We start from the raw sequence: 72,089 nt of genomic DNA, 5'->3' as shown, positions 1-72,089 counted from the left end.
CTATAGTGACTAGGGAGTTGTCTTGGGAGACAGGATGGATATTCCTAGCTTTATTTTTTTAACTCATTAAAAAAAATGTCCTCTGAAATGTTATCTTTCCGTGAATTAGAAGCAAGAAATAACCTGTGTATTGCTAAGGTACACAGCTCATCAAGATCTTGGATAGAAGAAACTTCATACTTAGACAAAGTCATCATCATGACAAAAGTACTAATAGTAATATATAGTTTTCAAGTCATTTCGTTACACTTCCCTTAAAATATAGGGAAATACAATTTTGTAAAATATAGTGTCACATGGAGCCAAATTAGATGGAAGTCTTCCACGGTGGCTTTCAATTCTCTGAATGAAGAAAATTAAATTTATAGACAAAGCTGGTCTAAAATTAGTCTCCAAGAAAAGTATTTGAGTTCACTTTTCTTATAATTTGTATTTAAAAATTTATTGTATTTTATAATTATTATTCATGAGCAAGCTTAAGCAACTCACTAATAAAACTAATGGTATGCCACAAGATGCAATTAAAGTTGCTTAGGTAATAGGATGGCCATTAGAGCTTCCTTTGGAGGAATAATAAGTGCCCAATAGTGAGAGCGCTTGTTGCATATATGAAAAATTTAATTTGGCTAATTAGTGACCTGGATTTGACAGGCAGTTACTTTGGTTATGAGAAGCCTGTGGTTTCTACATTATCCTTTTTAAAAGGAAAATAATGTGATATGAGGACTATTAAGAGAAGGCTCATTCAGAAAGCAAAGACAGAAAAGTATAAGGATATCATTTTTCCTTTGAGTGTCCTCGCTTAGACTTTTTGCTCATCTGTAGGTTTGAAGCTATAAGCCCTTCCTACTGACCTCTTCCACCTCTCACATTTCCCATCCGAGGACTGTCAAGGCAAATGGCAGCAAATGCTGTCTCTATTGAATCATGACCCTTGGTACTTCACCTGAAATATGCAAGAATTTATCAAAGTTCTAAGATTTGAAGAAAAAAAAATAAAAGGTCGAATTGTGAGAGTTGGAGAAATCTACCCCTACAGGCAATCTTTCATTTTTTTTTTTTTTTTAAATGAAGGTCGCTAAGAGTATGTGGAGGGGAGTTTTATGAAAGAAACTGCACAATAATGAAAATCAACAATGGCAACAATAACCACCACCACAATAAACAAAATTCATTGAATTTCCCATAAAGTTTCTATGAGACTTCTGTCCTTCTTGGCTCACTCCTTCCAAGAGCCTGAAGCCCAGGGCCAAAGATGCTTTTTGCCAGGTTGGCAGCATGGTAGCAGATCAACTGGAGGTTTTTTGTTTTTTGTTTTTTTTAAATCTTCTCATCTACCCACCAATTAGGGTAATGCCTGTGCATATCCAGGCTTGGGGGAAGAATCTGAGGTATCTGAAAGGAGGATAATATTACTATATACTGACTGGAAATTTGTCACACCCTTAGAACACAACAGAGCAGAATTATTTCTCTGAGGCAATCTATGGAATCAACAGAAAGCAAGGGTCTTGCAGTATCTTAAAAATGTAAAGAAGTGTTGAATATTTGTTGTTGTTGTTTACACAGCATCATCAAGCAGGAAGTTCTGAAGCAAGTAACACCGTGTAGCAGTATTTATCTGTTTACTGTCAATATTCGGTAGGTTTTGTAAGTTATCATCAGTGTGTAAGAACACGTGGGGATTCTTTAGGTGGTGGTCATGGAGAATTCTGCTAGGTTCTTAATGAGAAACACTTGTGAGTAGTGGTTTCCATTTTTCAGAAAAATAATTTATCTCAATAGAACACACACACTCCAATTGGCATGTATATAGCAGCATAGCTTCTTCGTGGAACGTTAAATGAATGGCTTTCTCGAAAGCCATCATACAATGGGAAAAAATATTTTTGAACATCTACACTCACAATTCTCCATTTGCATTTAAAAACTGGCTTCTATCAGTCAGCCATAGAGCTGGCTAGAGACCACTGCCTTTGCACTCACTTACCTAGCATATAGAGACAGAAATAAAACCCTTTGAAGTCTACTTGGTTTCCCCCGTAGAATTTCACATATTTGGCCACACATTTGACGTGTGAAACACAAGCATTGTACTAAAGAGGAAAAGCTTTTTTTTTTCTTTTGTACGGAATTTGTTCAAACTTGTCTCTACACATCTGTATGTATTGTAGATGAATGCAGTTTCTTTCATGAAATCCCATAAGGTGTTTCTGCGATGAGCAACACTCATTTAACAAGTGCACTCTGCCATGCAGGCGGGACCTGCCAGGAGCAACAGCATGCCTGGAACGGAAATGTTGTTTAATGAATATTTATTGATTATGAATATTCATTAAATTAACATCTTTATGGCCGGCCTCGGGCTTTGTAACTTCTGTGGCAGTAAAGTGGTTAAGTAAAGTTTTCGATTCAGTCTTGGAGCTCTTTGAGGCTCAGATAACTATAAAAATTACCAACGCTGAGTTTCCTTCTGGAACAGAAAACAACTCTATGATATTCTGATGTGGTTACAATTGCTATCAAAGCTTTTGGTTTGGGGATCACAGTAAGAAGTGACCTGACCCCTTTATCTCACGTGTTTTGGTGCAGTCTCCCCAGCAGAATGCTTCCATAATAAGTTCACTGTACTTTTTTTTTTTTTTTCACTTTCTAAATCCTCATGCTTACTCTATTAATACTGGGTATCATCATGTTTGTCATAGCTGAGTAAACCAGTTTCCTTCTCCAGGTGTCACTGAAGGCAAACTTTCCATCCTCCAACCCATTTAGGAGTGTGGTCTTCCGAAAACACACTTTTGATCGTGTAACACCCCTGCCTGAAATTTGTCAAAGATATTCACTGCCTTTAGCATTAAATCCGAGGTCCTCACGTTGGAGCTGGACTTTGCTATCCTTTTAGCTTTATTTCTCACCAGTTCTGCTCAGAATTTTATTCAGCCACAGTGAAAACTTACCCATGCTAACGCTCACCCAGAAGCCTTGGAACACGCTTTACTTGTGGCCTCCATATCTGATCACTTTACCCTAACTCTTTAATCTGGCTTACTTTCTACTTACCTTCTGGATATTGTCTTATGCCTCATTTCTCCTAGAAACCCTTTATTGATCTCTACAGGGCATAGATGTTTCTTCTCTGTGCTCTCATATCATTCAGGTTTACTCCTATTTTAGGACTCACTACACCACACTGAAATTTTCTCTTTAGTCTTCACCATAGACTTTACAGACTCCTTTTAAGTTAGGACTGCATCTTGTCCATCAGTGAAACTCCAGCACCCAGACAGGTGTCCCAATCAATCACCTAACAGGTGCTTCATGTATAAGTATGTTGGTTAAAGTGAATTGAATCAACATGTTTGATTTTGCTGGAAGCCTTCTCTAAAGGGCTTGCCCTCCCCAGGGTTATGCTAGGCTGTTTAGACTAACTCCAGGAAGCATTGGTAAGAAACCATGATTTTACATCTCAAGTTAGGTCTGTGGAAAATCTTGCTCAAAAGTAGGAACACAGCTCTATTCTGTAGCATGCAGGACTCAGGTTATCAGTAACAAAAACAAAAAATATCTAAATTAGTTCAAGAAAAAAAAAAGACACTTATTAAAAAAAGATAGAGGTAGCTCATGAAAAATACCAGAAGGCATATATTGGCCCTCAGTCCAGAAAAAATTTGGAGCTATAAGGTAAAATTAAAACCATAAACTAGAAAAGACTCTGTGTACCTCATATTTGCCTCTTTTTGCATTCCCATTGCAGATTTTCCCCTCTGCCAGCTTTTCCTCTGCTTCTCAGGTCACGTGGCAGATGCCTGAGTTTCTATCACCCCATTCAAAACACAAACCCAGACAGGACTAGAATTCCTTCTGCTCAATTTCTATGGAAAATGTAATTACTCTTGGGAACAAATATAAACAAGATTACCAGAGGCTTGTTTCAGAAGGTAGAGGCACCATTGAGAAGTTCATTTGTGAGTCGAGAAACCACACCAAACAACATAATTTCTGAGAATAACGTTGCCTAATTTAGCAATATAAATACCACCTACCACTTTTTACTCCAAGACTAGTATTGTGAATGCAATGAATTTATTTCTTGTTTGGCTTCACTTGAAAAATTCTCTATCCTAATTCAAATAACATTTCGTTTGTAATCATACAGCTACAGAATATATCATCAGCTTTTCCTACTCTTGGTGCTGTATCAACATTGTTGAGGTTATGCCAGATCTGATGTTTGACCCCACACAATTCCTATCCCTTTCTCTCACTAGAGTTATGTACATGCCCATCAGGATCTATCTTAATAGTCTGAGAGCATACAATCTGGTGACTTATTTTCATTAGATGTAACTTGACATCATCATAATCCATGTGTTTAGTCCTATATGACCAGATCTGTGGTTGTATAGTAAAACTTTGGATTGTGGGTAACTTGTTCTGTGAGTGTTCGGCAAGACAAGCAACATTTCTAATAAGTTTTCATTTGATAAACCAGTAATGTCTTGCAATACGAATAGTATGTGATGTCGAACGTCACATGATCACAACTGAGTCAATAGTTCTCTCTCTGTCTCTCTGTCTTGCTGTAGGATTGTGGGTGATCATCTCCCATGCTCGGATGCTCTGTCTCAGGCTGCAGTATATGCAGAAATCAGTGATTTTCCAGAACATTGAAAGGTGCCCACAATTAACACTAATGCATTTTTTGTCACTTCAAAGCCTGTGGACAGTCCTTTGCTTTTCCATACAAGAGTAAGCTTAGGAAAGCTTTGCTTCATTCTAGGTCAAGTTGCCTCAGATATAGACCCTTTCCTCTGCTGCTTTATTGCCAGTTACATTAAATACCACATACGACAGTTTGTTAATACTGTGCTATATTCAACATCCGTGTTAGTGTATGCAATGGCCCATATGCAGAAAAAGGTTGAAAAAAAAGGCAATAAGAAGAAGGTGATGAGGGGTGCCTGGGCGGCTCAGTCCTTAAGTGTCCAATTCCTCTCAGGTCATGATCTAGCAGTTTGTGAGTTCCAGCCCCACATTGGGCTCTATGCTGACATTTCAGAGCCTGGAGCCTGCTTCTGATTCTGTGTCTCCCTTTCTGCCCTTCCTCTGCTTGCATTCTGTCTGTCACTCTCTCAAAAATAAACATTAAAAAAAAAAAGAAGATAAGGATTATGGTGGAAATTAGGAAGGAAATCATCGATAAGTATAAATGAGGTATGTGAGTGGCTGAAATTGCAAGATTTTATAGGAAGTCTACATCTGCATCTTATCTGGAGAGGAGGAGGGGAAAAAGGTGGAGGAATCCCTCACTTCAAATGATATTAGGGAGATGTGTAAAATGTGGGAAACAGTGCCAAATTTGGTAGAAAAGCACCACCTGAATAAGGCTGTAGCAGCGTGAGCAATGAATCTGTTTAATGACAATGCAATGTCACATTTCCGGGAAATCCTCAAAAGGAGGCAAAAGCAGTTGTCATTGGATAGGTTCCTTGTTAAAGCTGCATGAAAAGAAAAAGATTCCATTGAGCAAATAGATAGTGATTCCATTAGTGATAGTGAGCATCCTCTTACACAATAACCCTCCTCGCTCTTGTCTCCCTTGTACCAGCCATGGAGGTTTTCAAAGGTAAGTGCAGGTTAATTTGTTTGTTTTTCTTTATATTTTGTATTTTCTTTATTATTTTGTATTCTATTACAGTATTGTAATCATTTTTATATGAATATTTTTGGGTTGTGGAACAAATCATCTGAGTTTCCATTATTTCATATGGAGAAATTCGCTTTGATATACAAGTGCTTTGGATTACAAGCATGTTTCCAGAACAAATTATGTGCGCAATCCAAGGTTTTACGGTATTTGCTTTTTTTTTTTTTTTTTTTAATTTGGGGTTAAATCTCAAGTATTTTTCCCTTCCCTTTTACCCAGTGGGTTTATAAGTGGAGAATTTTTCTAATCATAGAAGCAAAGTAATGATTCTAAGTCTATTAGCTGCCACACTTCAAACCTTGTTCTCTGGGCTCTGTTTCCTCTGTCACGCCTTCAACTGTAGCTGCAGAAAACATGCAACTGAATTTTTGGGGGGGAAAAACCATCCTTTTTGATAAGAAAAATAGTATCTTCAGTATTGGTCTCCTTGTGATTGAGCCCCGAGTTCACTAAGGTCCTCATGGTTACCGTCCATACACAGGACTCGTACATCATCTTGAGGGCTACATCTGAGCTAGCCTGAGCTGGATGCTTCACGGTGCTCACCATCTTCCATGCTTCTTCATGAATTCTTTAGTTCCCCATCTCCCAGCGCGACACAAAACTGCCTTTGTGTGTAGACTTTCTGCTTTAGCTTCACTAGAATCAAACTACTCCAGTGTTTCTGAACCAAACGGCATATGTAAGAACTGCCTCACAAACTGTGTTGGAGACATCAATCTTCTCTGCTCATGTCAGAATACTTCTGCCTCAGGCTCCCTTGGGCAAGTCTGACCCCATTTGCAGTTGTTTCTAGTTTCCCTGTGGAGATGGGCCTCACTGTTTAATGTTTAACAAATGCTCTGCAACACAGGGGTCCAGCTACAACATTTTCTCTAATCAGGATGATGTCATAGACTGCTCCCAAAGCTGTATTCCCTTTGAGGGATGGTCTGCTTCTGCTTGGTCTGCTGCTGCTAAGACAGGTTTCCTCATGGATCAGGGTTCTGAGTGTCTGAGAACATAGGGCCTCATCTACTAAGGATTGTCATGAGAAAAAGGAAGTAGACATATCTTGGTAAGTCTAGGGGATAGAATTAGGAAAAATGAGTAAAATTTATTAAAAGACAGATTTAAATTCAACATAAGGAATAAAACTGAATAATAGATGCATCTAACAATAGAAGGCACTGGGTTCCCTTTCACTGTGATTGATCAAGAAGAAGACAGGGAAAGAATAGTTATAGGGGAAGAAGGGATTACCAAACTGGCAACCAAATTGGGCCAGACCACTTCTAAGGTTACTTATAGTTTTAGGAGCTTAATGATTTTATCTTAAGACTTCTCTTTTGCCTTCTCTCCTTCCCTTCCTTTCTTCCTTCTCTTCTCCCTCCCTTCTTTCCTTTCTTTTTTTCTCTTTCTTTCTTATTTGTAAATGAATTTAACTGTTTGAAATTAAGTTATACTCAAATTAGTATCACTGCCTTCAAGGTCAGCCAAAAAAGTAAAAACTGAATCTCATTTTCTTTCTTTTTCTCCCCTCTTCTTTCTCAAGAAGTCAAAATAAACTGATGAAGTGAATGATCCTTTTCTCAGAATATTTCACTTTCAAGATTTTTACTTAGTTCCAATATGTATAGCCAGTGGAAGAAAGCACATCAGTCTTTGAACTCCAGGGCTGTCAAACATCTTTCACAACACCAGTGCTGAGGTTTTGAGTCAGTTTTCACCAGCTCATCACAGTTGAAAGTGTGAGCAGTCACCTTTAAGATCTTTCATAGTCTAGGAAGCACTTGCCTGCAAGTGTAGCTGTTCTCCTCATAGAAATTCAGATTAGTAAATGATCTTTTAAGCTTTCTATTACAGGGCTAGTAAAAAACCTGCTTACTGAAGAGCTACTATTTTGAAAGTTGGCTTTCTACCAAATGGGTGGAAATTCAGAAAACACTCTGATTTCTGCCTTTTCTGCCAATGTGTTTTGCTTTTCTCTGCTCAGCCTTCATTCTCCATTCAGACCCCTTAACTCTGATTGGACGGCTCATAGTGACTTCCTTGGGACTACTTGCCAGTCCCCCAGCATTCAAATGTTGATCTTGGTGTGCCAAGACATCTGAGTAATTTCTCTGTGAGGAATCTATGATCATGGGGTAATACTTCATTGGTAGGATAGCAGAGTGGTGGCGATTAAGCAGTGTCAAATGAAAATCCTTTGGTATTTATCTTTGTATATTTCCCTGAAAAAGAGTAAGTGCACTTTGTTTGCCAAACACACTGTGTTGATCTGTAAAACCAAAACAAGTTTGAGGAAACAGTCCCTTTGTACTGCATTTTATCCACTTGGAATGTGTAAAGCAGAGTTATGGCCATCTATTGTTGATATTACACTACGTCCAGCCCTTAATTAACACACATCCAACAACTGTTACATCAATGTTTTAAAGATCCTTTTGCTAGACTAATGATTGCTTCCTAGTTACTGTGCTATATCAATCTTCACTTTGGAAAAACAACAAACAAACAAACAAACAAACGGACAGCTTGAGATGTATATCTGCACATATTTATGTCACATCTCTCTCTGTTGGAAATCCCATGGACATCTTATCCTAAACATGTTAAAAACTGAACTTATGACCTCCCCAAATCTGCCACTTTTCTAGACTTCTTTATTGTAATAAACAGCATTTCTTATGCCTTTTATGTATTTTGAAATTACCGTTGGGCCTTTTATGTATTTTAAAATTATACTTTAATATAATTTGTAAGTGTATTTATATGTACATCATTATTTTTAAATTCTAGTCTAGGCTACAAATTCTATAAAAGCAAGCGCTTGGAACACAGTAGGCTGTCAATTCAAGTTTGCTGAATAAATAGTATAAATAGGAAACCATTCCATGCCTTATTAACTATTTATTAATTAAGCATCATTGTCTATGACTCCTCTATTTTTTGAATTTGTCAAACTCCATGGCTTATGGGGTCTGAGTGATTTAACAAAAACAAAAATTAAGGATCTTTGACAAATCCTTAATGAACACAAAAACTCATTCCAAAATATTACAGAAATATTCTTCTCTAAAAAAAAAATTAGTAGGCAGAGGAGTTCCAATAATTTCCACTTGCCATGTCCAAATAGAATAGGCAATAATCTTGAGAGTTATGTGGTAGCTCTTTGAGTTACCGAGTGTTTCTATTCTAGTTATATACTCGTAGTTCGGAAAATAACAAGGGAAATTTGGAGATTTCATTACACCCATTTTAAGCCAAATGCAAAATGCAGTTATCATTTGACTTTTACAACGTGTTTTTTTTAAATAAGAGCATGTGTATAATAAACTCTGAATATATGGAGAATTCTCTTATCACCGATATAGTCACACAGTGAGAATGAGATAGACAGTGTAGACCGAACTGTCTACTGATTGACCAGGCTGATTTAATGGCATTCATCAAAGTGGAGTTTATCTCACTGTATGTGTAAAATGGCATGCAGATGACTCAGGCTGACATAAAAGCCTTGAGGTCTCTCTGGCTATAGAGATTATTAAGCAGAAACGTATTTGGCTGCTTATTATAAAAGCCATAGTCAAACATCAAAGCCACATGAATAAGCATTACCATTTCCAGCTAGAATAAAAGATAAACTGTGGGTAAAGATTCTTGTTTTGTTCACTGCTCTTTTATCCAATGCTTTAGAAGAGTCTGGCACATTGAGGGTGCTCAATAAATATTTATTAATTAGATTAATATGACCACTGCAATAGCAGTTCTTTGAGTTGGCCTACTCCTGGATCCTTTCTGTTCCATTGCTTTTGGTCACTTTGCTTTAGTCACTATCTTAAACCTAAATGGGATTTCAACCCGACTCATGTGTATACCTTCCCATTAAGCCTGGTCCTCAAGCCAGATGTGGGTGTAGGACAATAGGAAGTGATTCAAGGGTTTGATGTGAGAGGTGTCCAAAACCCTTTGGGACTCCACTGAGTCTTCTCTTATGTCCCAGTCCAACAAGTAAACCTGAGGTTTTCTCAACCAGTAGCTCATTCTTCAGCATTCTCAGGGGTGCATGATTCCTGTGAGAGAGTCACGTGGGAACTGCAACTACATTTTATCTTGCTTTCGTTTGTAGTCTGGCAATTGGGGAAGTAAATTTATTTACTCATGTAGATTTCTTGGCAGCTCCTTTGGGCCCTAGTCACCCTCTTCAACTCCCTAGGTGTTAGAAGCAACAGGTTAGTTACCATCTGTTGGCACTGAGGACCACACAGGGTTACCTTTCAGAAAGGACGACAAGAAGCCTGTCCATCTCTTTTAATTTGCCTGTTCCTAAACTCTGAATATATGTCCTTTTTTTTTCATGTATGTGTGTGTACATTTCAGCTCCATTTCTTTTTTTTTTTTAAATGTTTATTTATTTTTTGAGAAAGAGTGAGAGACAGACACAGAACGTGAGCGGGAAGGGGCAGACAGAGAGGGAGACAGAATTTGAAGCAGGTTCCAGGCTTCAAGGTGTCAGCACAAAGCCTGATGCGGGGCTCCAACTCATGAACCACGAGATCATGATCTGAGCTGAAGTCAGATGCTTAACTGACTGAGCCACCCAGGTACCCCTCAGCTCCATTTCTAACACTTGTCAGGGTTAGCCTGGTTACAGGAAATGACTATGAGAATCAGTGGGGCTATCTTTTTCCCTTCCCTTCCACATTCTCCAGGTCTTGTTTTGACTACCTCAGCATGGCTAATGGGATCTGAGTGGTTTGGATTTTGTCAGTCCATTTAGCCTCATCCTGAGCCACTTTTACTTCCTTACCATATGCTAACTCCATTGGCCTTTTATTTCTATTTGTGCTCTTCTTCCCACACGATGCCTTTACAACCACTATTTCCTCTTTCTTTCTCCATTTCCACCTGCCAGCTCCCACCCAAATCTTACATGTTTCTTCTTCAGGAGAGCTTTCTGTGACTGTCCACGCTGTGCTAGTTGCCTCATTACAAACTCTCACAAGCTCTCCTCAATTAGCAGGCTCACCCAGAGTCATCTTAGGCAAGCTAGTAGCACATTAAGACTCCAGGAGGTGTATTTACCCACAACGTACTCCGGTGATTCACTGAATTCTGGCTGCAAATCAGAGAGTAAACATAAGGATGACACCATTGTCTTCTGTCTGACCATATGAATCTGGTTAAAGAAACTCTACCAGATCAGCCAGGTAATGGTAATAATGAAATTAATAATAGTAACTAATATTTATTGAGTATTTACTGTGTGATGCCTTATACTAAATTATTTGGATTGTACTTTTGATCCTTGTACAAACTTTCTGTGGTTATAGCAATATGAGTCACATGAGCCCAATTTTAGATGAGAGGAAACTGAGACCCTAGAGTTAAGTAGCTGTTACAAAGTCACAGGGCTAATAAGTGGCAGAGCCTTGATTTAAACCTAGAGAATCTTCCTCCTGAGTTAGTTCATGCTGGTACATTGCCTCCCAGGCTGCGGAACATTAGCCATTCCCATCTGTTTATACATTGGTAACTAAACTGCTAGATTTCTCCTTAAGGAGCACTTTGTAGCCCCATTAGCAGGCCCGAGGCCCAGCCTTGCCTTTCCTGGTAAACCCTTGCCTCTCACCATGGTTCTGCATACTTCGTAGCTGAGACCTCATAGGATGTGATCTAGGGAAGATCTGTCCTCCTTGTGCCTGGAAAGGAAGGATCTGCTACGGAAAGGAGAGATTGGGATAAGAGGGATGTGGGAACAGGAGAGAAAGAGAGAGAGCAAGCCAAGGAAAGGAAGAATGATATCTTCTCATCTGAGAAGGATGGATATAAATGTAAATTTGAAAATCATTTTCCATATATTTCTTTAAATATTTTCAATGGTCAAGAGGAGGAAAGAGGTAAATAATTTTATTTATCTATATTTAGAGAGTGATTTGATACTTTCAGAAAAGCTGTATTAATTCTTGTTATATCATTTATAAGAGTTGCCACATCACTAAACTCCCATCACAATCAATTTTAGCATTATAAATTTTATGAGGAATGCCTGGGTGGGCTCAGTCACTTAAGTGTCCAACCCTTGATATCAGCTCAGGTCATGATCTCATGGTTTGGTTGGTGAGTTCAAGCCCCAGGTCAATCCTGTTTGGGATTCTCTCTCTCTGTCCCTCTTTCTCTGTTCCTTCCTCACTCACACACACTCTCTCTCTCAAAATAAATAAATAGAGTCAAAAAAAATTTTATAATGAGTAAAAAGGTACATTCACTGTTTTCATGTATATAAATTTGATTATTACAGAGGTTAAACATACTTTTAGGTTTATTGATGATTCCTAATTCTTCTGTGACTTGTCCATGTACTTGACCAGTGTTTTTATAAGAATGTTTGGACTTTTCTTATTGATCTGCAAAAGGTTCTTTAGATTAAGGTTATATATTCATATTTGTTGCAAATATATTTTCCCTCTTGGCATTGTTTTTAATTTAATGTATTTTTGGCCTTTTCAAAAAATTCAAACACTTGAGAGAATCCCATTCACTGATCTCATTTCTGTGCTGTTTTTGCTTTTGTGTTTAAAATCTCAGTTAAATACATACACACTTTTTTTATATTTAAAATTTTTCTTTTTCTTTTATATAAATTAGAGTCATGCTAAATTAATTTTCATGTGGTTAAAATAAAATAATACCAATATGATATAATACTAACATAGTAACAAAAAATTAATATACCCTCCTCCATTCTCTCCATCTCCCAGGCCCAAGAACAACTAATTTGAACTCTTTGTTTTTCAAGTGATTAACCCTGAATGTCTCTGAATATGTGCTCGCTGTTCTGTATTGATTTACTAATTTTAGATATTATTTAACTACCCAATGACAGATGAAAATTTATCATTTGAATAACACATTGCCTTATAGTCCTTCATCTTTTCAATATAATTATATAGCTATTTTTAGTTAAATCAGAAAAGGGTATTCATATCATGATGATGTGGGTATTGTTCTATGCCAAGAGAAGTTGTGTATATGTTTGCGTTTCCTTTACTTGATATTTTTTTGCCAGAAATTTCTAATCACTTTTTACTTATTCATGCTACGTCCTTCTTATATTCTCAGTTATTGTTTTCCACTAGGATTATAATACCTTTTTCCCACCAAATCACTCCTTTACAAATCCCTGTGTCCAACTCTTCCAACCCAACGTGGTTACTTCTAGGCCTTTTGCAGAGCTATCTCCTTGAGCTGCCTTAGACTACTTTCTGAGATGAGTTGTCTTCCTTCTTGGACCCCATATCTCTGTCAGTCTTCATTTTGTTATTATTAGCTTCCTATTGCTACTATAATTAATTACAATGAAATTAGAAGCTTAAAATAACACAATTTATTATCTTATAGTCCTGGAAGCTAGAAATCCAAAATGGGTCAGCAGGACTGCATTCTTTCTGGAGACTCTAAGGGAGATTCTGTTTCCTTGCCTTTCCAATTCTTAGTGGCAATTTGCATTGCTTGGCCATGGTCTCTTCTTCTATGTTCGAATTCAACAGCATAGCATCTTTGAAACCCTTCCTGTCTCCTGTGTCCCTCTCATAAGCTTCTGATTACATTGGGCCCACCTGGATATCTTTCCATCTAAAGATCCTTAACTTAATCATGTCAGCAAAACCAGTTTTTCCAGGCCATGTAAAGTAACATATTAGAGGCTCCTGAAATTAAGGACTGGACATCTTTGGAAGGCTGGGGAAAGGGGTGTAATTGCTCGACCATAGCTGTGTTTTGTTTTATGTTTATTTTCATTTTTTCCCTGAATGTCTTCAAAAAAATGTTTAAGCAAATGTTCATAGACCATAAATTTTCTGACTGTGAATACTTGAAAATGTCAATAATCTACACTGCTTAGACTGAAATATAATTAGTTCAAAGTATTGACTTCAATTTAAATTTTATTGGGATTGAATTCTGACTGCTACTTACTAGCTCTGTGACTTTGAGCAAGTTAATAAACCTTTGCTCAGTTTCTTCATCTGCAAAGTGGGCATATTAATAGCATCTATTCATAACAATTCAGAAGATTGTGAAAGATTAAATAAATCATTCATATAGTTCCTGCCACTTAGTAAATGCAGGCTATTGGTATCTTCACACTTGATTACTAGGTTGGCTAGGCTTAGAATTTCAGGCTGACCATGTTGTCAGAACTTAGAATTCATTCCATCATAGTCTTTTAAGATCTACTACTGCTGTTGAGAAGTCAATTGCATTTTGATTCATGTTCACATTGTTGACATGTTGTATCATGTGAAAGCTTTAGACTTTTGTCTTTATATTTAGTGTTCTCAAACTTCAAAATGCCTGAGTATAAGTGGATCATTTTTTCATTAATTCAGTAAGACATTTTTCAATGTAAATTTTGGGTTTCTTATCAGCCGTCAGAAATTCTCTTCCACTTTTTTCTTTATAGATCCTTTGTTTGATGTTGGTCCTTCTGTATCAATTCTTTATGTCTATTATCTTTTCTATCACTCTTTTCAGCACTAATTGTCAAAGATTTTTTTAAAAACTCAAAGTGAATTTTTTTTCAGAGAATGTTTTATTGTTAGTGTCTCCTTATTATTCTACAATTGTTCCTTTTTTAATTGAATTTAAACAGGTTTTAGCTTGGGTCCTCTGAGAAGCAGATGCCAGGACAGGAAAAGACATGCAAGAGATTTGTTGGTAAAACACTGGTGAAGGAAAAAGTGGGAGAAGGTACATGAGGTAGGGGCTTCTTCAGAAAGTGAGGTAGATCTGAACTCTTTGATAGAGAAGGGAAAGGAAAGAGGGCAGGGTAAATAGTTTCAGACGGCTGTGCAGTTCTAAGGAAGTTTGACCCTAACAATGGAGAGTTCTGGAGCAAAAGAAACATCTTAAAGGAGTCCTCATCTCACAGGATTGGGCTTGCATTGGAAGCCCTGCTGTGCTCATTCATTAGGTTGGAGCAGCCTGTGAATAGTGTGGCCTTGATGCAAACATGATGGTGAGAAACACAAGGGCAGGAGCTAAGATCAATCAAACACAAGGGCAGGAGCTAGCTTCTTAGCTGCAGGAGCTAAGAAGTATGCTTCCTGCAGCAGGAGGTCTGAGCAGTGTCTTATAATTATCACTTTATCCTTCCCATGTGTCTCACACATCTACTGAATGAAGAGCAAGTCTTCTATGGTTTATGTGGGCCTTTCTTCCTGAGGAGAAACAAAAGATAGAGGTTAATAGGGTAAACTGTGGCCTCCAATGTTCATGTAGCCTCAGGGCCACAACTGGAACTCATTCTCTTCCTCTTCCACTATCTATCCATATTATCTTCACTCTCTCATTTATCACCTCAGGAGGTCTTAGTGGTTTACCTTATGGTATGACCCAAACCTTCAATCCTGTGGGATCCAAGACCTAGGTTGCTGTTTTAGTTTATGCTGCTATAAGAGATCACCATCATCTGAGTGCTTTACACAATAAATATTTATTGCTCACAGTTCTAGAGGCTAGACTTCAGGGATCAGGGTGTCGACATGGTTGCATTCTGGTGAGAACCCTCCATCAGGTTGTGGACAGTGGACTTCTTGTTCCCTCATGTGGTGGAAAGAATGCTAGCTCTCTGATCTCTTCTTATAAGGACACCAATCCCATTTATGAGAGCTCCACCCACATGACCTAATTAGCTCCCCCAAAAAATTGACCTCCAATAGCCACAATATTGGGGATTAGATTTCAGATATAAATTTGGGGGGGGGGACAACAAATGTCCAATTCATAACAATTGGCAATCATACCCTTCAGGCTGGAATGGTTGCCCATTTTTATCATGGTTACATAATTTCAAGGGAATATTATGCTCATTGTGTAAATGGAGCCCTACTTTTATATGCTGATCAGAATCAATTGTTCCTAACACAATAGTGACTCCTTCTTTCAGCTATTAGTGTCTAGATACAATGAAGTCCAATGTGTCCAGGGAGCAGCCATAACTTGTAGTTCAATAAGACCCCATGGCTCTTTCACATCTTCCTTTGTATTTAGTATTTGTAACTTCTGTCTGCTTTTGGTTATGAAAAAGAAATTGACTGAGAAACTCTTTACACTCATGACTGAAGTTTCCTCTGGCTTGTTTCTTGTTTACTCCTTCTGCACTTGCTTTCCACATTCCAGAAATTTAATGAAATCTCTTGAGGCTTATTGATCATCCCCACCCCAAACCTGCTCCTAATTCTTTTTGTCACTTTGATTTAAACTATTTTACTTCTTTACTATCATTTCAAAGGGATCTTTGGAAGGAAGAAAATAGTATATGTGGTCAATATGCATTCTTAAAATGGAAGTTTTCATCTTGATTAGATATCTACAGGTAAGTTTTAATATGAAGTATTTATCTTTTATTATGGTCTAAGCAGTCACTAACTTTGTCATTTTGATGTCCTCTTGAATCCAATATTAATTTAAGGAAGTATTTTGTTAATAATTAAAAAAATGTTAATGTTTATTTATTTTTTAGAGAGAGAGAGACAGAACGCGAGTGGATGAGGGGTAGAGAGACAGGGAGACAGACACTGAAGCAGGCTCCAGGCTCCAAGCTGTCAGCATAGAAGCTGACGCGGGGCTCGAACCCACGGACCGTGAGATGATGACTTCAGCTGAAGTCAGTAGGTCAACCGACTAAGCTATCCAAGTGCCCTGTTGATAATTTTTTTCCCCAATATTCTCAAAGTTGTTTAAAATTGTTTATTTTATTACAGTGTTGACTCAAAAATGGACCTGGGAATTTACTCTCTGTTTAGTTATTGTTGTTGTTGTTGTTGTTACTTGATTAATTTCTGTGGCACAGTATAAAGAATTTCAGCTTCTGAATGAAACACTGTCAAAGATTTTTCCAATTTTGAAAACGTGTACTATTGAACTCCCTAACAGTTTGTGAGAGCTTGTTTCAACATATGCCAGCCCACACTGATTATTATAACTTAAAACTCAAACAAGCCAAAAATTTAAAGATTAAAATCAAATTTTACAATGTTTACATGTAAAACGTATATCAACATGTTTATAGATAATCCAATATCAACGTACCATTTAAACTGGTTTCTAGTCATTCAAATTTGTGATGTGTATGTTTATATGTGGTATTTGTCTACTTTTAAATTTAATTCTAAGCATTTCCCCCCCCTTAAGGAAATAACCTTTTACCTGAATTATTGTTATAATTATTTTCCAGTTTGACACTCTGCTTTTAATTTACATTTTGGTGTTTTTGACAATCAAGAAATTTAAACACATATGCCATCAAATATCAACCCAAACTGAATTTATAATTTGAAATACATTTTCTATTCTGGTAAGGAAATAGAAATACATTTAGGAAACTTTTCTTCCTTCCTTTCTAACTTGATTCCTTCCATTTACCACCTTTGGAACATTCAGTAAAGTAATTGCACTTCATAGTGTCAGAGACCATCATCCTCTATGCAATATATGAATATTGGTGGAATGTACTACAGAAATAAAGCATGTTAAAAATGCAAGACTGTTCCAAGGAGTTTTGTCTTGATTGTATAGCCTGAAAGGATTCATTAAAGACTCCTCTTCATAGATGCCTAACGTTACTAGTTATATACATGATGGAGCAGAGATTCAGCATGACAAAAACGGTATTACAGGAAAGCTGTATGCCAGTGAGAGAAAGCCATGATGCTGGCATCAGTGTCATCTTTTTTTTTTTTCTTTGAAACAGGGTGGGAGAAAGAGCCGCCGGGCTCATCAGAAATGGGGCTTATGTTTTACCCAAGGCAGGGCTCATGCTCACCCCAAGCAGGGCTGAAGCTCACCCGATGGATGTGGGACTCGAACTCACCAACCATGGGATCATGACCTGAGCCAAAATCAGATGCTTAATGACTGAGCCACTAAGGTGCCCCAGTGTCATCTTTTGATTCCATTTTCTTTTTTTTTTTTAATTTTTTTTTTTCAACGTTTTTAATTTATTTTTGGGACAGAGAGAGACAGAGCATGAACGGGGGAGGGGCAGAGAGAGAGGGAGACACAGAATCGGAAACAGGCTCCAGGCTCCGAGCCATCAGCCCAGAGCCTGACGCGGGGCTCGAACTCACGGACCGCGAGATCGTGACCTGGCTGAAGTCGGACGCTTAACCGACTGCGCCACCCAGGCGCCCCTGATTCCATTTTCTAATGTATGATAAAACATACTATATCACAGAGCACAACAAGGCTATTCTAAAACTGGCCAGAAATCTCTTCATTCTGCACTCAGTAAGTATTTATTATGCTTTTCTAATATAGTCAGCATATCTACTATATGTTAGTGCTAAAAATCAGTAAATAATATTTCTTGCTTTTTGAAAGTTTAAAATCTGGTCAGAGCATCCATATGCATACAGACAAATCCTAACACATTAGAGTAGCTATAATAAGAGAGTTATAAACAATTTGTTATGAGAAAACAAAAGAGGAAGTCACTAAATCAGTTAAAGGGATTAGGGTCTGTTTCAAAGAGAAGATGATGTGTCAAATGGATCTTAAAAAATGAGTCATGAAAACAGATCTATTCATTGGCCACTGGCAGAACTCCAGATGGATTTTGGAATGAACAATTTCCACAGGGAGTGAAAGCAAAAGCCACTCCGGTAGCAGATTATTCAATGCCTTAAGGAGTCAATGGGAGGTAGGAGAAGTGGCAACCAACTCCCCTTTCAAGAATTTTGTTTGTGCTGCACAGGGAGAGATGGGCACTAGCCACATGACTCTGGGCCCCTCTCATATTCAAAAACAAAGTCTGAAGTGTTTGCTGTTCTTCTCACAGCCACATTCCCAGTAGAGTTGGTACCAAAGTAAAAGCTTTGTTAGGTTAACCGCTATGGTTTGGACAAGAAGCAGACTCCTTTCCTCTGTACAAGCAGGAGTATACCCCACTATTTTTCTCAAAATCATGGAATTTGTTGAGGACTTGTAACATTCAGATTCAAACCTAATGTATGTTATTTTTAAAGTTTGTTTAATGTTTATTTTTGAGAGAGAGAGAGAGAAAGAGAGTGAGCCTGCGTGGGAGAGGACCAGGAAGATGGAGACAGAAGATCCGAAGCAGGCTCCACACAGTGGGCACAAAGTCCAACGCAGGGCGGCAGGGCTCAAACTCAGAAACTGTGAAATCGTGACCTGAGCCAAAATCAAAAGTCAGCCACTTAACCGACTGCACCACCAAGGTTCTCCTAAACCCAATGTATGTTATTTGACTCTACTATGTATCAAAGCTTTCCTGGATTCTTCCTCATGTATCTTATATTAATCAACACAGAATCATGGATTTTCACCAAAAACTCATGCTCTTCAGCCAAACAACGACAACAACAGAACCTCTTAAACGTGGAACATTTTTTCAGTTGTATACCAACTACATACACACACACACACACACACACACACACACACACACAGTATTTTAGTGTACTAAAGTCTACATTAAAGCAATATGACCTCCAGTCATTTTGTTCTGAAGCTGATGTGCAAGCATTTCGTTGGCAGATGGCTGAACTTTGCAGGTCCTTTTGAAAAACTGGTTTGCATTGCAAAGTAAGACTATGGGGAATCACACACACACACACACACACACACACACACACACACCCTTCAAACCAAAAATCACGTAGCTTCAAAATAAATACTAGGAACTTCACCAGCTGACTCTCAGGGACGAGACTATCTCTTCCTTCACTACCTGCTTGAGAAGTTGTGTAGGATTCGCTTGCTGGCCAAGTGCAGCTGAGATAAAATGAGGAAACAGCAAGTGGAAAGTATTCACTAGCTCCTCAAAGCTGAAATCACTTCATATCAATTTTAAATTAAATGTAAAAAAAAAAAGAAAGAAAGAAAATGGTGCAATATATTTTCCTCTGCTTCATTTCTTTTACATTGCCTTCTCCTGGGCATTTTGCTATGTAGAAGGGTAATGTGTTTATACATTTTGGAACTAAGCAGTCATAAAACTGTATAGGCACAGCTTGGAACCACCATCCACAAATTAGAAAGCTCCCCTCGATTTGCCCATTTTATAAACACTTTATGAAGAAAGAGAAAAAAACAAAAAACAAACAAAGCCCCGGAAAGTGGTTTAGGTTTCCCCTCACTCCTCCCCCTATCTAACTCCTAAATAGTGCATTTGATAATTATACAGCACAAAAATATGATTCAAAGCCATGTAAATATGAATTTTCATCATATAAGAGAAAATCTTAAAACTTGCCTTCAGCAGTGTCAGCTGGAATTCAATAGACTCTATACACTTTTGAAATGAAAACCCAAATGCACTCTATTTTTTATACTAAAAGGCAAAGACTAATTGAAAGGGGCATCAGTAAACATATTTTTGTTTAGTTTCTAAAATATTTTTCTTATTGTGAACTAAAGACTTCAGAAGTCATTAGTGGTCAGAAATAAAATTATCTTTTCCCAAATCTCTAAGATGCTAGTCTGCTCTCTAAACAATCTTCTTGCTATTTGACCCATGTAATTTCAGGAAATTTGCTGAGCATTGGTAGCTTTGACCAAGACTCTAAGGCTCTGTTTCCAGTGTACTCTCAGATTAAGATGGCAAGTCATTTGCATCAAAACTGTAAAATAAACAAAGTTTAAGGCATTGGATATTGGAAGTGTAACTCCTTCAACAAAACAGTGAATAACTTATTTACTTGCAACAGCAGTAATTTCCTTGAGATTGCTGCCTCATCACTGTAGGCACTGAAATGATACTAAATACAACAGTATTAACTGCTGCTTCTGTTTTAGATCAGATGGAAACTCAAATAAAAGAAAAAAGAAAACTGGAAATAAATATACGAGTAAAAAAAGATAAGTACATATTGAGGTACTATTATTTCTGGCTATGTTGAATACAATTAAAGATCTGATATTCTCCTGGTACACATGCTTCAAATAAGAGCTATTCCATGTTTTGTTGCTTGCCAAATTTTGTCATCTAGCCCATCTATCAACAAATGACAAACTGAATTATGGTAGGAGGAAGGAATGGTTATGAATGCTGGTCAAAGAATAGATGGTTATAAATAAGATCAATTTTAGTACACTACTCTTTTGAAGATCTAAACATGTTCCAAAATTAGACTATGTGCTCGGCATATCGTAGCTACTTAATAAATATCTGCTGGATGAATGGATAAACTTTATTCATTGCAGAAAATGCCAAAATGCTCCCCAAGGAAAAGAAAGTACTGTCTGTTATGCTTCTGACCTCAAGTTTCATTTCATAGGGAATTGAGCATACTCTTAACAGAAACTGAATGTTCTATAGTAGTTTGGGGTGTAGGTAGATTGATAACCACTTTTGATGCTCAGCAGGGAACTCATAAATAGTTAAGCATATGCAAATTACTTGAGAGTAGTTGGTCTTCATTTGTGGTTTTAGGTCAGACTAATGATTTTCTCTTTCAAACAGAACCAAATGGATGTGTCAAAAGAGGTAAAATTCTTAATGGGAGTGGACATAAATAGTTTCTAACCCGCTGCTAAGGTTACAAATGTCACTGGTAGTTGTCATTATAATAGAGCAGAGGGTCCTTCATTATTTCAAATGCATTTCCATATCCACAGGTAGTCAGATAAGTGACCATTACCACATGTACCAAAAGGACAAACAGATGGTGTTCAGATCATTCATTTTTTTGTGTGTCTTATAGGATTCAAGCATTTTGGAAGTCATTCAGAGTCATGTGTTTTATATCAACTTATGTAGAAACATTTACATATATTGAACCCTTGCCCTTCTACTCCTGGCTTTGTTTCCTCCATCTCCTCTTTCCTATATCCCAAGTGGGCAAATGTGAAAGTGAAATATAGACCTTTCTGCAGGGTGATTGGGAAATCTTCCACTGAGTTCTAAGTGAGCGTTTTCTATTAATCTTCTGGCCTCCCAGCAACCCCAGGCATAATCAATAGCCCAATCCAGATTGTACTAAGAGCCTTTTCCCCCTACTTGAGTTTTCCACATTCAACAGTTTTGCCACAGAGTTTGAAGTGAGGATAATGACCACATTGACAGTACAGAACAAATCACCCTGGCATAGCTGATTCAGAACTTCTCAACAGTTATCCTCCAGCGGAGTTTTGATTGTACCCACAATCCAAACAGGCAGTGGATGCGACCAAGGAAACAGAGTTGGCTGGGCAGAATCCATTTTAAGGTTGTTTTGTTGTGCCTGGTCATATAGATAAAGCCGGTGGGCGTCATTATACATGGTCGCTTTCGCTTCTCTTGCAATTACATCACAGCAGCCCACCACAGAGCAGGTTGGAAGCTTATCCAGCCCAGCCAAATCCAGCTAATACAACCTGTGATCTGGAGTCTTTTCAGATGTTGCTGAGGATTACAGGCTTGACAGCTAGGCATAAAAGTTATAGGCGAGGGGTATACCAGATTTTTTAGGATGGATATAGTGTTTTTACCTACAACTCTCTCCCACTTGGCCCTCAAAGCACATCCCCACATAAGGTTGCTTGGAATGCCCTGAACTGACCTGTTAAGTAGAGCAAACATACATTTTCCTGGCTCAAATAATGTCTCATCTTTTTTCCTAACCACATTACCATATCAATTTATGACCTACTCCATTCTTCTTTTTAATCTGGATTTTCTGGTTAGATTGCTTGATTAAAAATTTAGTGGAGTTCACAACTGTGAGTTCAATTACCCCCTACTAAGTTCAATTTCCAATATTCAGACATATCAAGCCCACTCCCACTTGGCCTTACCTAGATGAGGAAGGTCTTTTAGGACCAGCTTTGGAGATAAGCTAGTTCATTTCATATTTAAGTCCTAGAGAAATTAGGCTACATGAATCACATGTTCAACAAGCACTGAGCTAATCAGAGCTAAGTGTAGAACCTAGTTTTCCTATCTCCACCTTCCTTCCAATATATGATACAATTTAGCAGAAAGTACAAAAAAGTCTAAACAGAAGTTTACTTAAATCAGTAATATGCATTTTGGTAATCTGGGATGTTTGAACTAATGCACCATATGAAAAGCATTAAAGAAGCCCACAGCTATGAGTAAATCAGAGCATGTGAAATCTCCTTATACAGTTTTTGTTGCCACAGGATTTTGTTTTTTGTTTTCAGAACTTTTTGTTGTAATTAATATTTTTTGGTGTTGCTTCTCTGCTTATGTGGAAGTATAATACTGTGGCATTTGAAACGAGTACCCTAAAGCTTGGAGGAATCATCAGTGCATTTCTGGCTCCGAACCTTCCTAGTCAGAAAGTCTGTATTTAGCCTTTACCAAGTTACTGAGACTTAGAAATGTGCTTTTCAATTCAGAGATCTTAGACACTCACATGTCTTTAGGTCCTGAATAAATCTTTCTCTGGTGGTGTGATATGGGTAGTAACTTTCCTTACACAATTTTTTCACATGAATAGTTCTGTAGTCTTGCTTCAGAGAAAGGGTCCTGGGATTTACATGATGTATGCATTTCCCCCGTTTCTTTAAAGTATTGTATTATTATGGATCACAGGCAACTTTGAACCAATGGTAGATAGTTTGCTATTCCCCTTCCTATCTACTTGCATAATTTTCTACTCTCTTATTTTCTTTAAAAGGACTTAGGAGGAGAAAGATGGCTTGGAACACCAAGAACCTATTCAGTTTAACTAAATAATTCTCTCTCTTGTCTTGCCCTGAATCTCCCCCTCTCACCAGACACAGCCCTAAAAGGTGAGTTAGAGTCCTCGGTTATGGAGAAGAGGCTACTGATTCATATATTCACTAGGATTGGGAGTGAGGATGTTAACGCTAGATCTTAATGCACCTGTGGGAATAATTTGTATGTGGACAGACTGGCCATCTGGGTCAAAGGCAGGCACTTAATCCATATAGTTGCACTGATTCTTCATTTATTTATTCATTCATTCATTCATTCATTCATTTAACAGTATTTATGAAGCACTTTCTATGTGCTGGTGATACTGTCTGTTGCTAGAATTAAATAGTAGAACAAGAGAGACATGGCCCATTCCTTCAAGTTACACATTTTTTTCTCCATCTTTGCTTATTATTTGATAATCACTCATGAATCCATTCAAGTTCTATCTGTGGCTGCCTCATCAATCTCAGTTCTTGCCTTGCCTACTATTCTGTTTCCTCTATTTTCCTTCCAAACACCACTTTTCAACCAGGAGAAACAAAAACAAATAATCAAAATCAAAACGAAAAAAAATTGTAATCCTCAAATCTCAAATTGAACCATTTATTGTTCCAAAGAAGTCAGTGCTCTTTTTTCTCAGTCTTATGAGTTCCTGAACTACTGCTACATGCATCGCACCTTGGAAGAAATATAGCCAGCTATTCTCAATTTTCATTCCACACAATGGTAATCATTACAGTGCCTGGCACCATGTCATAAACTCACTTAACAAAATTTAATTCTTTTTAAGAAATACATTTTCATAAGTATCAAATTAGTTTAAAGTTTTTTAACATTATTCAAGCAAATGTAACCAATGTGATAAACACTGAAACGATAATAAATAAATAAATAAATAACATTGTTAATTTAAAAGCAGATCCCAAAAGATTATTATTTAAGCATAACATAAAAAAATTTATTTTACCTAAAAAATTTATTAGTCAATGACAAGTTGAAAGAAATAGTTGAGGGGTGCCTGGTGGCTCAGTCAGTTAAGTGACTGACTTTGGCTCAGGTCATGATATCATGGTTCATGGTTTCAAGCCCTGTGTCGGGCTCTATGCTGACAGCTCAGACCTGGAGACTGCTTCAGATTCTGGGTCTCCTGCTCCTTCTCTCCCTCTGCCCCTCCCCTGCTCACGCTGTCTCTCAAAAACGAATAAATGTTTAAAAACATAATTAATAAAAGAAATAGTTAAGTCAATGAAGTGGTCCAATATTTGTTTAACGTAAAAATTTGATATTGCACAAAATTTTGACAATGTAAAAACAGCGATAGTTTTCTTATCTACTACTAATAGCAAAAGAGAAAGGATAATAGGAAAATATAATAAGAAAAAATTTTATTGCAGCATAAAAAGAAAATAACTATATAAAATAACTCCATAAAACTTAGGACTATAAAGAAGTATTTATATAAATGTAAAATAAAGCAATCATAACATATCGGGGTTTTTTTTGATGACGAGATTCAATATTGTAAAAATTTATATTTTCCCCAAATTAATCTAGAAATTTAACTCAGTAAGAAGCTATGTGCTACTATATAACACAACTGTAAACATTTTCTTAAGTGTCATTTAGAAGAATGCATTTACATGAATACCCAGAAATTTCGACAATTATATAGGGACTTGTGTCACTGATATTAAAACATACTCTGTAGCTAGAGAAATTAAAGCAGCTCATTATTTGTGCATGAAGAAGTAAAGCAATTGGGATACAGAATAGGGTCAAGATACAGTGAATTTTATTTTCCAAGTTAGTTGAGAAAGGATGCATTATTAAATAAATGATAGTGGATTAGCTATCTGAAAATTTCCATAACATACACACAAATAAATTCCAGATAGATGGAATATTTATATAAAATATAAAGCAAAAACACTGAAACAAAATTTAGGCAAATATTTGTGTAATATTTAAAAGCAAGAGTATAAAACCAAACCAAGAATTAGAAAAGAACAAAAAAAACCCCCAAATTTTACTCTAAACATGTTAAATGCTTTTTTATGGGAAAAGTATGTTATGAAAAAGTTATAGAGAATTTATTTGTGGAAGATTATTTATTATAGTCCTCAAATGCTTAATATCTTTATTATATCCCACTGCTTACAGATATAAAACAAAACAAACAATAAAACATCCTAATAAAAATGAAGAAATATTATGAAAAGAAAATTCAGAAAAAACTACGAATGATCATTAAACATAAGAAAAAATATGTTCAACCTCACTAACGTTCAAAGAAATGCAAATAACAGCAATACAGTTCACTATCAGAATGGAAATGAGATGGAAAAGTGGTCATCCTGGTCCACGTTGAACTACCTTTTATTGGTTGGTTTATCCATTTATACTAAAATTTATATGAACTTATATTTTTATTCAGCAAATCCCCTTGCATAAATGTATCCAATAGAAACCCAAATGAGTCATCAAAGGGCATTAATTACAGCAATGGCAGTAATAGTGAAAAAATTAAGAATAATCTGAATACTCATCAAGGTAAATACGTTTATACCTTCCTAAAAGATAATGCAATAAAGCCATACTAAAAAAAAGTACTCTTTATTTCTAACACTGAAAGATGACTACAAAATGAATGAACTTTAATGAGGCCAATTGAAACCGAAAACATCCCACTTGAATCCTTCCTGAATTCCTGATCTACCGAATCTTGAGAATAAAACATAAAGATGCTGTTTTAAGCCACTAAATTCTGCAGTGGTTTATTACACAGCAATAGTAACCCAAAATAGCCACTAAAATAGAATGAGAACAATCTGCCTATGGAAGATAGAAAATGGAATCAGGAGATTAGCCTGACTACTGTGAAGAGAAATAAAATTAGGATATATATAGTGTAGGGCAAAACGTGAGGATCTTGAAAACTAGGCAAAAGACACTCTATGTTTCAAAGAACAGAGAGATAATTGTTATATAACAAAATTTCACCATCATAGTTTTAGAGAAAGAAAGAGGGAATTATATTCCCGTATCTAGCTGTCTCTACTTCAGATCCTTTCTTTCTAGGAAAAGAAGGAAAAAGAATTTCATTGGAAGGCTTAGTCTCAGCAAGGACAGTAAAAACTTCTGTGTTGCATCTGCAGAAGAATCTGAAAGTTCTCACAGCAAGCAGTTGGACTCAATGACCTTTAGGAGTCTTTCCAGTTCTTTGATTCTCTAGGAAGAAGAGCTTTCTTTTTCTAAATTGTTTCTCAGATGGCTTGGCCAGAGCCCTCACATGCTACTAACTCTCTGTGGATGCTTTTAGTTTGTCAGTGGCCCTTAAGTAAGACATCTAGAACTGGGCACAATATTCCTGATATGTGACCTGCACTGGGTGGAGGGCTCTGTAATTCAAAGCCTAGTTATTGTGCATGACAGTTTCCCCACAATGTCTAAACATTGAATGATAATATCAACAGAATATCTCAGTATTAATCAAATAGCTAATGAGAAAACAAGATATTCTAGACATATTAGAAAAGTGGTCTTATTACAAAAGTAAGTTATACTGCTTTATATTAGCCTGTTGATAATCATTTTATTCTTTTGTTGTAGCATCCAAATAGCATTCTCCCTAGAATCTTTATCCTCTCACTCATAACAGATTATTTTGCTTCTTCCTCTTTCACAGAAAAGTTATTTAACGCACAGCCCCTAAATTTTCCCTCACTCTACCTGTACATGTGCTTGAGTTGGACTCAACTCTTCCAGTTCTCTCCCTGACTTTAAATTTTATCTAGATTCTGCCCCATTGGTAAGTGTCCTAAGTCTTGCTCTGCCATCACTCTCTGGCTTCCTCAGTTTTGCCTTTTATATTGACATTTTTATCTTCCATTGCACCTACAAACATGTTCTCTAAGTCACTCACAGAACTTGTTTTGTCAGAGAGCCATGCTTCTATCTTCTTTCTTCCTTCATGGAAGTCTGTCCTTGTTTGAAAGTATTCATTGTGGACCTAAGCAATTCTTTAAAATACCACATAGCTGTTATCTGTGCCTAGAAACCTACACTTAAAATGTATTAAAAAGCCACCTCTTTCCTTTCTAGACCAAAAAGAAAAAACAAAACCACACCTGGAATTGTGTTCATGTTGGAGATAGCATTTGGATAAATGGATTGTAGAATGGATTACAGAGTTCTTTTGTAGAATTCTTTCCAAATAGGGCATCAGTTAAGTCAGCTTCCTATCTGGGGGGAAAAATGAGATTTTTAAGCACTCTACTATTATAGCATTGTATTTTAAAATGGCTGTTATTATTTATTTACTTAGTATCTGGCCACAGTTATTGAAAAGTACTGCTATAATCACTGTAAAGTTAAAACAAATGATGAAAAAAGACAAATGACAGTAAGACGCCACTTCAGCTGCAGGATGAGTTAATGAAAAAGTGAGGAAGAGGGGCGCCTGGGTGGCTCATTCGGTTGAGCAACCGACCGGCTCAGGTCATGATCTCACGGTCTGTGAGTTCGAGCCCTGCATCGGGCTCTGTGCTGACAGCTCAGAGCCTGGAGCCTGCTTCCGATTCTGTGTCTCCCTCTCTCTCTGCCCCTCCCCCATTCATGCTCTGTCTCACTCTGTCTCAGAAATAAATAAACATTAAAAAAAAAAAGTGAGGAAGAAACTTACTTTCTAAGTTCCCTCAAGCCCACCAGTACAGGCCTGCCAGCATCAAACCACATTTCAGGAGGAGAGAGGCAGCCTCACACTGATCTGGTGATGTAGGCGTCATCAAAAAATGCCAACTTTCAGCCCTCTTTTTTATATTCCTATGCTATAGAACGCCTCATAGTTGATTTGTGGCTGGTTAAGGCAATATTATTAAAGTGAATTTGAGAATCTACTATAATCACTATTATCACTATCAAAATGTTTTGTATTTATTTGCATAAAGAGTGCCATTACTGTATAAAAATTGGTTAGCATGCTCTTTCACTCACAGAAATTTATTGTCTTTATAAAAATAAAGATGTGGGTGGGCATTTGAGACAAGCTTTGAACAAATACGAAATTTAAATAAATTAGTTACAATATGAGTAAGTGAAGGGTAACCCATATAATTATTTTTCTAGCACAGGTAATGCATGAAGATTCTGGACCAGAGGATAGGATCATTGAGGGAAACTGGGAAGAGGTAAATAACATGTGTTACAGAGGATAATTTACTGGAAAATGGATAAAGAAAAGAAATGACATGGTCCTCGAGAAGTTGTGAACATAAGGAACCACATCATTTGGATACATGTGGTGGAAAATTTAGAATCACTGTAGTGAAGAAGTTTCAAATACTGGTTCTACAAATGTCATCCTTTGAAGTACATAGTTCGCTAAGCCTCAACAGAATCTAATATTCTGCATAAAATAAGTATCTACTGGGCAGGTGATTGCATACGAATATGAGAACAGATCATAGTTCAAAAGCCATTAAAGTGTTGAATACCAAAATCTTGAAAATAAGCTACTGTAAGAAAGATAAACTTCCCACCATTTGGTTTTATACATTAGCTACCATTTATTTGGTATTGTTTAATGAAGAGAATTGCCCAGTACTTAATCATACATGTCTATTCATTCGTTTGTATTTATTTTATGGTTTTCTTTCCATCCTTAATTTCGCATTTATAGCAATCAATGCCATGTCTGGATGAGAATCAGGAGTCAGAGCATGAGATGCTGAAATATTCTGCAATCTAACAGGTGAGTCTCTGTGAGGGTTCACTGTCGAAGCATAGAACAACTCAAGCAAAATTCAGAGAGAATGTAAATAAAATATAAGGACTTGCACTCATACATGATAGATATAAGAAGAAAGGTAGAACAGCAGAGTTGAAGTGTGCTTTTTGCTAAAGTCAGCATGATACTGTTCATTTTTTACCATAGACAATCCCTCACCATTTCTGATTTCTTTGAATTTTCAGCTTTACGTGGGCCGTGTTGTATGCATGACACACACAAATACCAAATAATTGTTATAAAAGTACTCTAGGAAACACATGGACTTAAACACCTTGGGCCCTCAACTTAAACATAACGTAAGAGAGCAAAGGGGATGACAAAGGTCAACCATGGGGATTGTCCAACACGGGCCTGTGATGAACAAGTCACATCACCTAGAGCTTGTAGCCTGAGGTGTCTGATCCTGGAGGAAGCAAGCCACTAACTTTAGAACTTTGCATTAGACTCTAAGTGGTAAGTTCGAGTGAAAATAACCTTCACCAGAAAATAGGAAACCCATATTCTTGCATTTCCATTGGTGATTCACTGTGTAACTGGGTAAATCACTCGACTAGGTTTCTGTCCTATCTATCTCTCAGGGGTTTTGACTCCTATTTGTCATTGCACACTCCCCAAACCCACAAGTCACTCAGTACTGTCAGTTAGTCCTACATTTTATATTCAGTAAGGGCAGGGCCTCCACACTGCATACAAAGTGGTGGTAATGGTAGGCAATTAAATTACAAAAAGGAGAAAAGTGAGGGAAGGATGACTTAATTCACATTAAAACATTATTCTGATTATATCAGCCAACAGAAAAAAGCATTCATTGCAACCACAAAAACATTTTATAACCCACACATAGAGCTTAGTTGGGAGTGGGATATGTCCTTTCAAATACATCAAAATATCACTTTGTTCATTCATTCATTCATTCATTCAGTACATAATTTAGTTTTTTTCTATGTGTTCTTGGGGATATTTCACTGAACAGAAAAAGGATGTTGACCTCAGATTTCTTTTGTTCAAGAGAAAGGAGACAGAAAAAACCAATAAACATATAAACAATAAGAAAATTATTTAGTGTGTTCATAGGTTATAAGTGTTACAGAAAAAAAAGAGAACAGTAGAATAGGACAAAGGGAAACAACAGTGCCAGGGCTTAGGGAAGGGAGTTAGAATGTTACATTGAGGTTAGGGTAGCATCATTGAGAAGATGGCATTAAAAGAAAGTTAGAGAATTTGTGATGTGTAAATGTAGAGGGAGAATATTCTAAGCAGAGAGCACAACTAGAGAAAACTCCTTAATGTGAGACTAGGTTCATCATGTTTAAGGAAAAGTAAGGAGATCTCACAGCTCTACTGAGGGGAGAATATTGGGAGCTGAATTAAAAGATAACTGAATTCAGGTACAGGAGTAGGGGCCATTTAATATTTTTAAAGAATTTGGGCTTTCAGTCTGCATTAAAATGAAGCCATTAAACTTTTTTCAACAGAGGAATTACATGATTTCTCTCAAATGTGAAAAACATTTCTCTGGCTACTGTATTAAGGATACACTGGCAGGGGCGCCTGGGTGGCTCAGTCGGTTAAGCGTCCGACTTCAGCTCAGGTCATGATCTCGCGGTCCGTGAGTTCGAGCCCCACGTCGGGCTCTGTGCTGACAGCTCAGAGCCTGGAGCCTGTTTTGGATTCTGTGTCTCCCTCTCTCTCTGACCCTCTCCCATTCATGCTCTGTCTCTGTCTCACAAATAAATAAACGTTAAAAAAAATTAAAAAAAAAAAAGAATACACTGGCAGAAGACAATAGTGGAAACCAGTCAGGAAGATATCATAGTAATTCAAGGGACAGATGAAGCCCACACACACAAGGATGCTAGCAGTGGGGATGAAGAGAAGTGATAAGGTTCTGGATATATATCAGAATTTACTGATAGGATCAATGTGGGGTATGAAAAAGAAAAGAAGAGTTAAGGATATATGTATATGTATATAATTTTTCCTCCCGAGCAATTAGACGGATGGAATTTCTATCATTTGATATGTGGAAGGTTGCAGGTGGACTAGCCTCATGTTTATTTTAGGGCATATGGATTTTGAAGTGTTTATTAGACATTTAAGTGGATAGTTAAGTAGATAAAGATACAAATTTATTATTTGGGATAGAGGGATGGGCTAGAGATATAAATTTGTGAGCAGTTGCCATATAAGATATATTTAAATCCATGTGGTTGGATGAGATCACCAAAGACATGAACGGAGACAGTGAAGAGAAGACCAAGGGTAAGGCTGTAGGGTCTTCCAACATTAAGAGGTTGGAGAGAGGAGCACCTGGATGGCTCAGTTGGTCAAGCGTCTGACTTCAGCTCAGGTCATGATCTCACAGCTTGTGAGTTTGAGCCCAGCGTCAGGCTCTGTGCTGACAGCTCAGAGGCTGGAGCCCACTTTGGATTCTGTGTCTCCCTCTCTCTCTGCTCCTCCCCAGCTCTCTCTCTCCTTCAAAAATAAGTAAACATTAAAAAAAAAAATTTAAAAAAAAGAGAGGTTGGAGAGAAAAAAAATCCAACAAGCAAGACTAAGGAAAAACAGTGAAGAATGAAAAGCAAGGGAGTGGATGGGATGAAGTGTAAATGGGGAAAATCTATCAAGGAAGTGGGTGTGCTGTTGATGTTGACAGTGGTCATTGGCTTGTCAATGCAGAAATCAGTGGTAAACATCGTGAGAGTAGTTTTGATGGCATGATGGGGGCAAAAACCAAAGGTGAGTTGGGAGAGAATGGGAGGAGAGAATTAGAAACTACAAGAATAGATTACTTCCTTAGAATTTTTCAATAAATACAACCTAATGATAGACAAAGTGACAAGGAAGATGAAGCAAGAGAATTATTTAACAATTTAGATATATCTATATATGTGTGCACTGATTTCATTTATAGAGGAGAAAGAGACAAATATTGACCTAGGAGGAAGAATGAGGAAGAATGGCTGGAGTTAGGCTGTTCAAGGAATTTCTGGAATGATGTCCTTAAACAAACAAGAGGAAATGGGATTTACATACCATTGGAAGGATTGGCTTCAAACAGAGACAAGATTACAATCCATTGTTTAGTCTCCTAAACTGTTTCTAGTCCATATTGCACCCATGAATATTCTAGAGTGGTTAAACACTCACTGAGAGAACATAATATATGTCTCTATATTATGAGATATGATTTCTATTATGGTTGTGAGGATGGGGGTGAGAAAATTTTAGAAGGTCAGAAAGGAGTAACTTGTTAGCATATTAAGTTCTTAATTTTTAGTGATTCCTTGCCAATAATACGAAAGTGGACATTAAAACAAACTCCCTATCCTATAAACTGTTTATACCTTAATTACTTATCTACAAAAAACACTGAATGGAAAAGGTCTTGGAACTAGTTTATCATTTTTTAAATCCATGAAGTCCATTCCCCTTTAGAGACTCCAGTAATTGAGGTTGGGCTGTCAAAGGGGCCTTTAATGAAACTACTAACATCTAGAAAGAATATCTTTTGAAGAGTGAGAATCTATTCTTACATATGAGCCTCAGAATGAATGGTTTCATTGTATGAGGCTGTTCATTAAAGTTCATGTTGTGAAGAGAAACTTTCCTGGCTTTTAACTTTTTTTTTCTTTAAATTTTTTGTTCTAGTGTTCTGTTCCTCTACTTGGTATTTATGAAAACCTGATCAATTTAATTTTCTTAAATTGGTGGAGGTTTGTTCCTGTCACAATCTGTCTGTTTAAAGGCCTTTAGTAGTTTACCATTTTCTAGAGAATTAAACCAAATTGCCTTGTGTAGTCTTGTTTTCATCTTCACTATTACTTAGTCCAAGTTGCCATTATCATTTACTATAACAGCTTAAAATCATTCCACTCTTATGCACACCATATACCTATACCACTACGTATCTATTTTTCACATTTAACATTCTGCCAGCTATCTATAGCTATACTGATGCTGCCTAACAACCACAAATCCCAGTGGCTTAAGACATTAAATATTTATTTAGTTCACAAATCTGTGCATTGATTGAGTTGCTCTTTGGGGCTCTTCTGGGGAGCTTTGCTGATGTGAGCAGGGCTTAGCAGAATTCATTCACTGGTTACCAGTAAGCAAGGCTGCTCTGCTTACCTTGGCTGGGCTCTCGCAGGTGTTTAGCTGGAGGTCAGGTGGTCTGGGTGGGCCTCAGCAGAGACAATGAGCAACTCAGCTCCATTTCCTCATTCAGCAGGCAAGCCCAAGCTTGATCTTCCCATGGTGGAGCAAAAGGAAATAGCAACAGGAAAGTGCTTTTTCAAGTCTATTTAAGTCTGGTTTGCTATTGTCCTACTGGCCAAAGTGAGCTACATGGCAAGTTCAGAGTCATCACGAGGAGGCAGTAAAAGAAGGGCATGGATTTAGGGAGGTGTGATAGAGTGAGACCATTAATGCAATCAATCTACTATAAAGACTTACATTCTTCACATGGTCTCTGGCTCACAGACCCATGTCACCCAGTTCTCTTCCACTAACTGCTTAGATATTGCTTTTTTGCTTCATTCTTTTAGCCTAGTTAATTCTCATTCATCCTTCATCTCAGCTCAAATATAAGTTTGTACAGTAAAACTTCTTTGACCTTCCTGGCTATGTCAGAATTCTTTGTTATAACCCCTCATAAGAACCATGTTCCTGTCACAGAGCATTTGATTTGTGTTGAATTATTAATGTGATTATTCAATTAATTTCCCACTAAACTAATAACTTTCTAGAAACAGTAATTTTGACATCTCTTGTGCAACACTTAGTATCCAGCATTGTGCATGAACATAAATGTTCAATAAATATTTCTTAGATGACATTACCTAAGCTGGTTAAATTTTCCTGATTGTTGTTTCTTTCCTTTTATTTTCTTCTCAAAAATTTTTTTCTCTAAGAGATGTTACGTTTTGTTATTGTTGTTTTTAAATGCTGAACCTGTCATCTCTTACTCCATGGGATCTAATACAATAACTATTTTTCTTCTTAAAAAAATTTTTTTTTAACATTTATTATTGAAAGACAGAGAGACAGAGCATGAGAAGGGGAGGGGCAGAGAGAGAGGGAGACACAGAACCTGAAGCAGGCTCCAGGCTCTGAGCTGTCAGCACAGAGCCTGATGTGGGGCTCGAACTCACAAACCGCGGGATCATGACCTGGGCCAATGTTGGCTGCTTAACCGACTGAGCCACCGAGGTGCCCCGACTATTTTTCTTTTTTGCGTATTCTCTCAGACTTTCAGTTAGACTTCATTTTCAAGTTCCTAGTCTGTCAGCAATTTATTAAACAGCACAATTGAAGGGAAAAGTAAGTAGGAAATTTGTTGTGTCCCTCAGGCCACATCCTCCCCACTTCACTGTAGTCTTTTTTTTTTTCAACGTTTTTTTTTTTTTTTTTTTTTTTTTTTTTGGGACAGAGAGAGACAGAGCATGAACAGGGGAGGGGCAGAGAGAGAGGGAGACACAGAATCGGAAACAGGCTCCAGGCTCCGAGCCATCGGCCCAGAGCCTGACGCGGGGCTCGAACTCACGGACCGCGAGATCGTGACCTGGCTGAAGTCGGACGCTTAACCGACTGCGCCACCCAGGCGCCCCTTCACTGTAGTCTTAAGAAGAGAGCAGTAACGTGCAAATTGGGTTTGTGAATTAGGGATGTGCTACCATGTATTTCCAAAGAGGTGTATGCACTAGTCAATAGGACTTTCAATTTGGAATTTGGAGATGTGAGGTCAGTGAGCTGTGGGTCCCTGCTTGAGTCATTATACATCTTTAGGCTTCAATCTTATCCATAATATTTAGAGAGGACCTAAAGTCAAATAGATGAAGTCTCACATTCTTTGTAGCTTTAAGAAAAATTTCCAAGGAGTGTTTTTGTATGCATAAATCACATCCTTTCTGTGTTCTTTTAAAAAAAATTTTTTTTTTCAACATTTTTTTTTTTTTAATTTATTTTTGGGACAGAGAGAGACAAAGCATGAACGGGGGAGGGGCAGAGAGAGAGGGAGACAGAGAATCGGAAACAGGCTCCAAGCCATCAGCCCAGAGCCTGACGCGGGGCTCGAACTCACGGACCGCGAGATCGTGACCTGGCTGAAGTCAGACGCTTAACCGACTGCGCCACCCAGGCGCCCCTCTGTGTTCTTCTTTAAATGGTTGTATATTTCTCCAGCTGAATCTATCTCACTATGTTGCTTAAATGCCTGACTTCTGTATTAGACTATGATTTCTTTTTAGCATAAGAACCATGTCTTCTTCCTGGCACTTGGCAAAATTAGGTGCTGAATTTTTTTTTTAACCTCAATGAAGACTTCTATCCAATTTTCATTTATGCTTGTACATTTTAGGGCACATATTTTTCAGAGAACTCCCTTGTGTGGACGCTGTTGCCTTAGGTATAAGTTAGACACATTGGAGACTCCAACTGGGAGCTGTTAGCTCTCATTCATTAGTCCTTCCTTGAGCATGATAAAGTTATATTGAATAGGTGTCTTGACATGTTAATTTGAGAAAAAAATGCAAATGTGAAATGCAAAAATTTAGAGAGCATTTTGCATTTACAACCTTGCCTTTGGAATCCCATATATTGGAGAAGATGCCTTTAAAATCAAGTTTCATAATATTTAACGTATACTAGAGTGACATGGAAAATGTTAATTTCAGATTGTGAGAGTTCCAATTATTGAAACCATCCACCAATAACTACACTGAAGTAATGTCAAAGAATCCCAAGAGTGTTCCAGTGAAAAAAGAGTTTATTATGGAAAAACTAATGGACCGTTCTCTTTAGCTGCTCCTGCTGGTACAGCTATGATGGGTAACATACACCAACTGAAATATCCTTCTCATATGTTAAACCACACATTTTCTCTCCAGGGAAATAGAATGGGCTTCATCTTTATTAAATATGTTTGGTTGCTTGGGGTATTTTCTCTTCTGTTTTTTGTATCACTATTTTTATTTTAATAAAAAATATAGCATTCATGCAAAAAACAATTCAGTTGTGTCTTTTTTTTTCATAAATAACTTTATGTTAGGAGTTAAATGGCTCTCCTGTGACCTCCATCTTGTTATGATCCAAAAGTCATTACAGTTTTGCCTTGAGGGTGTTAGGCTAATGAATCCAATGCTTACCCTGGTAAAGATGGCCCTGTTCTAGTGGTACAAGCCCACTGTGCACTATTTTTTAACTTGTCCAAAGGGGGAAAAAAAAAAAGGTGTTTGATGATGGTCAATTTTTGCTGCATGCATGGGATGTTATGTTGGTTTGCAAAAGTTTAAAGTTTTACATGTGTTCTCCATTAGCTGTACTTTTATGTTAAGAAAATAATTTCTTCAGGAGATCATCTTAGCCTTGATTATTTCAGTATAATAAAGAGTTAAGAAATCTAAAATCCCCTGAAAATAAAATCACAATGAAAATTATTTTTACAAACATATTGAACAATTCTTTGCAGATTTGTAGAGGGAAATGTATCATAATGGAAAGCATTGCCATTTGTAATTCTAAAGAGCATGAATTGGAACATCAGTTCTCTGCTGAAGCTATTCTGTTCCATTCTGTGCTTGCCTCATGAACTGTTCCAGGACCTTAAAGAGCAATCAATGAGCCTACTTCAACCTATCATGTTGAAGCCTGAGTCCTTTTTCGTAAAAGGAAAAATTACTTTTTAAAGATCTATCTTGTCTTTGAGGAAAGGAAAAATCGATCATTTCTACTTTCAATTTACTTCATGTGACAACTTATCTCTGCAGGGTTAGTAGCTGATTAGACTAATATGACACATAAAACTTATTGCTAATTAATTTTTAACCCAGTCTTCAGTGGAGAACTTTGACAATTGTTACAAATGTGTTAGAACTCAAATGTTGTTCTAGAACACCATTCAAAATCAAGATTAATGAGTATGTTATTTGTAGCTCATCGTCATTAAGAATTTCATTTTGTGAAAGTTATTTCACCCTCAAATTCACCCAATACAAGATACAGTAGTCATTTGGCTTTGCAGTGTTGATTATGTATTTTTTTCTGCAGTTATTTTATAATTGCTTCTGGGTTCAATTCCACAATTTTTTTTCTTATGCCATGCTTCCTTGGCTTAATTCCCCATTCTGTCTCCATGGATCACAGTGTTTAACAAAACTTCAGAGGAGAGAAAGTCTTACTACCAGATTTTCCACTTAAACTAAAGATTAAGTCAAGTTTAAATAGAAAATTTCTTAATCAAAGTTGGCAGCTTACATATGGTCACTAGGTTTAATGTAGTCAAGTGCATCTATATGAAATGGAAACAACAGATTTAGGGTTCAGTTACATATCTGGAAAACAGTTTGGATCATAGACAATTCTCATTTCCTTCATGGTACTGAAAATAGTACTGAAGAAGAAGGGAATGGGGGAAGGAGAGGGAGGAGGGGAAGGAAGAGGAAGAGGATGGAAAGAGGAAGAAGAAGAAAGAGGAGAAGAAAAAAAATAAGAACTATTTTTACTATCTTTTAGTGAGTGTTAATTATAGCACCATTGTGCTAAGTGTTTTAATTTAAGGTGGAATTTGAGGAACTATAGCTATTCACACTTTACGGTAGGTCAGAGAGATGAAATATTTTATCCCAGATCATACAGCCTTCAAGTTGTTTAAAGTAGAAATTCACACCAGACTCATCTCCCTTCAAAGCCTGCATTCCTAATCATTCTGTAATACTACTTACAAATGATTATGATGCTTTTATCTAATGATAAATAACTCTGGAACTCAAGGAGCCCTTAAACTCATAAGTCTGTAATGAATCCCCTTTAAGAGCTTCTCTGAATGTAGTCTCTCCCAGGATAGAGGATTAAAAACTAAGTTGCTTGTACAATAAGATAAGTATATCTGGCCAGGCACTATTGTTAGGGTTCTCCAGGTTGACTAACTTGGAAATTACTTTTTGGGACTCTCCCTGAGTAAAAATCATTAGGCTAAATCTTAGATTCCATCCTCACAACTTCTGTTTTCTGTACATTGAACCCCTGGTCGATTCATTATCTAAGGGATCAGACTGCCTTTGTAGTTTGGTCATCCAGGAGGACCATGTGCCTTTGCAACTATGCCCTCCTGACATTCCAAGCCAAGGTAAAGAAGACAGGGCTCTATCTGGTAACATTATGGTAGTAAATTATGCAACATCTCAATATTGACATAAACTTTATAAAGATGTATTCTTTGTCCACATTCCAATATCTTCCCTAAAGATCCAGTTCCTTTTACCCACCTAAACAAGCTACATCCAATAAATAACAGCTGAGTCATTTTCAGGGTAAATAACAACTATAAGCCTTATAATACATTGTCACTTATTCTTGAACAACAGTCATAGGTCCCATTATTTCCTGGTGAGCTCTAACCCTGTTAGAGTTTATAAAAGCTACCTCTAAAGTAAGGTGCATGCATGTAATATAGGGACCATGCAAAATGACCCGTGGAGTAGTGAAAAGAATATATTAGGGCCTCTCATTATATATTTTTTCACCTCATTATTTGAAGCTTTTATTTTGGGGTACGTGTTATAAAGTAAATAATATGTAGATATAGTGGTACATTTACATTATCATATATAAATAAATATACAAGTACTAGAAATTTGCACTGAAAAATGTTTGAGGACTCCTGGTCTATAATATTATTAAGCTGAAGAAATTTTAGGTGGAAAGCATATGACCATTATCATAATACTATAAATCCATATGTATGGATATACCAATTACCCAAAATTATGTAAATCCTATATTGTAAAGAGGGGCCAAGACTCCTGATGCTATACATTAGTAATCAATAAGTAAAAACAAAACCTCTGAAGATAAAGTCATCCAAGGCTGTCTTTTGGGACAAGGGAAAATACAGAATGAGGTTTCCCATCTAAATCCCTTTAATTATGAGGGAATAAGCAAGGGAGTGGAAAAGGCATGTTAAATCTCACAATCATATTTCCCAGCAAGTGCTTCTGAGCATTGCTAGCTATTCTAGATAGGGGGTTGTTAAACACATTTTTTTTTTCCACAAGGAGTCTTCTTGGAGCTCTTAAGAGGAGCTGATAATATGTGTTGGGAATCTCTAGAATCTGAAAATATTGTGCACACTACTTTGACCATGGTATTATGCCTTTGAGAAGCATTTTGTGAGATTGGTCTGCCATTAAATGTACTTGGAAAATGTGGGCTAAAATAGTTGTTTTCTCTGAAGTTTTTTGCCCAGAATCCAAACTTTTACCCCTCAAGTTAGTGTTCATCTCACTTCAAGCTCATTCCACTTTCATGTAGGCCTTATCAGCATTCAGGATATTCTTTCTCTTTCCTCTTTCTTCTTTCCTCTTCTCTTCATTCCTCTTATATTCAATAGAAATGTATTAAGTACTTTCTATTTATCCAGTACTGTGCTAAGTATAGAAAGAAATTGTGAACCCACGTGGCCTTTGTCCTAATTGGATTCAATGCAATTAGAGAGATAAACATTATATATATAATTATTCACAATTGGTATACATGAGAAGATCTAAGTAGGCGACACAGGAATACTGGGTAAATTTGGTGAGTTAGGGAGCCATCCATGAAGAAGTGATGTTTCTGCTGAGACAGGAAGGAAGAGTTGTAAATGGAGACGTGAAGAGCAAGAGAGATTCTGAAAAAAGAAGTATGCAAATGCTCTGAGATAGTAGAGATTTAGTTATAGACACCATTAGATAGAAGACCAGTGTGACCAGACAGAGTGGGTGAGGGAGAGCGCCAGATGGAATGAGGTGCAAATGCAATAGAAACTAGATTACACAGGGCCTTGAAGTCTATACCAAAGCTTTCAGGTTTTAATTAAAAGCAATTGGAAATTATGAAAAGGCTTTAAGTAGGGAGTTACAGGGTCAGAGTTCCCTTTGAAATGATCACTCTGGGTATTGTGTGGATAACAAATTGGAAGGAGATCAAAAAACAGAAACAAAAGGCATTTCCATACCCACCTAGATAAACCCCACACAGAGGTAGTCAAGCATCTATGACAAGTGCTTGGTACATGGTGAAAACCTCATAATTTATTGCTGAATAAAGGAATTAAGACATTCATCCAATTAAGACCTTATTTCAGGCAAGAGGCATCAGTATGTTGGACTGGAAGTTGACAGGGTAGAGAATCTCAGACATATGATAGAGATGCTCGGTTGGGGAAGAAACAGGACTTTGTGTTATTGGATGGGAAAGAAGAGCTACTGCTTGGAAGAAATTCATTACAGTTATTCTCAGCACAATTTTTCTGATTGATGAGTGGCTTGATCTACCACTACTTGCTGAAATATGTTCATTTCATTGTGAGACAATCTTTAGTCAATTATAAGATATTAACCAGACATGGACAATGCACATATTTTGGAAGTACAACTTCTAGGACCTCAAGTGCATCTCAAATGATAGGCATCTGTCTATTTAGCTTATGAACCTGAATAGCCATGTTCAGTCACTTTTTGATTCACAGCTCATTTGAACTTGGAATGTGTCAAAATTATAGCAAACAACCATAAACTCTAAGTATTTTACTTATTATTTCAAATCTATATAGTTTTTTCAGATTTTTATTTTTTCCTTTGATTTTGTTTATTTCTTATTTTTAACTTTATTGAGGTATGATTGACAAAGAAAAATTGCATATATTTAGGTTGTATAGTGTGATTTTTCAAAGATGTGCCATGTCATGATTTAATATATGCATGCATCGTGAAAATGACTACAAGGAGTGACACATATGCTTTGGATATTAACCCCTTATCAGATACATTATTTGTAAATACTGTCTCCCATTCCATAGATTGCCGTTTCATTTCATTGATTGTTCCCTTTGCTGACCAGAGCTTTTTAGTTTGATGTAGTCCTACTTATTGTTTCTTTTGTTGCTTGTGCTTTTGGTGTCATATCTAAAAAAATCATTGCCAAGATCAATGTCAAGGAGCTTTTCCCCCTCTGCTTTTAGGAGTTTTACAGTTTCAAGTCTTACATTTAAGTCTTTAACTTATTTTGAGCTAACATTTATAAATGGTGTAAGGTAAGAGTCCATTTTTATTCTTTTGCATGTAGATATCCAGCTTTCCTAACACCACTTTTATTGTTTATTTATTTTTGAGAGAGAGACAGAGAGACAGAGATTGAGCAGGGGAGGGGCAGAGAGAGGGAGACACAGGATCTGAAGCAGGCTCCAGGCTCCGAGCTATTAACACAGAGCCCAAGGAGGGGCTTGAACTCATTGAACTGCAGGAGCATGACCTGAGCCAAAGTCCAAAGCTTAACCAACTGAGCCACCCACGCGTCCCCTAACATAATTTTTGAAGACACCATCATTTCCCCATTGTGTATTCTTGGCCGCCTTGTCAAAGGTTAGATGATTGTACATACATGGGTTTGTTTCTGGGCTGTATTCTCTTCCATTGGTCTCTGTCTCTGTTTTTGGGCCAATATAGTACTGTTTTGGTTATGGTAGTTGTTTTTAAAAAATGTTTATTTATTTTGAGAGGGGGGTGAAGAGAGAGAGGGAGACAGAAAATCCCAAGCAGGCTCTGTGTTGTTAGCACAGAGCCCCATGTGGGGCTCAAATTCATGAACTGTGAGATCATGACCTGAGTTAAAATCAAGATGCTTCGATGCTTAAGCAATGGAGTCACCCACGTGCCCCTTGGTTACTGAAGTTTTATAGTATGGTTTGAAATCAGGAAGTGTTATGCCTCTAGTTTTGTCCTTTTTCTCAAGATTGCTGTGGCTATTGAAGGTATTTTGTGATTTCATATGAATTTTAGGATTTTTTTCTATTTCTTTGGCAAATGCCATTGGAATTATTATGAGGATTTGATTGAATCTATAGATTTGGTAATATGGGCATTTAAATAACAGTAATTCTCCCAAAGCATGAATATAGGATATATCTTTCCATTAATTTTTGTTTTGCTCAATTTCTTTTAGCAGTGTTTTATAGTTTCAGTGTACAGATGTTTCACCTTCTTGGTTAAGTTTATTCCTAAGTATCTTATTGTTTTTGATGCTATTATAAATGGGATTGTTTCATTAACTTCTTTTTTGGATAGTTCATTACTAGTGTATCAAACTGCAATTGATTTTTGCATATTGATTTTGAATCGTGCAACTTAAATGAATTTATTTGTTATTTCTAATATTTTTTGTGGAGTTTTTAAGGTTTTCTATATATAAGATCATGCCATGTGCAAACAAAGGTAATTTAACTTCTTCTTTCCTAATTTGGAAAATCAAAGTAGTTTTGAAGAGTCACCAAATACTATTTCTAATACATGTGTTATAATCCATTCGATTATAGGCAAGAAATAAATAAAAATTTAAATGACATTTCAAAGAAAAATGAGGAAAGTGTCAGTTATGCGCTGAATTGTGCCCCTCCCCAATATTCATATGTTGAAATCCTAAACCCCAGTACCTTCTAATGTGATCTTATTCGGAGATAGACCTATAAAGAGATAATGAAATTAAAATGAGGCCATTAATGTGGACCCATACTGAAAATTCATAAGCGGAAATTTTGGATAGACACATATACAGGGAGAACAGCATGTGAACATAAAAATGGCCAACTATAAGACACAGACAGAGGCCTGGAGCAGACCTTCCCTCACCGACTTGTGAAGGAACCAATTCTCCCAACACCTTGATAGCTGACTTTGAGCCTCCAGAACTGTGAGTCAATAAATTTCAAACAGTTTTCAATTTTGCCACAGCAGCCCTAACAAATGGGTGTGGTATTTATAATGGCAACTTTGTTCGGACTTTATATGTGCTATTTGTGTTTCTTCCTCTGGTTGAATCTGTCAAATATAACAACACATGCTAGCTGCTAATGAGTACAGTGAAAGCTCTGTTTTGCTTACAAAGATACACAAATTGTATTTTAAATGATATTTTAAAGTTAGAAAAGTATGGAAAGCAGGAACAGCAATCACAGTTTAGCCAAGGCCTGTTTCTGACTCTTTATTATTGTTAGAAATATTTAGGGGCGCCTGGGTGGCGCAGTCGGTTAAGCGTCCGACTTCAGCCAGGTCACGATCTCGCGGTCTGTGAGTTCGAGCCCCGCATCAGGCTCTGGGCTGATGGCTCGGAGCCTGGAGCCTGTTTCTGATTCTGTGTCTCCCTCTCTCTCTGCCCCTCCCCGTTCATGCTCTGTCTCTCTCTGTCCCAAAAATAAATAAAAAATGTTGAAAAAAAAATTTAAAAAAGAAATATTTAAAAAAAAAGAACAATGAGTACTTTTTTATATTGAGAAGATAGTTGCTTATGTGGTTGTTCAGAATAAATACTGTTGGCAAGGTCACTTGAGCATTAGTTTGAGATGATGCAAATACCATATGCGTTCTCAGCATTCTGCTTTTTCTCAAACAGGTTTTCTCCTATTTAGCTATAAATACACCTGCTTCATTTTTTTTCAGAAAGGAACCATTCTCTTCACTGCGACTGAGTGACAACTTTTAAATGTGTTTAAACATTTAATGGCTGAAATGACATAAATAACCATTTTAATTAAGTTCTCATATTTTCTTCAGAATTAGAGGACATAAATAATAGTAATATACAAGGATTTACGGGTTACCATGAATGTAATGTTTTTTTAAATGCTTCAAAGTCTAACATAACACATATCGTATGTGTATTTATCCTCAATGTTTTTCCTTAATCAGAAGGTCCATTATGTCAAAGAAACTTTAAGACTTTATACCTTAATTTTAAAACTAATTGTCGATGCAGACACTACAGAAAGTTAGATCCAAAGTTATAATTCTTCGCTTTTTCACATATTGACATAATTGTTTTCTTTTCATAATTTTCAGGAACTAGAACTCAGAAAAATTCTGTCATGCCAACACATATTTATAAACTGCCTAGAATAACAGTACAAATGATGGAGATTGCTAACAAAATTGAAGATGCAACTCTTGTTCTAATAGACAAAACAGTTTTAGAGGATAAGTAAATTAAATCTGTGTTAAAAGAAAAAAAGGTGTTTGTGTGTGTGTGTGTGTGTGTGTGTGTGTGTGTGTGTTCATGTGCTAAAAGAATAGCTGGGGGAAACACAAAAGCCATGGTGAGTACATTTTAAGTGAAGATAGTAGTACTTGTCCCATTAGAATGTAGATCTGATGTTGATGAGACTTGAGTTACATTAGAATATGTGTGTGGAAAGAGATTACTGCAGGCTTCAGATGCTAGTAATGAAGTTGTACCTGAGGCTGATAAATAATAGGGGACTTATTACAGAGGACATAGAGTTGGACAGCCTGCCTTCCCATGCTGGCTGGATGATTTACTACTCATTGTACTCCATGCTCTTGCCTTGCTTGATTTTTTATAGCATGCATCATTCCACCAGATATTGTTAGAAGACCATTTGCTTGAATTGTTTTCTTAAAATGTTTAAATTTCTAATAGTCTATTCCCCAAGCAAAATGTCCTGCTTTCAGGACAAATTTTGCTTTGCTCAGGAGCGCCTGGGTGGCTCAATTAGTTAACTGTCCTACTTTGGCTCAGGTCATGACCTCACAGTTCGTGCATTTGAGGCCCACATCGGGCTCTGAGCTGACAGCCCAGAGCCTGGATCCTGCTTCAGATTCTGTGTCTCCCTCTCTCCTTCTGCCCTTCCCTCGCTTGTGTGCTCTCTCTCTCTCAAAAATAAATAAATAAACTTGAAAAAAGTTTTGCTTTGCTCAATGTTCCTTCTGTGATGTTTAGAATCATGCCTGGGACGTTATTAAAAACTCAATAAAAATGTATTGATAGATTGAATGAATTAGTGATCTTGTGCAATTGCTTAATGTATCTCTAACTCACTTTCCTTATGTGGTTATGGTGATAATATGATGACATTAATGATGATGATATTAATAACAATAACAATAATAATAATACTTACAACATAGTGGTTGTAAGGCTTATGATAGATCCACCTAGCACGGTGCTTTGCATATAATAAGTGCTCAATAAATTTAGACATTGATTTTATTACAGATTCTTGCATTGAAAACAACATGCTAACAGGAACCCTGTAGATTTCTTTTAGGATGTTGATAATTTGTAATTTGTCCAATAAAAAAGTAAAAAACTCAGAAGTATAATAAGTACATCAATCTTGTCCTCAATGAACAAAAAATTATTTGAAATTAGACTCAAATAAATGTAGCAAATAGTGAAGACAAAGCATGAATTGTGAGATCCAGCATATACCAAGGCACTTAGAAAATAAAACAAAAACAAAACAAAACAAAAAACAGTGACATCAAGGGCAAGAGATAGGTAAAGCTTCCAGAAAGACTGTGGGAAAAGAAGGGATTTGAATTTGATACTGGAGAATAGGCCTGATCTGAGTCCATGAAGAAGAATATCTCATGGGAGAGGAAAAAGGCAACACATTCAGCTGGAGTACTGGGTTGTAAAGGCAAGGAAAATGTTGATTGGTGGGGGGGGAAGGTGAGCATTAGGAGAGGAATAAACTTGCCATATGCAGGATAACAAGTCCTTGAATAAACATAAAGGACACTGTGTTAGCCCATTCCATAGACTAGATGGCCTCTAAACAACAGAAATTCATTTTCTCACAATTCTGGAGGCTGGGAGGTCCGTGATAAAGGCACCAGCAGATTCAGTATCCTGTGAGAATACCTTCCTGGTTCAAAGATGGCCATCTTCTCACTGCGTCCTCACATGGTGGAGGAGGTGGGGAGACTCTCTGGGGTCTCTTTTACAAGGGCACAAACCCCATTCGTGAGGACTCTGCCCTCAAGGTCTAATCACCTTCCTAAGGCCCCACCTCCAAATACCATCACATTGGAGATTGTTTCAACATAACAATTTTGTGGGGCACAAACATTCAGTCTATAGTAAATGATAAAAGTCAGGCAGAGAGCTTAATTTTGATGTAACAATAAAGAGGCAAATACTGCTGAAATATTTTTGTTTATATTTGTGCAATAAAGTACCATAGAGTCATCCAAGGAGGATTGGAATTAAGTAAAGAGCTGAGAATAAAGAAACTAGGTGGGAGACTATTTTGATGTCCTCTACCCCATCTTCTATTTCCCATTCTTGTCTTAGTTTTAGTTTTTGTTTTAACCAGCATGATAACTTTAAGATACAGATATGATTATGCACTTGTCTGCTCAAATTCTGATCATCTCTGCATCTTCAGGGTCAAGTATAAACTTTTTAGCAAGTTATTCAAAGTCCATAGTGAAGCAGGCTCAACAACTTTCCAGTCTCATCTCCTAACATTCCTTCTAAACACAAGTTGTATGAATCTTTTTCCCACCTCACAGACACATCAAACCTTTTGCCATTTATTTAAATAAGTTATTAATATTTATAGCATAGAATACCATTCATTTTGTCATATGCCTCATGTGACTTTCAACTCATCCTTCAAGACCCATCTCAAATGTTGTTTCTTTTTAAGCGTTTTCTAATACTGTCATATCACCATGTCTCTTTGGAACCTTTCTTCCATAGCAACCTATATATCTTGCACTTGTAGCATTGGACTTATTTAAATTCTGTGTTTATATTCTTACTTCTCATGTTAAATTATGAGTTTCCTGAAGGTCAAGTAACTTTGTATCTATGCCTACTATTGTAGTGGAATATTCTAAAGATTTAATAAACCGTTGATGCACGATATACAGAATTTCACGATCAAGCAGAAAGCAAATGTACACAAGGCACTGGAAAAAACCTTACATTTTAAACTGAAAAACAGTGTTGCTACGTAGAGCATGAAGATCATTGGTAAATGGAACTGACTTAGGGTAGATGGTAAGTTTAGTGTTCACTTGATAAGTTGGATATATCAGAATTGTATTTGAGAGAATATATTCTGGTAATCTTGATACTACAAACATGGCTTTTGAGCTGGGAGAGACAAACACGTTGGGCAGGCATATTTTTAAAGACAACTGAAAAAGAGACACAAAGCGGGGACTCTAATAGAATGAATATGGAGGGAAATGAACATTTGATTGAAACCTGGGCTTTGTGACATGGGAGCAGTGAAACCACTGGTTTAGCAAACAGTGACCAGGAGAGTATCTGAGAGGTGAGAGGAGAGAAAGTGAGTGGCACAGAGGACCTGGGCCAGAACACATGTGAGAAGATAATGATCAACACTATCGAATGTGTCTGAAATATCAAGGGAGCTGAATCTGAGAAATAATCAGAAGATAGTAATTGCAAATTTGAGAGAAGGAGATTTAAGCAGCATGATTGCTGTAGAGGATGTGAATTCCAGGTAACAAAGAAAGTTGTTGCACAGAAATTGCAATTTTCATAAGTGGGTTTCAGTCACGTATACAACTTCAAAAACAGGAGAAAAGAAGGTTGCTAAGTGTGAGTCTCTGATTTGAAGTGTGTTTTTTGTTTTTGTTTTTGTTTGTTTTGGTTTTTTTTGTTTTTGGGAGATACTACTGTAGTTCTAAAGACTAAACTTGTAACTTCAAGTTCTGTTACGGGAAAAATAAAACATATTTGGAATTGGGGAACTTCCAAAATGAGATTTTCATTCATCATCAGTCACTTCTGAAGAATTCAGAGTTAAGAATTCCTTTCATAAACCTTGATTTTCTTGTGGATAACTCTACCCTTGGACACATTTTCCTACGTATAATTTCTGAAAGAGTTAGACTTTGTAGGTAAGTTCTTCAGATGTGTTGAGAGCAGCATTTCCCAAAATGTGTTCCAAGGAACACCAGTGCCACAGCTGTTAGTAGGGATTAAATGGAAAAAAGTTACCTTACTCAAATGTGTTTTTGAAATGCAAGTTAGAACAAACTCAAACAACTTTCTTTACTGCAGGATTCTTCAGAACCTTGACTATGTATACTGTATATATTGAAGAGGTATTCATAACTGTGGTTGTTTTCCAATATTTTTAGTAAACATTTGTTATGAAACTCACTTTAGGGCATACTTCCCTAGACATATTTTATCCAGTATTTTCCAACTTCTTTTTCCTCAACCTAAATGTTGCATCTTATCTATATGTTGCATAATGTAGTATAAAATAAAACCCACTCAGTAATAATAATAAGAAAAATATATACTTAAATCAACTGCAAGCCCTCCATCCCTTCTTCTCTTCTTTCTTCCTTCCTTCCTCGATATGTTCCCTCTAATCAGGTGATTGTTTCAATGGACTTTTCAGTTCTATTTAAAATAAAGATCTTGTACCCGTGAATTGGATTTCAATTAATAACTATATATGGAAAAAATCTGAAATAACTCTCGGGAGACAACAGAATCTTTGGGACTGAGATATCTAAATCCTCATTTACAGTTTGCAAGTTCTAGAATTGTAGGGTTCTAAGGGGCACCTGGGTGCCTCAGTTGATTAAGCATCTGACTTTGGCTCAGGTCATGATCTCGCCATTCATGAGTTGGAGCCCCATGTCGGGCTCTGTGCTGACAGCTCAGAGCCTGGAGCCTGCTTTGGATTCTGTCTCTCTCTCTTCCCCTCCTCCACCTGCACTCTGTCTCTGTGTCTCTCAAAAATAAAATAGAATTCTAGGGTTCTAAATTTCTTTGAAAATATATGAGGGTTTGAGGTGCTGGCATGCATCAAATTCTTTAGTAAAGCAAGCATATTGAATATGCTTTTAACTTTAATACTAAACTTCACTGTGATGCCTTACAGCTCTTTAATCAGATCTGGATTGCAGTAGATCTCATCAAGGGGATTCATGAGGAGGGCATATGTCCTCAGCGAATGTGTAGGATACTCTGCGTTCTATCACCACCACCCACCTTCATTTATGTTCTGGAAAAAGACACTTTACCAAATGTTTCCAATTTTTACTCCGCTTTAGTCCCATACAGATACCTCCCAGGAATGTTCTTATCTCATACACTGCGACTTCTTTGTTGCTCTATTTTGTTCCTCTACTCTTCACTGAAATTGTATAGTTAGCCCCTCCCATTCCAGGACAGCTCTGGATATATGTTCCCCTCGGTTAAACATCTCACCCCTTCTCCTGTTTCTGTAGACAGTTGCCTTAGTGCCCAGAGGCTATCACCTTGTTTCAAACTGAACTTGCTTATGTCTCCCCTGGTTTTGATTTACAGCTTTTACCCACCTCTCCGTGCTTTTTCTGGGACATGTTTAGACTCCCTACATTTTTTTAAGCCACTATAAAAAAAACATAGGCATTATCTATTTGAATTATTAAGATTGTTTTTATTAAGCCATTCTTTTTGTGAAACGTACCTTTCCAAATCCCAAGGGAAATCAAACTCTTGGAATTATGCATTCCTGTGGTCTGAAATTCTTGATATACTGGTGCAGCCCAATGCTGGAATGCTTGGTCAGAGATTCTGAGTACCTTCTCTGTGTTGCGATGAAAATTAACCATGCTCATGTGACACCTTCTCCATAAAGCCCTTTCTCTAAAAATCCCTGTGCTTCTTCCTTGCTCCTGTTGTCTTCCCTAGAAACAAAAAAGAATGAACATCTCCTTCTCTAAATGGACAGTTACTTCAGATAGAGTTACTTAGATTAACGTCACAGGATGACTGAAAATGCCTATTCCACAAACATAAAGTACTCTTAGTGATTGAGATATAAAAGAGTCAGCTTTAAGTGTTTCATTAAAATCACTGCAAATATTATGCATAACAATTTACATAGAACTCATGAAGCTGCTTGTTTAATAAATGAGGTTCATCTCTAGTAAATGGCTTGGTGCAACCAAAGTGGCTCTAATCAAATTGGGGACAGATGAGTTCTGTAGATGTAGCTTATTTCATTAATTTACTACTGTTTAGAGTTCACAGTCAATGGCCAATTGATATTATTCGTGACAACACTAAATAAAATAAGTAAAGGAAAATAAGTTGCGTGATGTATTGCAGAGATAAATCACACCCCGGCATGTGGGGAGATGAAACCCTCCAGCAGAAGCACTTAGCACACTTCATTTGATTCCCATTCGTCAGCCTCGGTGCCAGTGGCTCAAAAAGAATGCAAAGGTAAATGAACACCAAAATATGATTTACAGCACTGGAAAACAGTCCTACCCAAATAAATCAAGGTTCCACTTCATTTCAGCCATTGGTTTATTCATAATACAGGGCCTTTACAATCAAGCCCCACCATCGTAAAAACCCCAACAAAATACACACCTGCACAAAAAGATAGGCATGATACTCTGTGTGCACAGAGTACTAAAAAGATTTAAAAAAAATAGTGGCAACTATTTGGTGGGTCAAGAAGGGAAATGGACAGCACATTTTTAAAAATTTTGCTAGGTTGAGCAACAATCTTGTGTTCTGCTCATAGCATTAGGACAGGAGAAGCCACATCGACTTTCAGAATATGTAGATTGAAAATGTTTAACCAGACTATATTTATATATGTAGTTTTGTGAAAACTCCTGGAAAGGCTACTGTGAAAGTCTGTTCTCTAAGAGTTTAAGGATCAAGCTAGGGCTGAGATAAAAGGGGAAGGAGAGGGATAAGCAAGGGGGAAGCGAATCTATTAAATTGGGTCTCCTATCAAATGACTTCAGGAATTTTCATTCTAAGCTTCATAGATTATAAATGCCATCTTAGTACAGGAGAACTTTTCCACCTGATACAAACCAAAGTTAATAAAGGACAAAACTGAAGGGTTTTTGTCACAAACATCTTTCTCTTTTGTCAATATAGGTGGCTGCACCACCCCAATCTAAGTTTACATTGATTTCTTTTTAATTAATAATAAGCTCAAAGTAAGGAAGGATATGTTCAATTGACAACAAACAAAAAGAAAACCTTATGATGGTACAATTTTATTCACTTATTTATTTTTAAGTTTATTTATTTTCAGAGAGACAGACAGCACGAGTTGGGGAGGGGCAGAGAGAGAGGGAGAGAGAGAATCCCAAGCAGGCTCCACACTGTCAGTGCCAAGCTGGATGTGGGGCTTGAACTCACAAAACCGAGACCAGAACCTGAGCCGAAACCAAGAGTTGGAGGCTTAACCCACTGAGCCATCCAGGTGCCCCAAGATGGTACAATTTTAGAACCAGAGGGGTCTTGTAAGATCATTTACGAGCCCAGTTACCAAATTCAAGAAAAAAACTAAAATAAAGGATCCCAGGAGGAAAAATGAATGAGTTAGCCAAGGTCACACCATGGATTAGTAACACAGCCAGACTGTAACCGGGTTACTGGTTCCATACTAGGTGAATTGTTAGGTTCACCCAGATCAGGACTGATTATGAAAAAACTTTAACATATTAGAAAAGTTTAAGTAAGCCTATACTGAAATCTTCATATTCCACAGGCTTCATTATGATATGCAGTGAAAATACAGAGAAATGTTCCGTGTGTGCATGTATGTGTATTATGAACATTTTTATACATAAGTGTGTATCATGGAGTTTTTAAGTATTCTGTTTTTCTTATAAGACTACTGCAATGTTTTACTTGCCTTTATTATACTCAAACAATTGTCCCAGGAAGCATTTAGTGTGGTTTCCAACCTTGAATTGACCTCACCATGATTATTTTAAGCATTGTTGCACTTAAATGGCTTTTGTTTCCCCTGCTTCTTAATTGTATCTTGAGACAGAGACAATGGACTAATTGTTCTTACTTACTGCCAACTCCCCAAAGGTTATGCATGGACTGTGATGCCTCTAACAAACTGCAAAGCAACTGCCTTGAGAAACATTGAAAGCCAAGTATAAAGTGTCTAGATATATAGATATAGATATAGATATAGATATAGATATAGATATAGATATATACATGACATGCATATATGAGACATCTTTCCTCAGAAATAGCATGTGTGGTGTTTCCCCCCACTATTTGTACTGCAGAGAGTGCTTATGTTATTGAAAGTTAATATTTTATCCCTAGTTGCAGAGGTATTACAAATTACTGAACCTATACAACCATGCTGCCTGAAGCTAAGATTATACATTGCTGAGGTTTAAATAGGTGTTTGCCTAAGAGCAGCATTCTCCATAGAAAACAAGTTTTCAGAAGGAAAGCAGAAACAGTTGGGTTTTCATTCTATTACCATTGAAATTGCACTTCTTTTTGTTAATGATTGAATAAATCAGAATTTCAGTGGTGTATTCTCAGCATTTTCTCCTATTTATTCCATCTGTTACGGAAAGCACCGGCATCTTGAGAAATAACCCACTTTATAGTCAAAAAAGTATAGTCTGCAAATTTAAGCTGTTTATTGTGGGATAAGAATAACCATAAAACAAACAAGCTCTCCTTGAATATTTGTGCCCCTGGTTGGAGAGCTCTTCCATACCCTTGAAGGGTTTTGGCTATAAAACACCCTGAAAAACAATTTCTCACAGTCCTAGCTCACATGTAGGAAGCTGTTTCCCTCATTCTTATTAGCTTGACTACAGGTTTGCCTGGGGATTAAATAAACTAGCTCACTTCCAAAACCCCTTTCAGGGAGAAAGGTCTCTCCCGCCTTTTGTAGCTTTCAGTACTAGCCCTTGACATCCAGGCAGGGGGTTTTACTTGGCCGGAACTGAACACAGAAATAAAACCCCAAAGAACATGAAGGCTTCCTGTGGCACAGCTGGGAAATAAGATTCTGCACCATTCCCCTGGTTCATGTTTTCCCTACCTGTTACAAGCCATTTATTTTTATAACACCTTTAATGAAAGTGACCTATCGAAAGAGTTTTGATCTGGGCTGTGGCGCACTAAGGAAGGAAAAAAGCACTTGGAATTATAGTGGTTTAAGTAACTATCAAGTAAATAAAAGGAATAAGAGAAATAAGTTTTCACAAGGAAAGGTAAGTTATTTAAAAAAAAGATTCTAAGCAAAATAATAGAATGCATGAGAGGAAGAAAATCTAACTGAGCATTCTTTCCAACTGTAATTGATTCAACAAATATGCATTCAACACAAGCCACCTGCAAGCTTCACTTATACCTCGGTCTTTTCAGCATCCGAATGCTACCATTGCTATGAATATCTGTGCTTCGAACTTTACGTTTCTGTAACAACAAATTCCATTCACCTATGTTAAATATTTTCCCCAAATTTACAATCATCAAACATGTTAGAATTTTGAATGACAGACAGGCTAGCATAACAAATTCTTTTCTTTCTTATATTTATCTGATACTAGAGCTGGAGGGAGATTTCTAAGTTTTCCTTCCAAACATGGTTGTAGAATTTTTCCTTGTTTGGCAAGGGAATGGAATTTACCATCAGTGGGGAATATTCTGAAGTCAAGCTGTGAAATTGAACAAAATTTTCATCAGCAAAAATTGAGTTTGAAAAACATGTGTTTCCCCTTTGGTAACGGGAGGATGCGAGGTAGATAGGAAGCAGGATTGGAGAATGTAAGCCTTCATGATTCTTTCCTGTGTAACTCTTCGGCAGCAAGGAAAAGAAAGGAGAGGAATGCCAGCTGCAATGCCCAAAGCAAAATCTTTATGAGAGTGAGTGATAGAACTCAGAGAAGCAAACCAGGTGTCCACCCCCTTGATCTTAACACACAACATTTGTATACACAACAGAAAAGGAAAGACAAGCCAAGAAAGGACAGCTCACTGGGGAAAATGGAGAAAGAAAGTAATGAGTCAAGAATCTTAAGAGGCTGCTGAGCCTTGTGGTGTGTTCATACAGGCATGTTGAACAGTAAGTCCAAGATCATAGTCTCAGAAAGGAAATAGCATAATTGGCTATTTCCTCAAGTCACATAAGCACAGACCAAAGGATGCATTTTGGGGGATAACAACAGCTTAAGTTTTTATAGCACTTTACATCATCTTACTTGATCTTAACTCATCCACCCAACAAGATTGTAAGATACGTTGTAACAACTCAAAAACTTAATGCTCAGAGAGGTTAAATCATTTTCCCATGGGCCAGAATTAGGCTGGCTATAATTTTTTTTATGCCACTGAACCAAGAAGAATTATACTAAAAAGTAAAATGTCACAGCCCCATCATTTTCCAGAAAGATAAACACAAAAGAATTGCCTAGCTTGCAACGTAGGACACATCTTTAGTAAGGATCCATATTAGGAACCTAGAATAAGATGTAGAAATTTATAATGAGTGTTCTTTCTAGTACTCATTCCCCTAGGGATCAGTTCAGTGGTACTTGTTATATACAGTAACTTTCGGGGCGCCTGGGTGGGTCGGTCAGTTAAGTGGCTGACTTCGGCTCAGGTCATGATCTCATGGTAATTTCGTGAGTTCCAGCCCTGCCTCAGGCTTCTGTGCTGACAGCTCAGAGCCTGGAGCCTGCTTCAGATTCTGTGTCTCCCTCTCTCTCTAACCCTCCCCCCACTGGCACTTTAGTTTCTCTCAAAAATAAATAAACATTAAAAAAAATTAAATAGGCAGTAACTTTCATGTTACACTGCTCAAACGTATTATTCGCGACTGTCCTTTTACCCCTGGGTGCTGACACTACATTGTAGATCTTAAACTCTTGTGTGAGAAAGAAAGTCAACAATATCACCATCATTACCATAAAAAACATTTAGTGAGGCCCAATCTGTGCACCTGTTGTTGTTTTGCAAAGTGGGTTACCAGACGTGGTTCTCGTCCACTGGGATCTTAAAGACAAAGGAAGGCAACCTAAAGGACATACAGATAACTAAACAAGCAATGAGACTTGTACACTGGCACATATGTGCTAGCTCCAATTTGCATATGGAAATGTCGACTTTGTAGATTCAAGTTAATGATGTTTTGCTTTTGTCAATCCATTATGAGTTGTCAGCTATTAAAATCTGGCCCCAAGTGGTGTCTCAGCGCAGCGACTTGCCTGATCCTGCTGTTCTGTTGTGTAGGTTAAGATATCAACTCTCCTACTGAGCTTTGGGGAATTCTTAGCTTGTAAAGACTGCATTCAGGGTCACTGATGTTTCAAGAAACAGCTCAGCCAAACGTCAGTTTTTCCTTAAATCTTTAAAAAGTTAGTTTAACAACTAGTACACCAAATCATCTGCTACCTTCTTCTCATAAGGTAGACTTTAAAGAAACTTTGTGAATTGAAAATGAAGGTAAAAACAACTTCTGGTTTGAACTCTGATGAAAGACTGTAGACAAAATATAGCTCCCTATTTTTCGGTTTTGAGGAGACTTATTCTTATCCTAGTAAACTTCAAGTTATATTAAAAAGGTACTAGGCTTCATGGCATCATTTCATGCAAACATATAAACGGAGATAAGAAATGAGAAGATTGCCAGGCTTTACCTTGTGCAGTAGCTATTTCTCTCTCTCTCTCTTTCGATATGGTACCCCTACAAGACAATGGACTATGCTGTACACATACTTAATCTTGTTTCATATTCACAATTGTTAAAAAAATATATTCACAATTGTTACATGGGATAGAAACTACTCTACCTCCTTTCCCCCACCATACTGATCAGGAGACTCTGAATGAGTTGATAGGCACCACACAATGAGTAAGAATTTGAGACAGTATTCGTCTGACTCCACAATTCATCTGACTCCAAAGTCCATGTATCCAATCTCTAGCCATGCACTCTACAATAATTTTTAAAAAAATTTTTTTAACGTTTATTTATTTTTGAGACAGAGAGAGACAGAGCATGAACAGGGGAGGGGCAGAGAGAGAGGGAGACACAGAATCTGAAGCAGGCTCCAGGCTCCGAGCCATCAGCCCAGAGCCTGACGCAGGGCTGGAACCCACGGACCGCGAGATCGTGACCTGAGCTGAAGTCGGACGCTTAACTGACTGAGTCACCCAGGCGCCCCTTCTACAATAATTTAAAAGGATGCATCTTTAAACATTTCTACAGATTAAAAAAATTTTCCTTGTTTTCAACTCCTTCCCCTCAAAAGAAGTTGTGCCTCCTTGGGGAGACCTTGAATACTGAGTCCTGAAAGGGCAGAGTGTGTTAGACACCTGTCCCAGACCACATTAAATCCTCTCACTCTGATGATCTCTTTCTCCAGTCTCTGCTACCATGTCCAGTTGCACACAGGCCCTGAGCAGACTCATTCAGGTGAACCTGACAGTGTCTTGCTTAGACCCCATGAGGCTTCCCTGATGCTGCAGCATGGTTGCTCCCCAGTGTCTGTCATACATGTGCCAAGTGGGCAATGTGGGGAAGATCATGTCCACAAAGTCCCACTTCACAAATGGAGAACAGGAGCCAATGGATAAAATGATCTCTCTTCTGTCTTCCAAGTGAAAAATTCTGAGACACGTCATAAGTCTCCTTAGAAAATCTGGCAGGATGGAACACCATTTGCCCGTGGTGTTGGCCAATCCATTAATCCTTCATTTGGCTCCCCCTTCTTCCTTGTTTCCCTCCACTGTCTCTCACTCCTGATCTTAGGGATCATGTCTCTAATAAATAATCTACATGCAAACTCTTTTCTCAAGTCCTTCATTCCTTGCACTTCAAGCTATGACATAGGTATTATGTTTTATTTATAATTATATGCCCATTTCATAATCACACGTCTGACAAAGCATATAGCTTTGTCAATGAGGATAGAATTGACATTTTGGGTTTTGTTTTGTTTTGTTTTGATATTGCTAAGAAGAGCATAGGCTAAAGTGAGTTAAGGAATTGTTATTTTTCCACAGTTGAGAAACTGTATTGATGCTTAGTTGTTGCCATGGATGTGTTGCCTTGGAGGCTGGGGAAGCCGGACAGGGTTGAATCCATTATGGCCATTTCTAGGGGTGTTAGGTGGGTATACACATCCAGGAAAAGTAACTTCTAATTCTCTTGATGCCAAGATCAGTGTAAATGACGCTACTGTCTTCTAATTGTAAAAGCCATATTCCTATTACTGAAATTTGTAATAGAATTTCTATCACTCATTCTTTTCCCCCTTAGCACAAAGTGAGCTCTCTAGTAAATTTCTTGCTTTTTCTGGTATGGATAATTATTTTTTAGTAACTGCATGGCGCATATTCTAAATTGAAATAGGCCCAGATTATTGGTCCATATCCAATTTGTCATCAGTCTTTAAAAATAGAATCATAATTAGGATTAATTAAAACAATTTAAGAAGATCTTGCAAGCCAAACACTGAAGAGCAGTTGAAATTGGACCCTTTCTCCCTGTTACTTCCTGATCAATGTTTCAACGCCTGTGGGCTTTCTGGCAATAACATGTTCTGGAGTGAAGGATTACAACTGGGCTCCCTTCAAGAGCAATAAATCCACTTAAAAATATGTAAATGTGTTTCACTTACCATTGACCTGGAGGTGAAAAGTTCTATATCAAATTACTAATAGCCTGAGATACCCATTCTCCTATTCTGATACTAATTAAAACGAGCTGAGAAATGAGCTATGTAAAATTGTTCATTTATATTACAATGAAAAAGTAAGAAAGATTTACTAAGTGTTACTTGTACATAAAGCTGAACTCTAAGAAAACAAGAAGAAGCAAGACTTCAATATTCCTTCTGAATTGTACGTTTTTCTGCATTTATCCTCCTGCCCCTTTTAAAAATCTTTCGTTATTATAATCTAAGAACTTGTCACATTAAATTGACCCTTTCTTAAAGTCTTATAACTGGATTCCCTGAGACTTGGTTTCCATCATGTGTCTGCATGGCTAGAGTAGCCACCCTAATGGTGTAATACACTGAACTCCCATTTCCCCAAATTGGCAGTGGTCCATTATTGACCAGAGTAAGAAAACCCAAAGTTTTTATCCAAGCATTCTGGTTGCCTTGCCAAACATCTATCCTAGAAGTATTTTGAACCTCTACGAGAAAGAAGAATCTTTTACTAACAATACCATGCCTTCTAAGTACATTGTGTCATAATGGCCAATCTCAATTCCTTTTATTTTCCTGGTTTACTAGAAACTCTGTGAGGCCAAGAAACATCTTTTCCTGTGTGTGTGTGTGTGTGTGTGTGTGTGTGTGTGTGTGTTTTTTACATACCTGGGGCATCCAAACAATCTTTTATTAATTTAATGAGGAATTATATCTCAGGGTATTGTTTAGATGTTGTCCCATAAAACTTAACTTCATATACAGTGGATTTGATGAACAAATTTAACACATTTTAGATCTGGTTACTCTGAAAATCTACATTAACCAGGGTAATATGGACAAAGTACTGAATCCCATCTGACTCAAGGCCATGCATATGGTTGTGCAGGTGGTCTACTACAAAACTCTAGGAGTTTCAGTCACATTAGAGTTGATGTGAATGATGGCTCCTACCCCCGGGAGATGTACAGGACAACACTTGCCCAGCAATTCTTGGCAGGCCTGCTGACCTTTACTAACCTTGTAGATTTGGACAAGTTCCTTAATCTCCTCACTTATGAATAGGGAACAGCATGCCTCCTTAAAGGATTGTTAAAGATAAAATTACATTTTATTCCTTCCCAATACTGTTTACAATGATGAGTTTAGTTGGTGTATGACTTTCCCACTAGAATATAAACTCTTCATGAATATAGGGAATAAGTCTATTTTTGCTTATCGCAGTAATACTCTTTTTTTTTTTTTTTTGGTTGCCTACCAGCTCTCAAATATGTATGTTAAAGAATGAGTAAATGAATGTATAAATTAAGTCATACAAAGTACCTGGCACACAATTAGGACTAAAGAAATACTGGTGCCTTCTCTCACCTCCTGTCCATTGTTTATTAAAGATTGAAAAGTGTCTTGGTAGATCACAACAGTACTGAAAATGCTTACTACGTTTTCAACCTCTCTATATACTTTTTTAGAGTTCTGGAAAAATAGGAATATGGGGTCAAATATCTGAAAGATCAAAACAAGATGTACTAAGGCCTTCAAAACACTGTCTTTGGACTTAGTGATTAGATTTGAAGACCAAGCTCTTAATAGTGTAACTGAGCTAGTCTGAGTTCTATTGCAATTAATGACATGTGTCACCATTACCTGTCTCACAGGTTGATGTACGAATAAATATATTTTGCCACAGTGGCAGAAGTCTGCAAAGTGTGACCCCCTAGAACTCCAAGGCCTTGTGCACTAAATCAAGGAATTTTACCACTAATAGTTTAGAAGGCTTATACTTCCCCTGCTTCACCCAAAAACGAAGCAAGGCAAAACACAACAGAAAAATATCAGTAAGACATACACACTAGTAGAATTTTTATATTTTTCCTCTCATAATTTTTTTATTCTTCTATTTTTGTTGCTTCTTATTACTTACCTACATAAATTTTAGGATGGTAACTAACATGTCATAAAATAATATATCTAGTTGCATAAAATCAGATATATTGGTGTCTTTACAACATAATAATTTTAATGTTTTTCTAGGTTTTCTTCCATCTCACCAAGCTGGGAAGCACTGCTCTGCTAAAAATGAACTGTGTTTGTAATTGCAATGACAAATACCCTTTATTTTTAATATACAAGTAGCCTGCATATTCAGTGAGAGACCTCAGGAAGATTATTATCAGGTTGAAGAGACAACCCATATAAATAAAGACAACTAACTAACATAATAAGCAGTGATATTAAATATGACTAGAATTAGACAGTGCTCTGGGGGAAAGTGGCCAGGAAAGACACTCTATGGATGGGTTTAAGTTGTGCTCTTTAGTTTGTTAAGAATTTAGAGGAGTGATGGAATGTAGTTCAGTTGAGGGGAACAGCATGAGCAAAGAAAAAAATCAGAAGCTGAAACTTATAAGGCATGTCCTCATGATAGTGGATTGTTAATTTATAAAGAATCACCCTATACCAAACCAATAAAAAAAAGCATATTGGTAAATAGCATTTGAGAATATCTCTTCACAATTTTAAATAATTGAATACTATTTTTTTTTTTCTGTTGAAGATGTAGCATATACAAATCATGAAATCTTAGGGCACAAATCCTTAGTGACTGGCATTACTCTCTTCCGTTTTCTGATAATATCCTGATTTTCTCTGCTGTGTGCTTTGTAAGTCTAACTGATCCCATTCAGAACTCAGCAGCAATCTCTAATTAAATTAAGCCAATTAACATACCTCTGGGCAACAGTGATTGGTTTAGGAGATAGACAGACAACTCAGGTGAGGCCAATCAGGATCCCCTAATTTCCATGCCTTTTGATTGAGCTATTAAGGAAGGAGGTTTTCTCTTTCTTGCTGGATGTAAACCAGAAAGCATGTTACCTTGAAGCTTTGAAATGACAGAGGAAATGGGACCCATACTGAAGAAATGTCTAAAAGAAAGGGAAGAGAAAAAAGAAAAAATGGGTCTGGTCATACCATTGAAACATAGGACCAAGCTTCTCTGACTACTCTTGAACTGTGCAATTATGTGAACTAAAAAATTTGACCCACCTTTTTTTCCTCCATTTTATGAAAAGCCTCTATTTTGAAGAACTATATCTTTCCCAGGCTTATGTCATATTTATACCAGGTATTATAGTTTTTGGTGTATGTAGATTGTTTTCTTTCTATTGTAAGTTTTGAGAAGGCAGTATCTTTTCTAAATTTATTTTTCTCTTCTTACCAGCAAACATTATGTCTTATTTATAAGACATTATAGTGATCCACTGATAAATTTAGGATAGTATGAAGACTAAAACTCAGACTTTGAAAGTGAAGGTTATTGGTTATAATTCTGCTTTTCCTATTTACCACTGTAATTTGGGTAAATTATCTGAGTTTTCTGAGCCTCAGTTTTATCAGTAAAATGAGGATAGTAGAACTAACTCCTTAAAGTTTTTGTGAAAAGTATATGCAATGGTGTATACAAAATGCTTTTAGGGGCACCTGTGTGGCTCAGTCGGTTAAATATCTGATTTTGGTGCAGGTCGTGATCTCGCAGTTTGTGGGTTCAAACCCTACGTTGGGCTCTGTGCTGATAGCTCAGAGCCTGGAGCCTGCCTCTGATTCTGTCTCCCTCTCTCTCTCTGCCTCTACCCCACTCGTGCTCTGTCTCTCTCGCTCTCAAAAAAATGAATTAACATTAAAAAAATATTTAAAAAAATAAAATAAAATGCTTTTAGCATGGTCTGGTAGAGGGAGGTTGTCTTTTTTTCCCCCATTATTAAATGACTTTAAAATGAGTGAATGTAATGAATGTATTACAAAATCTGGAAGTTAATGATGAGAAGAATTACTACCTTATACATTAAGTGATAAAAATGATAAAACCTGAGAAAAATACCCAGTATATCTCCCATCTAAAGCAATCAGATGTAAGGACTTCAGCAATCCAGCAGAGACACAGCCCAAAAAATAATAACCAATGATAAATTTATTTAATATAATTTTACAAGATAATGTTAGGTCGAGAAAAATATCATAGGAAAATGCCGCTGATCTTTGGGGATGAGGAGAAAAGCAGATCAGGAAATGTTTAGCAAGATAATAGAATATACAAAATGGTAGAACATTGCTTAAGAGGTTTTCAAATTACTCTTAGACTGGAAGAACTGTGTTGCAAAGACAAAGTACATGTTGCTGGAGGTGGTATTAGATCTGATTTTTTTCATACATTTATGGAATAGCCAATAAATTTAGAGGCTATTTTGGAGTAAGTCCTAAGAATTAAACCAACTATAATGAATTAGGCTTAATTGGGCAGCCAGAGTTTAATGTTTACCATACCAATTCTTGGAATCACCCTGGGCTGGAGAGGCCAAACTTTAAGAAGGATTTTAGATTTTTTCAAAACCAGACACTGAAGAGATATATAAGGCCAAAATGTGACTGAAAGAAGTATCTGTCAACAAAATTCAACACTGGAAATGTGTGAAGTTTTTAAGGATCACTGGAAAGGGCTACATCAGTGTACTTTCTTACCAACTCTTTCCCCTTCTTGCATTTTGGTTTAAATTAAATGGAAGTTACACAATGGGAAATCAATATTTTGTTGTTCCAAACATTGTGCTCACCTTGGGGGCACAATATTCATGTAACTCTAGTGGGGGATTCTTTTGAAGGGGAGTTGAGAATGGCTGGAAAAAAGTTGAGACTGATCAAAAAGAGTAACCTCCCAGTGCAGTGTTGTCTCTCTAAGTGGAAGTCAAAAAATTTGAAAAACAGAGGCCCTTATTGAAGCTGACACTGCATGGCTTTAATTTAGTCTTAAGCCTGAGAGAATTCCTGCCTTAAAGCCATAAATGCACACAAGCTTTATAAGAATGAAATACTTTAAAAGAGAGGTGTACTCCAGTCTGTAGGTCGCATTCCAGGTATCACACAAGGTCAGCAACTCATTCCCCTCTACCACCCTGGTATGCGTTATTTTGTCAGATCTCCCATGGGCATTCTTAGAAAACAAGGATATGTAGAAGATAGGTTAGAGTTTTTAGTTTCTGAAATAGCCATCGAGTCCAGGGGTACCATCTTTAAATGGTTTAAGGAATTCTATTAAGGTATCCCCTTCCAAAATATCTCTCATTCATTTGTTCATCATTGAGCAATTGCTATAGCCTAGAAACCTTAATCACTTGCTCCCATAAGACTGTACCTGAAACTCCATATAGCAACTCATTGCTTTGAATCCTATTTAATCTTCAAGAGTCCTCCCTTAAAATAAAATCTGTGAAAGGTCATTTATTAGTAGATGCTTATTTTTCGTAATAGGTAGTTCTGAGTGAGTGGGTGAAGAGGCAAACTCTTTCTTAAGGAGTCTATACTTAATCATAACTGCAGCAAGCAGATTTTTGGATAAGACATGATGATTAGCTAGTTGGATAGCAAGACGTTTGCTAAATGTTATTATTTGCTCAAGGGTTCTGAGATTCCTGATTACTCATGGGCTGCCTAAAGTCTCATATTTACAAAGGTGAAACAAAAAAATTAGAAACCCTACTCCTGGGTGTAGCTAGACAAAGAATCTGCAAAAATGGACAGAGAGAAGATAAAACATCAGAGGACAAAGAAGTAGAAGGGAGAATGCCAAAGACAACATCACCCACTTTGACATTTTACTTAGAATTTGCTCCTATCAAGGTCCTTAAGAATGAGAACTTGTAGCAAGAAAGAATAAGCAAATTACTTCCTGTATATCATTTCATTTAGGTCTCATAACATCTCTGAAGTTGGTGGTAACATGAGGTCTATTGAAAAGTAAATGGTGAAGATGTGAACCCCTTACAGTTTGATCTAGCCACCAAGTGTCCATGCATTACTGAATTCCCAAAGGCTCTACAGGCAAAGTTTACTAGAAGTAAGGGCACACATTTTATTTACAGCTCAAGTGCCTGCCCCACATCCGTCCTTGGCATACTGCCTTGATAGGGGTTGAGCCACACAAGGTTCTTGAAGACCCAACTCCCCTCTTTAAGGTTCCATCCTAAGACTGCCTTAAGATTTCTCCTCCATGTATTCTTTACTTGGCTTCAATCCAATTCCTGTTTTTGATATATGCGGGGGGGGGGGGGGAGGGGGAGTGATCCCAAATCCCTACTGCCGACCTAGCCACACAAGCCACAGCAAATATAGAAGTGGAAAGGAAAAGCAAGTATCAGTCAGATTTATTGTGATGGCTTTAATTAATTCACAAAAACTTCCCTCACCAGTATCATTGTGTGTGTTTTGAGAACTCTATTTTTCCTCACTTTCATATCAGGGTTCCTCTGTGATAGGCTGGAGGCAGAGTGAGTAAGGACAATTGATTACTAAGGAAGTTTGACACTCCCTGATAGAAAGTGTGATCAGCAGGTGAAAACCTGAGTCTCAGACAGGAGAAATAGCATGGCTAATGTCACACAACTAACCAGTTATTAGCACCTTGGACTCAGGTCGGGGTGATTCCAAAGCCTCTACTCTTTGTATTATAATAATTGTAGAAAGGTATTGTGAATATTATTTGTGAACTTTAAAGGTAAGTTTCTAAGGTCTTTCCAAGAAAATGTGGTTAGATTATATCACAAAAGAAGTTATTTATGGCATCGCTCAGCATTTTAGAATGTAGAGAATTTAATAGTTTGTAATCTGTGTAACCAACAGTGTTCATTGTACTCATATGGTATACTGGACACTGTGTAACAGCTTTACATGGGTTATTTTAATTCTGAAGGTGAAGTATTATCACCTTCCACCACGTCTGACAGATACAATTGAAATTTGGAGAGAGAGCAGAAGTAGTATGTCCAGAATCATGCAAGTCAGGACTGAGCCCTGTTCAGGAGCTCTTCTGCACTCAGCTGGCATTTTCAGTGGGCTTACCATAGCTTACTGGGTGCCCAGCAATACATAACATTAATAAGTCTCTCAAAAATCCCTCTAAATTAAGACCAAAGATGTTAAGTCAATAAGATTTCATCAACATCGTCTCTGAATGATTCCATAAACTTTAGTATGTATATGTATTTGATATATATATATATATATATATATAGAGAGAGAGAGAGAGAGAGAGAGAGTATGTATGTATGTGTATGTATATATCTTTATATCTCTATACATCTATCTACATATATATATCATATGTATATATAGATACTCATTTCAAGGTAAATGTAAAAGCAAACTTGATTCAGTATTCTACAGTTTGTCAGTAGAATAGCAGGTACTATGCTATGCAATGAAAGAAAAATGGTGAACGAAGCTCAAGGTTTAATGAAGTTTTCTGAGACATGATAAGATTAAGTACATACATGTGAAAGACAGAAGAAGAATTATGTAATAAGCCATAGCAATGAAAAAGAAAGGACTATGTCTGTAACTATCAACATAGATATATTTCAAAAACATGTTGTCTATAGAAAAATGATATATTTTGGTAAATGTACAACACATACAGTGCAATGGTGTATTATTGTTAATGGTGTTTTTATGTGTATGTGTGTATAAGAATTAGGAGTGGATTTGAAGTATGTAAATCGAGCTCATGATAGTATTTCTCTTAGGTCAGGGCCACACGCAAATAGGACTAGGTATAAACAAAATGAACTCCATACAGAAGAAAACACTGGAAGGAAAGAAAATTAAATATTAATTAATTCTCAGTTGTGGATCAATTTCTTATAGTCTTCTTTATCCTTCTGTGTGTGTGAGTAAAATTTTCTAGGTAAGAAAATCGAAAAATAGAGACCGTAACAGAAACACACAGGATGGTTCTTGCCTAAGTGGGCAGGTAGGAAAAATCTCTGTATAAAAGTGATGCTAGAGTTGAGATTTGTGGGTTTTAAAATTTTTTTCATGTTCATTTATTTATTTTGAGAGAGAAAGAGAGAGAGAGCAAGCATATGAGCACGGGAGAGGCACTGAGAGAGGGAGAGAGAGAATCCCAAGCAGGCTCCACGTTGTCAGCACAGAGCCTGGTGCTATCAGTGAAAAGCTGAACTCAGGGCTGATCTCATGAACTGCAGGATCGTAATCTGAGCTGAAATCAAGAGCCAAATGCTTAACTGACCAAGCCACCCATGCACCCCTCAAGTTGAGATTTAAAGGGTGATAGCAATTTTCTGAATATATTAAAAGAAAGTATATTCCAGGTAAAGATCAAAGCCTGGAATGAAAATATCTTAGTTTAGGGAATTTCTCTCTCTCTCTCTTACACCCCAGCCTAGGCTTAGAAATTGCAGGAGAGGCAGCATGGACTTGTGGGGAACTGGCTTGAATCCATAGGGAAACTCCTATTCTGTCACTCATGATGCCTATGTGTGCTCACCACATGGCCCTGTTCTTGGCCACACTTACTACTAAAGTTGAACACAGGGGTCTCTCTGCTGGGTGTTACAGGCATGAACAGCAACTGTGAGTAAGACAGAAGGTTTGGGCTGTGTTCCAGCTGATGTTAACACTAGACTATTTTCCCTACTGTCAGATCAAGGCTGGAAACAGGTTAAGGAATGCTTTTTTTGTACGTAAATGCAATTCTTCTAATTCACAGGCAAGAGGGCATGAATGTTAAGATAAATTCACTTTATTTTTTCCTTTTCTATTCATTTTCAAAACCCTCTTCTCCACCAACAAATTGTGATAAGGGATATAATGGTACACTGGATCCTCATTCTTCTTTGACAAAATAATGAATCCGAGTGACGGCTGCTTGGGGTCAAAGATTTTGCTCTTTGATAGTCTTTGATCTTAGGATACATCCAAATCATCTGTCCCACACTCCACTGCCAACACCATCATGTTCTATTTCAAGTTTTTCAAGCTGAATTGTCTGAGAATTCTTGCTAAGATTTTAAGAAGTGATTTATAAAATAAACTGGTATTCAAGTGTTATGTGAAATCACTGATTTAAACAAAATTCCAAATGCTATCAAGATATCATTGAGATTTAGGAAATCCATCTTATAGAGTTAATATGATTGAAATCATTTTCAAAAAGAATATATTGGTAAGTTCACTGGGTACTTTGGTCTAAGCCAGTAAAATTCTTTTTGATAAGGATCACCCCCATCCTCTTATAGAGGAATGTACTATATAACAATCAAGGGAATTTTGGAATGGGATCAAAGGCAGGCTTCCAGGAATGAGCCAAATTTAAACTAAAAGCAAAGATTTCTGCACTTTCAAAATGCCTTGGCAATACTCAAGAATATTTGATAGTATTCATTGTTCCCAGAATGTCCTATCATGTAGTGTGGAGGGAAAGGTAAACTATCCTATTTCTCTCTATACTCTCATGCTTGGAAAACTAGTAGTGGGTTTTTCCACGCTAAACAGTTCTCTAATTCTCAGTGGACACAGACTGGGTGTCCTACAATTTAACTCAATTCTAACACCAACTGTTCAGAGTTAGTTCAAACTCCCCACAGGCTAAGTAAGGCTGTCATACAAGACTCCCCCACGTTGTCACCTGTACTGCTGACGAAGCAGCTATAAATTAGGGGTTCCTATGACCCACTCCTCAGGTTTGATAATTTACTAGAAAGGCTAGACAACTCAGGAAAACAGTTTACTTAGAGGATTACCAGTTTATCGTAAAAGGATACAACAAAGATGGGAGGGATGCACAGGGCATGGTATGGAGGAAGGGACGCAGAGTTTCCACACTTTCTCCACATGTGCCACACTCCCAGAACCTCACTTGATGTGTTCAGTACCCGGATGGTCTCTGCACCCCATTGTTTAGAGTTTTTGCGGAGGTTCCAACACAGGCATAATTGAGTAAATCATCAGTTGTTAGTGACTGAATTCAATCTCCTGCTCCCAGAGGTCTGGGGGTGCAGCTGCAATTCCCACTTCTAACAACATGGTTGGTTCCTCTGGCAACAAGCCCTCATCCTCCAAGACTTACCTCATTAACACAAACTCAGGTATGGTTGGAAAGGGCTCATTATGAATAACAAAAGATGATCTATCCCTATCACAAAAGTTCTAAAAGTTTAGTAGCTCTGTGTCAGGAACCAGGGAAGAAGGCTAACTACATCTGTTATTACATCACAGTATCATAGGAGTTTAAAAGGCATTAAAGTCTTTGAGCATATACTACTGTATAAATGGCACCCTGCGAAATAGAAGTTAGCCAAAAAATATTATCTCTGGTATCTCTGCTGCTGTTGGGTAATATGTTCCATGTATGTCTGTTGGGTCCATTGGGTCTAAAGTTGTGTTCACGTCCATGATTTCCTTACTAACTTTCTGTCTGGATGATCTATCCATCGTTGAAAGTAGGGTAGTGAAGTCCCCACCTCTCACTGCACTGCCATCTATTTCCACCTTCACACCTGTTAACATTTACTTAATATATTTGGGTGTTCTGATGTTGGGTGCATATATGATTGTTATATCATTTATCTTTATTCTTTGTGTCTGGTTATAGTTGTTGACTTAACATCTATTTTGTCTGATGCAAATATAGATAGCCTTGTTCTCTTTTCATTTCTATTTGCTTGGAATATGTTTTTCTGTCTTTTCACTTTCAGCCTATGTGTCCCTAAAGCTGAAGTTAGTTTCTTGTAGGCAACATATAACAAGACAGGGCAAAGAATTCACTGGTCCAAATGACAATAATGCCAATGTTGAGAAATGTAGTCTAAAAGGTTTGTTTTGATGTGTAGTTCTTTATGAAGATCATTTGAGAATGCTTCATACATTAAGATATTATAATATTATAATTAATTTGAGTTATTTCAGTAGTATTACAGTTAATATGAATTATTCTTTTAGCAAATATTAATAAGTAAAATAGATATTAAAATATTTTTGGAAAAATATGGACTGTGATACTACTCACAAGTTATCACCAAGATAACTTGGACTTCAGTAATTCCTGGGAATTTACCTTAATGAAAACATTATCTTCAAAATTAAAAACAAAAACAAGAAAATAGGTTTCATAACAGACTATAATGCTATAGTAATTAAAATAATATGCTACTAACAGAGAGGGAGGGAGGGAAACCATAAGAGACTCTTAAATACAGAGAAAAAACTGAGGGTTGATGTGGGAGTGGGGGAGAGGGGAAAATGGGTGATGGGCAAGGAGGTGGGAACTTGTTGGGATGAGCACTGGGTGTTGTAGGCAAGTGATGAACAATGGGAATCTACCCCCAAAACCAAGAGCACATTGTACACACTGTATGTTAGCCAGTTTGAAAATAAATTATATTATAAATAAATAAATAAAATAATATGCTACATGCATACGAATATACAAAGACATTAATGAAAAGAATGCAGAAAGACAGATATATTTGGGATACAATATATGAATGAGATAAAATATCAACTATGTAAGAAAAGGAAGGAATTTTTAATACATTATGTTGGGACAATTAAACTATTCCTTTAAGGAAAAACTAAATCAGATGCCAACCTCTTGCTATACATATAAACACGTTCTCTACCAAATGGATTTAAGTGCTCAGTTAAACAATAAAAACATTTGAAGAAAATATAGAAGACTTTATAATTTTCAAATCTAGATGCCATAAATAAAGTACGTGGTTTAATTGACTAACATTTCAAAATTTCTATAAAGCAAAGGCAATTGAAAGAGAAAAAGTGAAAGAGAATGTTGGAATAGACATATTCTTTGACCATGAGATTCATATACTACATATAACAATGGCATCACATAAATTTGTACACAAACACAAGTGTGTACAAGAATATCACTTGCAATTTTAACTGCTCTGTAACATGTAAATGTGGGGAACTTTCATGTTCACCAATAGGGAAGTGGTTATATCTCTGAAAAGAAGGCCATACAATGGGATACTCTGCAGCAATAAAAATGTGGGTAGACCTATATTTAATGACTGAAATGTTTCTAAAACATTGTTGAATGAAAGAGCTAGTTACACATTACTACTATTATTATTACTACTATTGACATTATTACTACTGCTTCACATTTACTAGCTAACAATTTAGTGAAGATTATAGAAGTTTGGCACTGCCTTGTGTACATGGTAAATTTGTTTAATCCTTATAACAACCCAGATGATAGGCATTATTATTATCTTCATACCACTAAAAAAGAAATCAAAGAACAAAGAGTTTATTTTCTTTATTTTTTTTTAAGTTTATTTATTTATTTTGAGAGAGTGTAAGAGAGAGAACCCCAAGCAGGTTCCTCACTGTCAGCATGTAGCCTGACACAGGACTCAAACCCACAAACTATGAGATCATGACCTGAGCTGAAACCAAGAGTCAGATGCTTAACCAACTGAGTCACCCAGGGGCTCCAAGAGCAAAGAGTTTAAATAAGTTTCCAGCATCCCACAACTTGTGAATGTGGGAGCTAGGATTGAATCCAGGCAATCTGCCTCCAAAGAAATCACTTTTAGTGACCACAATCTTCATTCATTAACACCTTAAATATTTACTGGCATTAAGCACTCTTCTAGGTGCTGAGAACATAGTAATAAATGAACGAGAGGAAAAACCTGCTCAGATGGATCTTGCACTCTATTGGGTACATCGCGGGCAAAAACATAAATTATGTGACGCCATAAGGTGAGAACTATGATGACACATACGTCAGGGGCGAGGATGGTATGGAGGAGAATATGTGGAAGGGAGGAAGTTTCGGTTCTTAACAGGGGAGCTAGGAAAGGTCTCAATAAAGGGAGAGGTTAGAAATAAAAGAAGTAAGGAGCTGTGCCTGCTGTCCATCTTGGGGAAACAATTTCAGGAAGAGGAAAGAGCAATGTAAAGCATTTATATGTTAGGTAGAAGCTCATGGCCAGCCAAAACAAAGCAAGCTGGAATATATTTGGGAATAATCGCATATGTGAATTTAAATATGTGAAAACATTCTAGCTCTCTCTGTTTCTCCCCTGCTCCTGCTCTCTGTCTCTCAAAAATAAATAAACATTAAAAAAAGGGGGGGTGGAGGGCTGGGGGGCTCCTTCGGTTAAGCATCCTACTTCGGCTCAAGTCATGATCTCAGTTTGTGAGTTCGAGCCCTTCATCGGGTTCTGTGCTGACAGCTCAGGGCCTGGAGCCTCCTGGGGATTCTGTGTCTCCCTCTCTCTCTGCTTATCCCCTGCTCATGCTCTCTCCCTCTGTCTCTCAAAAATAAATAAATGTTAAAATTAATTAAATATATGTAAATATTCTGAAAGGAAGCACATTAAACCACAAAAGCGATCATATCTATAGATGGAAGTGGGGCTCAGCAGTGGTGTGTGAGATGTATAAACATGTATATGCATGTGTGAGTTTGGGGGATGAAGAATAAAAGGGGATATTCACATGTTTCTTACATGTTTCTACTTCATTATAATTTAGGAATGTGCTGTGTATCATTTCTATAATAAATAAAATTATATTGTGGAAAAAACGTTTGGAAAACATGAAAGCAAATCATACGTGAGTCAACATAAGCACCCGATTTGTTGCGTCACTCATTTGCACACCAATATATTTTAAAGTTTCTATAGAAACATAAATGTCTTCTTTAACATTTTCTATTGTTATTGTTTATTAACAACAAAATGAAATACATTCATAAATATAAAGATATAAGTATATAACTGCGTGTCTTAAAAAAAAAAAAACTTGAAATAAGCATCTAAGGAGTCCATGTGAATTGCCCCAAAGAGATTTATGGTTTGTCTTCAGTGAAAATGTTGTATTTTACCCAGATCATATATTAAACTTTTAGTTCAATAATTCACCCTGACATAAGCTACTTGTACTTACAGATTTACTATACATTATGCAGGGCAAAAGGGCAAAAGACTAGAAAACTATACACATCTTGAATTATGTGTGAATACAGGCCGATACATTTTTAAAAACTCAATTGACAACATGAATCATATTTAGATCAATATAGTTTGGAAACCTGAAGGATAATGTTTAAAATCCAATTGTCTAAAACAAAAATTGAGTGGACCTAGGGAATATTGAAAGAAAGAAATAAAAATCTATTAAATGATACACATAATGGCACAGTTGTTTGTTCTGACATTTATAAATCTATCTTTAGTAGATTGGGGTTACCAGGAAAGTGTGTCATATAAAGACTAGAAAATTAGACAAGTGAAGGAAAAAAAAAATGCTTGTTTTCTAGAAGATGAAGTTCAAAACTAAATGTTAAAATATCAAGGTGTTTTTAATGAGTATGTGAGGATGTAAGAGGTATGCAAGTGATAAAGTTAATTACCTTAAAGATTAATTCTAGACGTACGTACAATAACACCTAGAGAAAAATGAGTACAACAGTAAGGAATTAGCAACTATTTCTATAAATTCATTTCATTTCAGAGAGTCTTGAAACTTAGAAGGGGCTAACATAACAAAATGGTTTTTAAATACCTAAAGATAGGAACAAACAAGCAAAAACCCTTAGACTAGCTGGTTCCTTAAGCATGGAGAAAGTTCTGGAATATCGAACACAGGAAATACTAATATAGTAACAACAGAGAAGTAGACAAGGGTAGGAATCAGGAGTAGGTACTAAAAGAGGGAATGGAGGACTATCACTTTTAGGAATTCCTATAAAAGATTCGCACTACACAGGCCCAAGAAATGATGTAGTATTTTATTGTGTGGAATTTTGAAAGA

Source organism: Neofelis nebulosa, chromosome 2, assembly GCF_028018385.1.
Source record: "Neofelis nebulosa isolate mNeoNeb1 chromosome 2, mNeoNeb1.pri, whole genome shotgun sequence".
Taxonomy (NCBI): Eukaryota; Metazoa; Chordata; class Mammalia; order Carnivora; family Felidae; genus Neofelis; species Neofelis nebulosa.
This window is presented reverse-complemented; position numbering follows the sequence as displayed.